Here is a 72,089-nt window from a genome sequence, read left to right on the forward strand (position 1 = left end):
TCCTCCCCCAACTACCACTTCCGCAGGCTTCAGCAACTCCTCCTAAAGGCACCCGCCCTTCACCTTCCTGATCTTTCAAGACCATTTCATCTATATGTCCATGAAAAAGGGGGACAAGCACTTGGGGTCTTAGGTCAAAACTATGGGCCTACATTTGCACCTGTGGCATATTTGTCCAAACAACTAGACCCTACCATCCGTGGGTGGGCCCCTTGCTTAAGAGCTCTGGCTGCTGGACAAATTTTACACAAAGAAGCCTCTAAGCTGACTTTTGGGGCCCCTTTAACTATCCACTCCCCACATCCCTTGAAGGATCTTTTAGCTTATAAGGGCCTTCAAACCCTTCCTCCATCCAGAGTTCTGTCGCTCCTCACTTCCTTTCTGGAAAACCCTAATATTACTTTCCTCCCCTGCTCTGCACTGAACCCTGCCTCACTGCTCCCAATGACTCCCATGTCTAACACACCAACTCATAATTGCTTGGAAACCTTAGATGATTTCCTCCCCTGTCATTCTTCCATTTCTGAGGGACCACTCACCAAGCCTGACCTTATCTGGTTCACTGATGGCAGTTCCTTTAGGCAGAATGGCACTCATTACTCTGGATATGCTGTAGTTTCAGCTACTGAGATTATAGAGGCCAAAGCTCTGCCTTCAGGAACTACCAACCAGCAGGCTGAACTTATAGCAGCCACTCGTGCCTGCCTTCTAGCACAAGGCAAATCCCTCACCCTTTATACTGACTCAAAATATGTCTTCCATATCTTATTATCCCATGCTGCAATATGGAAGGAGCGAGGCCTACTTACCACCAAAGGTAATGCGATCACTAATTCGGCTCTTATAACCAATCTGATAGAGGCCTCCCACTTACCCACCCAGTTGGGAGTTGTCCATTGTAGGTCCCATCAGAAGGACGGCTCTCTCATCACTGAGGGCAATGCCAAAGCTGACCAGGCGGCATGAATAGCTGCTACCACTTCCAATTATGGCCCCCCTGGAGGACATATAATGGCCACTTTAGACAGCTCATCTGAAGCCCCTACTTCTTCCAGTAAGAACAAGGATCTTTTCAAGTTCCTTCATACTCTATTCCATTCCAATTCTCAGTCTTTAACCCTCTTTTTACAGAGCTTCTTCTCCCTCACCCCCTCTGACAAAGCCATGCTCCAAAATATAGCCTCTAATTGTCAGATCTGTCAGCGGACCAACCCTCATACTCCTTTAAGGCCCAAACCTTTCCCTCCCCACCAAGCCTGGGGACACATTCCCGCTGCTGACTGGCAGGTAGATTTCACCAACATGCCCACAGTACGGCACACTAAATATCTCCTTATCTTTGTGGACACTTTCTCTGGTTGGGTTGAGGCATTTCCCACTTCCAATAAAAAGGCTTCCACTGTAGCTTCAAGCTTACTGACAGACATCATCCCCAGGTTTGGTATGCCCACTTCCTTACAATCTGACAATGGCCCTGAGTTTATTTCTAGGATCACACAAAAGGTCTCTCAAGCCCTCTCCTTCAAGTGGCATTTCCACTGTCCATATTGCCCCCAGGCTTCAGGGAATGTGGAAAGGGTAAATCGTACTCTAAAGGAAGTCCTTACCAAATTGACAATGGAATTAAACTTAGACTGGGTCAAACTCCTTCCCTTGGCTTTGCTTCGAATCAGAGCTCTCTCTAAGAAACCATCTTTACTGTCTCCCTTTGAGATAATGTATGGAAGACCTCTTATACCCCCTGGGCTGGTCGTTTCACAAGGACCTCTCACCCGAGATTTGTCTTTGCCTCTCTTGTTTCATCTCCGCTCGGAACTCTGGAAATATCAGGACTGGCTTCTTCTGGACCCAGTCTCCTCTCCAAACACTCCTCCCTTAACACCTGGGAGTTTAGTCTATTATAACACCCCAGAGGAGAAAGGGCCTCTTGCCCCAAAATGGGAAGGCCCCTATCCTGTCATTCTCTGTACCCCCACCGCCGCCAAACTCTCCTTACCAGACAACCGTCTCACTCCCTGGATTCACATTTCTAGGTTGAAGCCATATCACCAGGAGGCCCCACCTGCTGACGACAGGACCACCCCAGAGGAACTCCAAGAATCACCTCCTGAACCTCCCCTTTACTCCTGCTCTCCACACCCATCTCACCCCTTTAAGTTGCGGCTCACACGGTGTTCTCCTCAGCCCAATTCCTCTTAAAGAAGGCACAATGAGCTCTCCCAACACCCTAGTCTTCTCTCTCTGCTTGTTTTTTGTGCTCTGCTTATTTTCTGTGCTCTGTCGGGACTGGCCTTTACCCTCCTCTCCTACCATGTATTTATTCACTCTTCGGGAACGATACTCAGAACATGGCATGCAGAAGGTCCGCGCAGTGGATGCAACTACTTGCTTCATCCACAACTGCACCTCTATTTCCCTAAAATTGTCACCTTCAAGGACCTTCGTCCCTGGTAGCTGGAACTGGCCTTTCATTTGCTTCCTTTTTGATCAAACCAAAGACTATTGTCGTTGGTGGCCTGAGATATATAATGGGTGCCCCTATTGGTCATGCAGGTTCCATGATGAACGTGGTACCTATTCTTACCACTCACTTGGTTACCCTGAAGGGTAGACTTCTAGTTACCTAAAGTGGCATAAAGGCTCTTCATCCGATAACAATGGATGGTATACTTTAGATATACCTGACCCCAAGGCCAAACGTTGGGACTATGTTGAGTTTGCTGTCTATGCTCGGACAACCTCAGCCAGACCCACAGGGTGGATGACTGTTGGCCGCACCCTGATTACGCCACCTAAAGCAACCATCCAGGTAGTCGAACACATCAAGGAGTCAGAATCAAAACTTCGAGATCTTATCCATAGTCCATCCAAAGAAGATTCAGAGCCTTCAACCCCCTTAGGCCCCCCTCCCACATGGCTCAATTTGCTACACCAAACTCTTCGATTATTAAACTCCACCCCTCTTTCTGTGCCTACTTCTCAGTGCTTTCTCTGTGCTTCACTTAGTCGTCCACTTCTAGCAGCAGTCCCATTAGCGGCAGGAAATATTTCAGCAAAAACCTACAATTTCTCTAAGAAAGGACAACCCCTACATGTGACACATATCCCACTGTGGGAAAGTTATTCCACCAATACTTCATTTCCTTTCATCTGTTTCCACATGCCAACAATGAATCCTTTACCCATTTGTTCCTTGAGCTATAGCACCCCATTGAGCCCTGCGTTTATGCAACCTGGACATTTCCTCTGGTGTAACGGGTCTTTAAGTATCTCAACAATCAATGTCTCTGGCACCTGTTTCTTGGTTACTGTAGTTCCTCAGCTGTCTTCGTATACTCCCACCGAATTCCGGCAGCTGGCCCTACCTTCCCGCACCCGTAGGGCAGTCTTTCTGCTGGTTCTGGTAGGCCTCACTTTAACAACCTCAGTGGCAAGTCTCGGACTCTCTGGTGGAGCTATAGGTGATGCTCTGTGGGTATCCAATGACCTGCAACAAAAACTGCAGGAAGCACTCAATACCACTGCTGAGTCTCTGGGCTCCTTACAGCGGCAGGTTACTTCATTGGCACAAGTGGCTTTACAAAACCGAAGGGCGATTGATCTTCTCACTGCAGAAAAAGGGGGTACATCTGTTCCTCAGAGAGGAATGTTGCTACTATGTTAATGAGTCTGGGCTAATAGAAAAAAATGTTGTTAAATTGCAGGAATTATCGACCAAACTGCTCAAACCCACCTCCTCTAATCCCATAACGGGGTTCTTCCAATCCTCTCTTGCCATGTACTTACTACCTATCTTGGGGCCCCTTATTGGGATGCTCCTTTTTTGTGCTCTCTTGCCCTGCATAATGAAGTTCCTTCAAACCCAATTGCAAAAAATTTCTAATCAAACTTTCAACCAGCTTCTGCTTAGGCACTACCAGCCTCTGATGACCGATGAACCCCCAACATCTCCAAGAGAACAGTTCACTCAGTGCTGAAGCTCACTACCAGGCACGATGGAATGCAATGGACATCAGACAGCGGGAGACAATGAGCTCGGAGAACCTCTTAATCTGCCATCCTGGATTCATGAGTCTTTATGTCCTTCTAAGCTTCCTCATGGCCCTTGGCCTCTTCTCTGTCAGTCCCCCAACATGGAACTTCTGCGAAAAATTGACCTTTGCTTTAATTTTTATCTTCATTCTGTTTTTATTCGCTCTGATCTTCTTCAGGTGCTGGTGACGCCATGTCCAGGCAACGCTTCCAGTATTTCCTAGAGTCTCTGTTACAGGACCAGTGGCTGATACCAACAATCTCTTCCATCCAGGACTGGTTCGATGCCATCGACGACTTGTGGCTTCAGGGAACTTTCACAGACTTCACCCCTACGGAAGTAGCTGTCTATAGCCACTGGGTTTTATTTCTGGCTGACATGATATCCCCAGACCTGCCCCCCGGAGCATTCCTCCACTTCCCTTTCTAGGCCCCACAGCGCCCCCACACAGCAGGAAGCAGCCGGATCTGACCAAGGACGTCCCACTTCCTAAGAAAACAAAAAGGGAGGAATGTTGGGAAAAGTATAAACGGCAGCCATACCCCAGAGAAAAAAAACCCCAACATGGCGCCTAAGCACCTCTTCTTCCTACCTTCTTCTTTCCTGCAGTGGCGCGAAAACTTCCCGCCCATGTGAACTCTCCCGCCGGCGCCAATTTCAAACCTCGCTGGCGGGGAACCTTAGCCCCAATGAGAACTAATTCCTGGGCTCCGGAGCTGATATCTGAAAGAACTTGCCAATAAACGGGTTGCCTGCCATTTATCTAAACCCTACCATCTCCCCCTTAGTTCTATATAAGCACACTGCTTTTTGCAATAAAATTGGAATTCTCCCGGCGAAGTGTCTTTGCGTGGGGAATTCTTTCTCTCTCTCTCTCTCTCTCTCTCTCTCTCTCTCTCTCTCTCTCTCTCTCCTGTGCTTTAAATAAAACTTTTATGTGCTTCCCTTGGAATTTTTTTGGCTGTTCAACAGGGGTTGCTAGACCCCAATCCTGGTTTTCAAGAACTGGTATCCCTCTCATGGTCATATCTGTATCAAATAAAATGTGAATTGTTGCCTTATTTTGCATCACTTTGTCCCCCTTAGATTATAATGTAATTGTCAAATATTTATTCTGCCTCATTTTAGACCATTTTAAGCAGTGTTATAACTTTTGCTTTGATTTTTACAATTTGTAAACACACTCACTGAGTCCTTTTGAAAACTCTCCACTCCTTTTCCTCTACTTCTACAAATCTGATGACAAAGATTCTTACTCTTGTCATGATACCATAAACTTCTGGAGCTATGTTCATTTTGTTCCCAATTCTAACACTGTCATTTGAAGTAGAGAATGTGTACTTCTATATATTCCAGTTTACTTTTTCTATTGTTTCCTATATTCTTCTCTGGTGTTCATCCATCAGACTTTATTTAATTCATGTTTTGGTTATAAAATTTTCATTTAATGTTTCTGAAAATGGAGTTTTGAGATAAAACTTGATTCTCCACTTCTGGCAGGTGAGGTCTGCACAAATTGCACAACTCTGCAGCTGAGAAACATGCTATGGCTCTTAATGGTGAGTTTATGACCTGTAGTGTTGCAGCTCACCCCAGAAGCTCACCACAAACTACTTCTTTCTGAGTTCCTGGCTCTTCAATTAGAAGAATGAAATCTAGAGATCAGGATGAGTTAGTGAAAGAGTAGGATTTATTCATTTTTTGAATAGAAACAGAATTACCACAGGATGAGAGGAGAACTTACAAGGTTTACCATCTGAGTGTACTGATCTACATACAGGATTATATAGCACTTGGGTCAATACTATTGGTCCAGACCTATGCTAATTAGGGTTTTAAAAAGTACTAATGCTATTGGTCTCAAATTATGCTAATCAAGGTTTGGAAAAGCATTAAAGCTATTGCTTAGCCCTGAATCCCCTTGAGGTTTGCCTTACTTCCTTTTTCTCCTTTCTTATGCAGTAAGTGAATTGAAGTAAGTGAATCCTGCAGGCTCAGTTGCAGGTGATGGTGGTTTGGTGGTGTCAGGAGCTGCTTAGCTTTGTGGATCCTGGATCCAGTGTCTGCACTGGGCCAGGCCAAGCTTTGATGAGGTGTCAGTGGGGCTTTCCTTGACTGTGGCATTGTTCTGTCCTACCTCAGGCCCACTCTACCTCAGGCCTGCACAGACATGGCAGACTCCACACAGCAGCCTATGCCTGCAGCCTGTGCTCCAGCCCAACTGGGCCATCTCTCTGCTCTGCTATTGCTTCTTGGTAGGCACCCATGGGCTGGCTGCAGGTTTAATGGCCAAGCTATGTCATCTTGTGCTTTCCTTTCCTTGGTTAACCTATTTCTTTGCTGAAGCTTCTCTACCCCTAAATAATTATTCATTGAAGCATTATTTTTTTTTCATCACAGTCTTTTAAATATTTTACAGATAATTCTGAATTCTTTTTCATCTTGGTATTACATCTATTATCTTTATAAATTGATTTTGAGAATTCTTTGTTCTTTCTACAAGTAATTTTTGATTGAGGCACACATATTTGTCTGCTATGTTCTGGAAATCTTGATTTTAATTAAAAATCCCCTCCCCCCATTTTTTTCTGATTTTCACTGATATCTCACTACAGCATAGGAAAGGGAAATGCCACACAGTCACTTCCAGATGGAAGTAAGAGTCCATGTTCTTCTCCAGGCCTCCACTGATCCTTAAGTATGGGACTGCTCATTGTGGCTAGGAGAGATTTCATGTTTACATCCCATGTGTTCTCTAATCACACCAGAGAGGGCTTACCCTCAGTGATATTGGGAAATGATGAAAGTTATTACCCCCTACTAAACATCCAACACTACTTATGTGGGGAGAAATGAGATGACACGTCATTGCCTTATATATTGAAATTTCAGATCTCCACATAGTTTTCAGGGGTACCACAAGAAGAGACCTTGCTTCAGGGTGATGGAATTTAAGCCCTGATTCCCAACTTGGTCTTCTTTGTAATTACACCAGTGATATGTGCAGATACCTTACTGGAGCCTCATGTGAGTAGACATGTAGATCCACTTGGACTTTGCTAACGTTTGGGGATGAAGCCAGAGTTTTTCTACAGTGTTTAGCAAGTATAAAGTGATTATCATCAAAAGTTTTCTGTTATTATGTTCTCTCTCTCTTACATGATACTTTTGTTTGGGAGAAAATTTTTTTATTGGCAATTACTGTTTCCTTGATTGTTGTTGTTCTGAAGCTACTTCTTTCTTCAGTTCCAAGTCTAAAATATGTGAATAAATACAAAAAGAAACTACAAAAAACACTGGTAACTTATCCATGGCTCTTTAGGTCCTAGTGTTTGTACATGGCATATTTTTTTTTCTTAAAATCTCAGTCTTCTTATGTTTGTCATACACACACACACACACACACACACACACACACACACACAGTTTTAGTTGTTGTTAGTAAAAGCAATAGAGAAAGATGTCTGTTCTGCACTGCTGAAACAGACGTCCTGATACAATTTCTAAATATTGGAAAATCCTGTTTGAAAATCCAAACTGCATGTGTGTATCTTCTGACTGTCTTCACCCATTTCCTTTCCCAAGAAATCATTCAGGATCCCTAACACATAATACTATTATGAGTTCACTAAATTCATATTTATTTTATAATACTCAATTAAGTGATTACTTTTGAGGGAAATGAATTTCTTTATAAATTATTTATTTATTTATTCATTCATTTATGTAAAGATTCTGGCTGTGAAAATGTACAAGGCAGCATTTATCTGGTGAGAAAACTCCAGGGGTGGGGAGAGGCAGGTAACAGCTCCCCTGTTTTCCACACTTGGAATATTCTGCAGTTTCTCCCTGGAATTATTAAGATAACTAATGCATGTGCAATGTCTCACTGCTATGGTAATATCCTTCATGAAGAGGCTGGGTTCCAGAGTCTTATCAGCCTTGACATTGATATCAGACACTAAATTCGTGGGAATAAAGGAACTGTCTTGTTAGACAACCAAACGGTTTCACTGAGCCTAAACTGGTCCACATAACAGTAACTTTATACAATGGACTTTCTTGAGAGCTACACAAAGCTTCTAACATTGCACATTGCAATTTAATAGGTAATTGAAGAATAAGCTGCATAAAGTTGTTAAGTCTGTAATCTGCCTAGATATACAATGAACAATATGTACTAAGGATGCCAATGACCTAAAGTAACCTAGTGATATAAATAAACGCAGAGGCTTTGATTAGCAGCCATCTTTCCTGCTTCCTCATCTTGACTCTGTGTCTCTTACTATTTTCTTTTCACATTTATTTATTTAGTCTCATTTGTTATACATGACAGTTGAATGCATTTCAATTCATAGTACACATTTAGAGCACAAATTTTCGTTTCTCTATTTGTACACAAATTAGAGTCACACCATTCATGTCTTCATACATGTACTAAGGGTAATGATATCCATCTCATTCCACCATCTGTCCTATCCCCATACCCTCTGCCTTTTCTTCTCTGCCCTTTGCCATATCTAAAGTTCCTCCATCTCTATCATATCACCCACCCCTGACTCCCATTATGGAACAGCATCCACATATCAGAGAAACCATTTGGCCTTTGTTTTTTTTTTTTTTTTTTTCTTTTTTTTGAGATTGGCTTACTTCACTTAGCATGAAATTCTCCAATTCCATCCATTTACCTGAAAATCCCATGAAATTATTCTTTTTTAATGCTGACTAACATTCCATTGTGTATATATACCATATTTTCCCTATCCATTAATCCACTGAAGGTAATCAGGGTTAATTCCATCATTTAGCTATTGTGAATTGTGCTGCTATAAACATTGATGTGGCTGTGTCACTGCCCTATGTTGTTTTTAAGTCCTTTGCATATAAACAGAGGAATGGAATAGCTGGGTCAAATGATAGTTCCAAGGAACCTCCAGATTGGTTGCACCAATTTGCAGTCCCACCAGCAATGCATGAGTGTGCCTTTTCCTCCACATCCTCGCAAATAATTATTGTTGTTTGTTTTCATAATAGCTGCCATTCTGACTGGAGTGAGATGAAATCTTAGAGTAGTTTTGATTTGCATTTCTGTAATTGATAGAGATATTGAACATTATTTCATATATTTTTTGATCAATTGTATATCATCTTCTGAGATATATCTTTCAGTTCCTTGAACCATTTATTGATTGGGCAATTATTATCATTATTATTTTTGGTGTTAAGATTTTTTATTCCTTTATATATCATAGGAATTAGACCAGAGACCATGTTTTCAGTAGAAGAAAAAGCAGATCCAAATCTTCATCATGTTGAATTAGACCCCGACTTCTTTAACAAGACTCCTTTAGTATAATAAATAAAATAAAGAATAAATGGTTTGATTTGAACTAAAAAGCTTCTTCTCAGCAAAAGAAATAATCAGTGAGGTGAAGAGGCAGCCTACAGAATAGGAGCAGTTTTTTACCACATGCATGTCAGATAGAGCTCTAATCTCTAGATATAAAAGAACTCAAAATAATTTATTTCTAAAGTATATTATGTACCACTTTTTAATGTTATGAAATTTTGATTAAGTTAATTGACATAATCAACACCAATTAAATATATTAATATATTAATCATAATGTAAAATTGTTTTAAGATCAAGAGATCATACATATTAAACATTACAACTGTAATTTAAAAAAAGAAAAACAATCTTTTTATTAGATCTTGTTCTTGGCTATCTTTTATTATAGAGCTTTGTGAAGCCTTATTTATATTTTTCTTTGTGTTTTTATTGTGTGTTCATGAGCTGAAAATGGCATTCAATGTCATGATTTTAATGGAATTGTTTCCTAGCAACTACCACATCTGACAATTCGCCTATAGGAACAGAATTTCTCAAAAGGTATTTCCTTTAGCAAGAATGAGGATTTTTTTAAAGAGAGGCCAACAATTGAAGATGATTGTAAGATCATGAGCTTTTCTCCAACCCATTGTCTAGCCCCTCTGTTAAATGATCTTCAGATTATAGAACTTACAACTAAGTTTATTATTAAAATCAAGAAAGGAGTTTATTTTAAGTTAAAAGATAAAATACTTTGCCTTTCATATGCATTCTGAAAAACTTTTATTTCTGTATTCAAGTAATTATAAAATTGGATGTATTATATATCACTTATTTTTGAAATTCAAGAGAAAATTAAAATGCTTCTACTCCATTCATTGTAGCCATCATACATATATTAAACTAGTTTTAAATATTAAATGAAAAAAATTATTTGGGGGAAGTAGATCACATTTTTAAAATTAGACTAAAACTACAGAAATAAGTTAATTGTGATCTTAATTAAAATGATGTCTTTTACATGTATTAATTTGTATGCAATCTTTAGGGATTTTTAAGTGTAATATATTTATCATCTTGAATTCTACTTGATGTGGTTTTTCAAAGGATGACAGTGTAGAGGGCAAGGGAAAGGGAATTCACTAGCACTGAGATAAGGACAGCAGAGTGCTCTAAACTGTCTGAAAGGATATTGTTAGAGAAAAGGAAGGGGAGGAGCTTAAGGGAAGGGCAGGGTGGAGGAGAAGGGTGGTAGGGTACAGTGAGGGTAGGAATGATCAAAATGTTATGTGCATGAACAAACAGTCCTCAATGAAGCCCACTGTTCTTTGTAACTAATTTGCACTAATAAAATTTTTTGAAAAATTTTGACAAAATATGAAGGTTCAAAAATACCACTTTCACATCTTTTAAGGAATCCATAGGAGTGGTGGTGGGGTAAGATTTGGAGAGAGATTCATATTGACTGATCACAATAAACTATAACAACAATAATGAAAAAAATACCAGTACCATGGTTTACTTAATAAAAATTAAAGTATCTTATAAAAATTTATATACTGTAGCTTTTGTTAAAAGACAAACAAAATTTAGTGGAATCAATAATGTTATGATTATTTTTATCTATAAATTCTAGCATGGTGCTCTTGCCTTTGCATATAACATAATTTAAAAACTAATATTTACTATTTAAAAATTATTCCATCATCTTTATAAAACATAATGCATGAAAGGTAGGATTTATAGAGAAAGACTCAGTTCCTACTATTACTGGATTTTGAATTTCACAAGAGGAATAAAACTGATACAGATGTAATCTATTATGTAACTGTTTTTGATTTTGTTTGTTTGTTTTTTATCATTGTGTCTCTAAGTTGACAAAATTAATGTCAAATTAATGATATTCAAAGGCAAATCAGGAAGTTTGACCCCTTGAAAAAAACAAAAACTGAAAAATTATTCTACACTTTCCACCAGATTACACAAGGATGAGGCAGATATAGTATAAACTGAATTTTTTCCATATTTTGGGAAATATCCATATGAATTTTCTCTTTAAGTGCTTGTTAGGATAGAATTAAACATTATGTTACTTGTCTTAATTTAGAACAGTTTTGTGTTTCTGAAAAATGTAATGTAGTTTTAGTCAATTATCTTGTTCTCTTTTTCTAATTGTAATCATGCTAAATTATGTAATTACAAAATATTACAAGTATTAGTAATCATACACTGACAGCTTTTAATTATGTAATTACCATGTGGGCTTATAGAATTATGATATCTAAAGATGTCAAAAAGATTTTAATATGATTAACTCTTTCCTTGTATCCTGAATCTAATTGAATTCTGCAAAAGATGTAGGATAAACTAAGAGTTGATTCTGATATTTACAATTGTGAATCCCAGGACAAATTTGAAAAACTTTGAGACAGGTAATGTTTATTTAAAAATGCTATGAAATGCTCAGTCAACATAAGAGCATCTATTAAGAAAATTATCTAGTATTTCATGTTATTATTTGTAAATCAAACTTCCTTTTTCGTTCTATTATAGTGTTTGTTGTCAGTAAAATGAATTAAAAATGATTATGTACTCAAACTTTTGTAAATATTCATTTCGTGACAAGCCATGCACCCCAAAAATATGATTTGCAAACAAGTTTTTAATATATTTTTTAAGTTTTAGGTGGACACAATATCTTTATTTTACATTTATGTGGTGCTGAGGATCAAATCCAATGCCTCCTACCTGCTAGGTGAGCACTCTACCACTGAGCCGCAATGCCAGCCTTTTTGCAAACAATTTTTGACTGAGAAGTTATTTCACATACAATAATCTAATTATTGGCTATTTTAACAGCCATTTTAAAACAATTACCTTAAATGTGGATTTGATAGAGGTTTTGGAAAATGTCTTAAGCACAAAAGGCATTAATAAATAAATGGTGAACTTGACTAAACAAATATTGAAATCTGTGGTCTTGCTTGTAACATGATGAGACAAGCTCATTAAAGTATACCTGCCCTACTGATTACAACTGAAACCACAGAACAAATGTTAAAAAGAAATTTAGCTTGCCACAGTGGTGCATGCCTGTAATCCCAGCAGCTTTGGAGGCTGAGGAAGAAGAATTCAATGTTCAAAACCAGACTCAAAAAAAGAGAGGTGCTAAGCAACTCAGAGCCTGTCTCTAAATAAAATACAAAATAGGCTGGGGATTTGGCTCAGAGGTCAAGTGCCCATAAATTCAATCCTGGTACCCACCCACATCCCCCACCCCCCAAAAAGCAACTACTTAAGGCCTCTTAAAAGAACTTCATGGATTTACAATAAGGAATTATAATGACCCTTAATTATCTCCATAAAATTATATACTAAATCAGTCTTTTGAGTTAACGACTGAGACATTTTATTTTTAAACATATCGGCAATACTCAGTTTTATTCTAAGTGTGTTTGTGTCTGTGTATTTGGTGCTATTGACAAACACTAATAAATATTTGTATTACATATGCTTGACAGGTCAAAATGTCTAGGCAGTTTCTTTCACTTTATTAGGAGCACAACACATTGTCAAATGCATGTAAAAATATTCTCACAATAAAATTATCTTTGCTGTTTGCTGTTTTATCCCTCTGATTCATCTAGTCATCTACTAAAATTTCTTTCTTTCTTTTTTTTAGTTGTAGATGGACACAATAAATTTATTTATTTATTTATTTATTTTTATGTTGAGGATCAAACCCAGTGCCTCACAAGTGCTAGGCAAGTATTCTAACACTGAGCTATGACCCCAGCCCTCATCTACTAAATTTTGTGACTCTTAAGCACCTTAAATTCAGATGAAGAATCATGTTCTTAGGCTACTCTAATTATTCATTTCTTTCTCTAATAAACCTGTTGTTTTTAGCTTACTAAGAAATTCTGATTTGAATCTTTTCATATCCAGAGCCTTTTAAAATATATCTTTTAGTTGTAGTTGGACATAATACCTTTATTTTATTTACTTTATTTTATGTAGTGCTGAGGATCGAACCCAGGGCCATGCATGTGTGAGGCGAGTGCTCTGTTTCTGAGCCACAATCCCTTTGATGTTTTTGGTTAATCCCAGAAAGTTTTTTCCTTTGTAAAACTGTAGTGATTTCTTAGATTATACTTTAATAAATCAGTAGAAGAATGAATAAAAAGGGACCATCACAATGAATGAATTTTAACAATCCACTAAAATTTTATACAATTAAATGTATTAATTTCATAAAAAAAATTTCATGCTGTATATATAATCTCTCCTTTACATTACAACAAAAACTACTAGATTGAAAGCAGGCACTTAAAATGATTATTGACAACTTTCTTAGGCATCCAGAAGATGTTAATTCTAATGTATAAATTTTGAACTTCTGATTTTTTTCTATTTTCTATACTTTGTTAAATATAACATGCTTATAATTACTTTTAATTTAAAATTTACTTGGGTAAAAATATTGTTTATGGAAGGATGATTTTATTTCACAAGAAACATTTTGTTTGCCCTATGTTCCTTTTGTGAATTTTAATTATCCTGGAGTATCTTCTTGAAAATAGATCCTTCTATTTAAACTCTAGACTTTGAAAATTGTTGATTTCAAAATTTGCCTTAAAATACTTACTCAAACTTTTATTTTATATCTCCTTCCCTCTCTATCTTTTTCCACTATTTACATCTATGGATAAAGGTAAAAATTGAATACCCACACTCAATTTCATCAAGAAATACTTGTATCTAATAAAATTAATGGCACTGTGAAAATTCTTTTCATTAGAGTATTAATTTTATAAAACCAACTGCTTTATGTTTAGATTTAATATTACTCTAAAACTATGCCAAAATAAAAATGAGATTACATTGCTTTTATGTATCACTAACAATTTATTTTTAGTGATGATTTATTTTATTTCTGTAAGAAATAAATTTATTTTGTATAGAAAACTAAAACTCCACAAAAAGGCTTACAAATCTATAAGGTGTACCCCTTACTAGATTTTGTATTTCAATCAATGGTATAGATGACAGATGAAAACTAAATGCATAGGCATTTCCCTACTTCCTGCACTATACTGCTGTTAAAAATTGATGAATTCTTCTAGTAATATTCATATTTTTTTTTCTTTTGAACTCAGGGGCACTGAATTATTGAGCCACATCCACAACCCTGTTCTCTATTTTTATTTAGAGACAAGGTCTCACTGACTGGCTTAGTGCCTTGCTTTTGCTGAGGTTGGTTTTGAACTTATGATCCCTCTGCCTCAGCCTGCCAAGCTGCTGGGATTATAGGCATGCACCACTGCACCTGGCCAATAGCCATGATTTTTTTTTAATGGCATTTCTTCTTTTTTATATGATCTGATTTTAATTGTATTGTTATGATTCCACCTAATTTTAAACATGCAAGTTTTCATTTTATAACACACACTTTCAGGTATGGTTAAACAAATACTAACTCTCAGTATGGTTGAAATTTCTCAGTGATTTACCCTACATTTAAAAAATGAGTTTGTTTGTACTAAATAATATTTATTTTTGAATGATTGTGTTCCATTATCTAATAATAAAGTTAAATCAATTTTATTGCTTTTCTTTCTTCACCTGGTAAAGAAGCAAATCAGAAATTCCTAATGTTACCACTCAGTATAATAATTTTTTTCTAAATAACACTTTTCTCAACAACATTTAATATATAAAAATATCAAATTCAGCTATAATTTGGCTTGTTAATATTTAAAAAATTGTTTCCAAAGAAATGAAATGCCGTAAGATAACTTTGAGGATAAATTCTCATGTATGCCAAATGAACAATTTTTAAAAATGGGCACATACAAGCTCACACACATATATTAACACAGATTCCTGCCACTCTATTATATGGTGTGACATAAGAAAGTACACAGAGCCACTCCACTCTACAGAGCCACTAGGTGTAAAACTGGTAAGAAGAAATTGCTGCTGTAACTTCTGCCTACTGGACAGAACAAAAGTATAGTTTCATAAAATGCAAAAAAACCAAAAAAGTTTAGAAATAGACATATATATTGTTGATATTTTGTGTTGGTGCTACAAATACTGGCACTTTTACAAAGTTCATCTAAAGAAAAGGGGATGCATTTGTCCTCATACCTTGCAATATAATATACAATATTAAAGGAATATGTAATAATAACAAATGCATTTTATTCTTTGACAACTAGTCACTGACATTGTCACGGTAGACCTAGTAAAATTTTGAATGTATTTGAAGATTTACTTTAATAACTACCCTATCAAGCATTCATGTGTCTTTTCCAATGCTGTCTATTTTAGGCTCTCTCTTCATTCCAACCAACCATTCCTTAGGAACACTTGCAGATAGCAAGCTTTGTATGAATCGATTTTTTTTTTTTTTTTTTTTTTTTTGCTTTTGCTGCACTAGTTCAGATGCAAAACAGTATATACTGTGGTGAAGAATATGCTGGAATATGAATTGGTTGGATTAGTGTGTACTTTAATTCTGGCACTAATAACTGTGATTTGTATCATGTCAGAACATAATTCTGGATGATGGTTTTATATTTTGTAAACTTTACAGTTTTAAAATGAACTGATTCACTCCCAAATAGCATAGAATTATTAAGCAAACCTTCTGTCCTACAGGTTTCTTACTTTTATTTTGTCAGGACTAATCTATTGTGGGACACTAATATCAAGGTTTAAGCTTCCAGCAAACTTTGTTTTAATTTTTGTCTGGTGTCATATACTTCTGAAATCTTCTTTATTTCATCCTAATGGAATAAATCGGTTTTGTTATCATCATGAATTCTAAAAGTACTAAGCTAAATAATATTTGTAGTATTTATGACTAATGAACATCTGTAGTAAGATAAATTTTCATAGATTGAGATAAAATCATTAATCTCCCATTTACAGTGATCAAATATATGTTATTCTAGTGGATTCTAGTTATCTGAATTGTTTCAATCCACACTGGGTACTCACTTGCTTCAGGCTGAAATTTCTTAACATAGGCACTCATTTGATTCAGACTGAAGTTTCTCTACATAGTAACTTAATGAAAGATATCATATATGGTACAACATCTGAGGAAGTCATATTTTTTATTTGAGTACAAATTAATATTTAGTCACCTATCATTACTTATGTAAAAACAAATGTAGTTTCATTGATAAAGTGGTTGAATGAAAATAATACTTGATATAGCTTAGTATTTGATACCAAAAGATAATCTTTCTTCAAATTTCCATGACAATTGTAAGCAATCAAACTGAGAAGCACAGTATGCAGACACATTCATCTAGGTTCCCCAAGCTATTCTTCTGTATTTGCCAAGCTATTAGAAATGAGAGAGGAGCAGACATTTCCAGGAGGATAGTGATTCTGTGTCTAAGGAGTTTGAATACCGGCATTAAAGAAAAGAAAGTTCTAGCTGTAATTTGGAATATTTCTTGGAGCAAAATTACTGTCCATAACTAGCTCTTGACACCTGAAAATGGATTTTTTGGTATAATTAGAATCATAGCTTCATTTGTGGACCAATGTGTAATCATCAGAGAAGCATACTCTTGAGGAAACAGTCATAAGTTAATTAATAATCATCAACTTCTTTGACTGTTGGAACACATTTTAATTTCAGTGTAGACTATAACCCTCATTTTTGTTATAGAAAATGAAAGACCTAAAATCATTCAGATATTATTTCATATGGAAATTTGTGTCAAAATGCAGAATGAACTTTGGAAGTAAGATTTTCAATATTACACACTTTATTGAAAGATGCATCATTACAATTAATTACTAAGGAACTATCATTAAACATATGATAGATATGTTTTTGATTTTCAAAAGGAGTCATAAATTATGATTATTATTAAATTATATTTTTCTTAGCACATCTGGCTCTAAAATTTTATAATAGACCTGCACAGTAGAAAGAAAAAAATGAGAATTGTTTTAGGATCTACAATTGATATTTACTCTGCACATTGCCACTTTGATTATCCAGACACATCAAAATCACAAAGTATACTGGTACATAGATTCTATTTACCACATTGAGTTATGCATTTTATACCCTAATTCTTTTCAGTGCTTATTTTTCTGGTATTATGGAGGTCAAAAGAAAATGTACAAAATGTATGAACATGAAGGTCATTATACTGTGGTTCTGCAAGGTGATAAAATAAAAGAAAATTCAAAGATGACAACCATGCAAAACATCTGGCATCCTGTCGCCTGAATATTTTTATAACTAAACTGCTTCATGTGCTTTGGTGGGGCTGTGCCAGATGGACACTGCAATTGTACAGTGCACTGAATTACAGCTCCCAGAGGAGGTGTAGGACATTTGCATGATTCCACTCACACCACCTATGCATTCATGATAAGATAGGATTGCAAAAGGAAATCCAAAATGAATTTCAAAAAAATGTGACTGGCTCAGTTTTAATTTCTATATAATCGTTGATTGCTTTATACTTCAGTAGAATTATTGAATTTTCAGCCTATTTAGTTTGGGTTATTATCAAAAATGCTGATATTCATCAGTAAAAACCTATAATTTGATTTCCTACAGACTGCCCTTTTCACAAGTTGGATGAGTTTAAGTTCAGGCATGCATGAAAGTTTCAGGTAAAAATAAAATCCATGTATAAAATTCCTAATATAGCAATTATTTGGGATTTATCATTAGCTTATAAATAACTATTCCTATATTACAATGGAGACACTAGTCACTAGTCATATATACACAATAGTTGACCTCCTTACTGGTCATGTCATTCTCTTCTGTACATATTTATATCATTTTCTCGGCCGTTATTGAATAAGAACTTTTTCCAAGTGTTATTGGAAATTTTTATTATATCTAGTACATATTAGCTACATTATCTTTTCTAGTTAACTATTGGTATGATATGTCAAAAATAATCTAGAAATAAATGGCAAATTTAATTTTTATGCATAATTAGAATGCTATTATAAAAAAGGGACATATTGTTATATTCTGAAAACATGTGTAAGTCTAGCATTTTAAATTCATTGTCTAATCTTTACAAAGTATTTAAGGAAGATAATATTTCCACCTCATATGGGGGAAATTAGGTAGTGAGGAAAAGAAAAGTTGAGTGAGGGCAATCATTTAAAAGTGGCATACCCAGAAGTGGTGCTGAACTCTGATTAGCAAGAAGATCCATGAACTTTGTGCAATACCACACTGATAGATATAAAACTAACAGCTCTGAAGATTCATTTAGGTAAATTATTACGTTTAGGTATAATTTTTATGTTTTAATTTTTGATAGGTGGAGAAAAGAAACAGTAAGTGATCTGATGGCCTCTTTTATTTCATACTTTTATACTTCACACCATTCATATGTTTTAAAAATGAATTTAATGTCTTCCCTTACCATATTTCATATCCAGTACCATTTTACAAAAGCAAAATAAGTATTATTCTTTGAAATAAAGCCAGTATTTACAAAGATTTTGATCCACATAAAGGTAGCATTTCTTATATTGTCATTCTAGTTTGTAAAGTTTATATGTAAGTAAAGCTGGGCAGATTGCCCAATCCCTATCTCTGTGTAAAGATACTCTTTGTTGAGTAATGATCCAGGAGAGACTGCAATCTAAATATAAAATTACACCCCAAATGTGTCAGTACATCAGTGCAACACAATTTCTGCTTCCAGGGTGAGCCATAGTAGGAGAGGTGGGGCTGTATCCTGTCAGGTGACTTCTCTATTCATGTCATCCATTGTTGGATGGGAAAGATTAGAAACAAGTATGAAGAAAAAAAAACCTGTTCAAATAGCAGCAAGAATATTTTATTATATGACATCTAGAAGGATCATGCTAAACTACATGGGGTAGTTTTGAGATCTTTAACCATTAAGAAAAATCTCATTTTTTTGTAGTATTTTAACATAAACTGTTATTTCCATGGAACATACTAAAAAAAATAATGATTGTATTTTTGTTATTTATTTGGAAGTTGCACTCATTTCAAAATAAACAAAATACATTTTAAATAAATATAGTTATATATTTAAATATGCTTTAAAATTTATAACAAATATGTTTATAAATAAATATAACTTCACATTGAAAACCTAACAAGAAAATAATTTTTCCACAAAGATATGTATTTATATTTAAAATTATATATAATTGTATTTAAAATTTTCCTACTAACTAAAGGAATGTCCTCTCTCCACCCTGGAATTAAGTAAGAAATGTGTTATGAATATAAATGATTTAAACAGAAGGAAATATTAATAATTTATGCAGGAATGTTACCATAAATCAATTGTTCATTTTGCTCTGTGCAGGAAAAAATAATATTTCTCCCTTAATTGAAGAAATCATGACTATGTTCATCTTTATTTGCAATGGTTCCACACATCTGTCTATATATACTTTTCTTTTTCTTTTTTCTGGTTCTAAGTATTGAAACCAGAGGTACCTTACCACTGAACTATGTCCCCTAGCACGCTTTTTTTTCTTTCTTTTTTTTTCTTTTTTTTTGGCTGAGTCTTACTAAATTTCCCAGCTGGCCTTGAACTTGTGATCCTTCTGCCTCCATCTAAATAGTTGCTAGGATCACAGGCATACACCATCATTCCCAACTTCTGTCTATAAATGCTTTTCAATAAATACCTCATTTAAGAAAAGAAAAGAAAACAGAGAAACTCCTCTGGTTCAAAAAGGATGGAAAAAACTGAGAAACATACAGTGATGTTAGATGTGCTGGATAAGTGAAAAGACTAGGAAGCTAAATGCTTAATAATATTATTAAAACATAAAAGTATCTTTAATTATTTACCTCATTACAAGCTTGATGGATCAATGATTATGAAAAATATTCCAAGGTTATATTACATTAAATAATATTATTGAATATAAAATTTGTATTTAATAAAGCATGTGCAAAAAAGGTGAAAGTTAATACAATTTAACAGTGATTAAGTAATGTTTGAAGAATAAAGTTGACTATCATTGTAAAAGTATATGAGCTTGTGTGTGTGTGTGTGTGTGTGTGTGTGTGTGTGTGTATGATGGATTCTACCCTACCTGAAATCATTTTTTTGTACAGTGAGTAGAAACCGTCAGAAGTAAGATTAAGAACACATTGTAAATGTCCTACATGGTATATGCAATTAGATCACAGGAGAGATCAGGGTTCCTATTCGATAAAATCATTAGAGACAATTTTATTGGGGTGAAGATATCTGAAGGTGTGGAACAATCAGCGTAAAGAAATTGACTGTACAAATTTAGTTAAGATTCATGGAGATTCCCTTTTTGTCTAGTACTCAAGAGCTGACGCTTTCCAATTTTAACCAGGTAATAAGAAGTCTAGAGTTTTCAGAGTACAGGATCAAATTTCATGGTACTCTATTTTTCGAGTTCTGAATAAACCTCATCTTGTGAATGTAATGGAGGGGAGATTTGAGATCTTTGAAAAGCCTTGAATAAATCAAATTCAGTGGTTTTGCCCTACAGACATTCTGAATTTTGCTGGTAAAGCTAGAAGTCATAAGATCAATGTTTGAATGAAATAGGGGAGAGAAATGAAGGCTGAGAAAGGTAAAATTAACTTCCCTGGTAAATAGCATCAAAATTCATTATCTTGTCTTGCTTATCTTATCTTGCTTCCTTAAATAGCCACATCCTTGTCATTATTAAAATTTAGAAATATTATTTTTGATGCTAGGTTAAGAACATCATATTTCCATCAGTTTATATTTTAAAATAGGTTTCTGCTTCTTTGTGACTTAAAATAGTCTGAGAGAGCCATGCAAGCTGCGGCTGCTTTTGTTGTTAATGCTCCTTCTTGGTTCACACAGAAGGTGAGAAATCTTTGTCACTGTGTTCTTTTGCCAATACCTTTCATTGATTTAAATTCCTTACATGAATTTTTAATACAATCACGATATCTCTAAATAACTTCTTCTCCTTTCCTTCTTTCTATAATCCAAGGTCACAGCTCAAAATAAAAGAATTATGTAATCAACTCGGTCCTTACATAAATAGTGCCTGCTTGAAAAATGGCTCTTATTCTATTATTCTTATTCCTAAATCCAAAAAGTAATTCAAGGAATGCTCTGTGAAGGTTTAAACTGAAAAGAAGTCTGAAAGGAAGCTTAATATTCTATATTCAATATGTTGTATTGTTTATTGATTTAATGAACATTTTCTCCAGGAGAGGTAAACACTTTAAGAGGGCTAATATTATGTCTGTTTAAAACCCTATAACAGCCCATCTGTCATTATGCCAACTGTTTTTTTTGTATTTAACATTTGTTGAATGACTGAAAGATGATAATTAATGAGTACTGTTTAGGAAACATGAGTGGTCATAAAAAGAAAAGAAAAACACAAAGTAAACATAGTTGAGTCTACCAGCATTTTAAATTTTAGTGTCCATTACAAGGGAACTAACTGAAGATTGTAATTATATTCACTGAAGTGGAATCTGCACTCTCCATTCTTTTCTTCCCCTCAGTCTTAAGGTCCACAGGACTCTTTGTAAATCCTGACTCAATATGAAAGTGTACTCTCCCACAATCTGTACTCTCATGTTCATTTTCTCTTATTGTTTTGCCAACATTCCTTCTCAACCTCAGTCATCTGAAATAAGCTGGTCAGGCAAGTGCACAATTCCATTTTACTGGCAATTTTACGGGGAAGATGTTCTTTATAAGATCTATTCACGAAGGTGGAGTGAGTCAAAATGGCCTTCTTGCCTGCCCACAGAATCAGAGGGAGGTAGGAGTGGATGTTGAGAGGAGTCCAGAGTTGCACCCTGTTGGACACCTGGAAATCTTCACTCCTTTTTCCTTTGAGACACCAAAGAAGGAAGATTATTGTTTTGCTCTTCTAGTAAGAGTCTCAGGCTGAGAATCACACACTGATCCCTCTTTGTTTCCTGTTAAGAAAATTCACCAGGAGGAAGGAAGATGGCGGCGAGGGGAGTGCATTGCCCCCGTGTGCTGCTTCACTGTGTGGGAGTATGACAAGTCAGGACGGCTAAAGGATATCTTGTTAGGAATTTCCAGCAATAGTGGGGTGCTCCGGAACCTGGAGGAAGGATTTCCATCGCACGAGGATCAGCTACGGGGACTCAAACGTGAGAGGTTTGTCGCACGGAAGGTAACACTGCTTATTCAGCAAATCGCCCCGCGGCTAGAATCTGCAGCGTGCGCTGGGATAGAGACGCAGGGTTACAGCGCTGCAGTTTCTGCCAGCTGCGGAAGCACTGTACTCAGGGCTGAATTCTGGGTTCGAGACGGGGGAAGGAAGCGGTCCATCTCGGTTCTCCACACCGGTCAGACCACAGAGGAGGCCAGCAGCCACCATGTTGGTAAACTGACGTCACCACCCCTGTTTTCGACTGACCGCAGCTCATTCAGCCATAGAACAGGTAATTTCAGGCTGCAATTCGCCTGCGGCTTGCAGACAGATTGCTAGGGCTCAGCGCCTGGGTGCTTCTTAGAACCTGATTTTATCGGAGTGAATACCGAGCGCGGGGCAGCCGAGTTCCGGCTCCCGGAACCGCCCTGGCCCAGGGCTGCTGAGCCTGTGGAGGCTGCTTCTTGGACCCTGCTCCTACCAGAGCATACAACAAGCACTAAGAAGCCGAATTACGGCTCCCGGAACTGAGCCCGCGGGGACTGCTTCTTGGAGCTTACATTTATAGGAGCTTACACCGAGCACGGAGCAGCCGAGTTCCGGCTCCCGGAACTTCCCTGGCCCGGGGCTAGGAGCCCGCGGAAACTGCTTCTCGGTCCGGGTCCTGCTGAGGGCCGGTAAGGACTCACCCGGTGCTTTGGTTGCCCGGCAAGGGGAACGAAATGCTGCCATTCGCATAGGATACCAACATGGCAGAGATCTGATGTCTGCAGAAAGCGGTGGAGGAGGGAACTTCATCAATACCAGTGGTGACATAAGCAGTTGGTCTCCTGGTAGGGGGGGTGAGGCACAGTCACCCGAGTCTCCTCAATTTGTCGTCGAGCCAGAGGGAAGGAGCCGGGCCGCCGCCAGCGCCCGGAGCAGGCCCAGCGGCTCGCCAGCGTGGTGACAGCGTGACCCCAATTGGAGAGGGGGTGGAGCGGAGCCGCCACCCGCAACCGCAAGGTGGGCAGACCCGCGACCCAGTGGTACATGGGCGTGGTAGGAGGGGCAGGGCAGAGCCGCGGTTCGCGCTGTGACGAATGAGCGTGCAAGGTAAACAGACCTGTGACAGCCTGGCGGGTCAGGCCCAGTGGCCTGCCAGTGTGGTACACACGTCACCCCAACTGGAGTAGGGGCAGAGCAGATCCTTCTCCCACGCCCGGATCAGGCCCTGCCGGTGTGGTGGTCACGTGACCCCAATCGGAGTGGGGGCAGAGCGGAACCGCCACCCGTGCCCGCAGGGTGAGCAGACCAGTGATCAACCTGCAGATCAGGCCCAGGGGTCCGCAGGCGTGGTAGGAGGGGCAGGGCAGATCCGCCGCCCGCGGCTCCAAGGTAGGCAGACCTACAACAGACCGGCGGATCAGGCCCAGGAGCCTGCCGGCGTGGTACAAACACCACCCTAATTGGAGTAGTGGCAGAGCAGAGTCGCCGCCCGTGCCAGGAACAGGCCCAGCGTCCTGGAGGCAGGGTAGTCACGACACCCCAATTGGAGTAGGGGCAGAGCAGAGCCTCCACCCGTGCCCGAAAGGTGGGCAGATCTGCGACCGACCAGCGGGACAGGCCCAGTGGCCTGCCGGTACGACAGACACGTCACCCCATTTGCAGTAGGGGCAGAGTAGAGCCGCCGCCCGCGCCTGCAGGGTAGGCAAACCTGCAACCGACCGGCGGATCAGGCCCGGTGGCCTGCCGGCGTGGTACACTCGTCACCCCAATTGGAGTAGGGGCAGAACAGAGCCGCCAGCTCCCAGAACAGGCCCAGTGACCTGCCGGCGTGGTAGCCACAACTCCCCAATTGGAATAAGGAGAGAGCAGAGCCGCCGCCCGCACCTGCAGGAAAGATACACAAGCAGTATGAAAAGACAAGGAAAGAAAGGACCACAAGCAATCCAGGTCAACGCAACTTTAGAAGAGGTAACAGCTGCAGCAGATGGAATGTCAGATAAAGAATTCAGGATATACATGCTTCAGATGATCTGGAGTATCAAGGAAGACATTAAACAGCAAAATCAGACAATGAAAGATCACTTCAACAACGAATTACACAAACAAATCCAGGAAGCAAAGGATCAACTATACAGGGAGATAGAGGTTATAAAAAACAAACAAACAGAAATCCTAGAAATGCAGGAAGCAATAAACCAAATTAAAAACTCAATGGAGAATACTACCAGCAGAGTAGAACACTTAGAAGATAGAACATCAGACAATGAAGACAAAGTATTTCAACTTGAAAAGAACATAGACAGCTCAGCAAGACTGTTAAGAAACCATGAGCAGAACATCCAAGAAATATGGGATAACATTAAGAGACCAAACTTAAGAGTCATTGGGATACAGGAAGGTACAGAGCTCCAAACCAAAGGAATGAGAAGTCTATTCAATGAAATAATACAAGAAAACTTCCCAGACTTGAAGAATGAGACAGAATCCCAAATCCTAGAAGCCTACAGGACGCCGAATGTGCAAAATCATAAGAGATCCACACCTAGACACATTATAATGAAGATTCCCAACATACAGAATAAGGAGAGAATTTGAAAAGCTACAAGAGAAAGGAAGCAGATTACATTTAGGGGTAAGCCAATCAGGATAACAGCTGATCTTTCAACACAGACTCTGAAAGCTAGAAGATCCTGGAATAACATATTTCAAACACTGAAAGAAAATGGGTTCCAACCAAGAATTGTGTATCCAGCGAAATTAAGCTTCAGGATGGAGGATGAAATTAAAACCTTCCACGATAAACAAAAGTTTAAAGAATTTGCAGCTAGAAAACCATCTCTTCAAAACATCCTCACCAAAGCATTACAGGAAGAGGAAATGGAAAATAACAATGAAAACCAACAGTGGGAGGTAGGACAGTAAAGGGGGGGGGAATAATCAAAGAGGAAAACAAACCATGTTTAGTAACATAAATAAACAAATATGGCTGGAAGAACAACCCATATCTCAATAATAACCCTAAATGTTAATGGCTTAAACTCACCAATTAAGAGACACAGGCTAGTAGAATGGATCACAAAACAAGACCCAACAATATGCTGCCTACAGGAGACGCATTTGATAGGAAAAGACATACATAGGCTGAAGGTGAAAGGTTGGGAAAAATCATATCACTCATATGGACTTCGGAAACAAGCAGGAGTGTCCATACTCATATCAAATAAAATAGATTTCAAGCCAAAGTTAATCAAAAGGGATAAAGAGGGACACTACATACTGCTTAAGGGAACCATACACCAACAAGACATAACAATCATAAATATTTATGCCCCAAACAATGGTGCAGCTATGTTCGTCAAACAAACTCTTCTCAAGTTCAAGAGTCTAATAGACCACCATACCATAATCATGGGAGACTTCAACACACCTCTCTCGCCACTGGACAGATCTTCCAAACAAAAGTTGAATAAGGAAACTATAGAACTGAATAACACAATTAATAACCTAGACTTAATTGACATATATAGAGTATACCACCCAACATCAAGAAGTTACACTTTTTTCTCAGCAGCACATGGATCCTTCTCAAAAATAGATCATATATTATGTCACAGGGCAACTCTTAGACAATATAAAGGAGTAGAGATAATATGATGCATCTTATCTGATCATAATGGAATGAAACTGAAAATCAACGATAAAAGAAGGAAGGAAAAAGCATGCATCACTTGGAGAATGAACAATAGGTTACTGAATGTTAATGGGTTATAGAAGACATCAAGAAGGAAATTAAAAAATTCTTAGAGATAAATGAAAACACAGACACAACATATCGGAATCTATGGGACACATTGAAAGCAGTTCTAAGAGGAAAATTCATTGCTTGGAGTTCATTCCTTAAAAAAAGAAAAAACCAACAAATAAATGATCTCATACTTCATCTCAAAATCCTTGAAAAAGCAGAGCAAAACAACAGCAAAAGAAGTAGAAGGCAAGAAATAATTAAAATCAGAGCTGAAATTAATGAAATCAAAACAAAAGAAACAATTGAAAAAATTGACAAAACTAAAAGTTGGTTCTTTGAAAAAATAAACAAAATCGACAGACCCTTAGCGATGCTAGCGAAGAGAAGAAGAGAGAGAACTCAAATTAGTAGCATACGGGATGAAAAAGGCAATATCACAACAGACACTTCAGAAATACAGAAGATAATCAAAAACTATTTTGAATCCTTATACTCCAATAAATTAGAAGATAGTGAAGGCATAGATAAATTTCTTAAGTCATATGATCTGCCCAGATTGAGTCAGGAGGATATAGAAAACCTAAACAGACCAATATCAATTGAGGAAATAGAAGAAACCATAAAAAGACTACCAACTAAGAAAAGCCCAGGTCCAGATGGGTATACAGCAGAATTTTACAAAACCTTTAAAGAAGAACTAATACCAACACTTTTCAAGCTACTTCAGGAAATAGAAAAGGAGGGAGAACTTCCAAATTCATTCTACGAGGCCAACATCACCCTGATACCTAAACCAGACAAAGACACTTCAAAGAAAGAAAACTACAGACCAATATCTCTAATGAACTTAGATGCAAAAATCCTCAATAGAATTCTGGCGAATCAGATACAAAAACATATCAAAAAAATTGTACACCATGATCAAGTAGGATTCATCCCTGGGATGCAAGGCTGGTTCAATATACGGAAATCAATAAATGTTATTCACCACATCAATAGACTTAAAAATAAGAACCATATGATCATCTCGATAGATGCGGAAAAAGCATTTGACAAAGTACAGCATCCCTTTATGTTCAAAACTCTAGAAAAACTAGGGATAACAGGAACATACCTCAATATTGTAAAAGCAATCTATGCTAAGCCTCAGGCTAGCATCATTCTGAATGGAGAAAAACTGAAGGCATTCCCTCTAAAATCTGGAACTAGACAGGGATGCCCTCTCTCTTCACTTCTGTTCAACATAGTTCTCGAAACACTGGCCAGAGCAATTAGACAGACGAAAGAAATTAAAGGCATCAAAATAGGAAAAGAAGAACTTAAATTATCACTATTTGCAGATGATATGATTCTATACCTAGCAGACCCAAAAGGCTCTACAAAGAAACTATTAGAGCTAATAAATGAATTCAGCAAAGTGGCAGGATATAAAATCAACACGCATAAATCAAAGGCATTCCTGTATATCAGCGACAAATCCTCTGAAATGGAAATGAGGACAACCACTCCATTCAAAATATCTTCAAAAAAAATAAAATACTTGGGAATCAACCTAACAAAAGAGGTGAAAGACTTATACAATGAAAACTACAGAACCCTAAAGAGAGAAATAGAAGAAGATCTTAGAAGATGGAAAAATATACCCTGTTCATGGATAGGCAGAACTAACATCATCAAAATGGCGATATTACCAAAAGTTCTCTATAGGTTTAATGCAATGCCAATCAAAATCCCAACGGCATTTCTTGTAGAAATAGAGAAAGCAATCATGAAATTCATATGGAAAAATAAAAGACCCAGAATAGCAAAAACAATGCTAAGCAGGAAGTGTGAATCAGGCGGTATAACGATACCAGACTTCAAACTATACTACAGAGCAATAGTAACAAAAACAGCATGGTACTGGTACCAAAACAGGTGGGTGGACCAATGGTACAGAATAGAGGACACAGAAACCAATCCACAAAACTACAACTATCTTATATTTGATAAAGGGGCTAAAAGCATGCAATGGAGGAAGGATAGCATCTTCAACAAATGGTGCTGGGAAAACTGGAAATCTATATGCAACAAAATGAAACTGAATCCCTTTCTCTCGCCATGCACAAAAGTGAATTCAAAATGGATCAAGGAGCTTGATATCAAATCAGAGACGCGCCGTCTGATAGAAGAAACAGTTGGCTACGATCTACAGTCAGTGGGGTCGGACTCCAAATTCCTCAATAGTCAACCCATAGCACAAAAGTTAATAACTAGAATCAACAAATGGGACTTACTCAAACTAAAAAGTTTTTTCTCAGCAAAAGAAACAATAAGAGAGGTAAATAGGGAGCCTACACCCTGGGAACAAATCTTTAGTCCTCACACTTCAGATAGAGCCCTAATATCCAGAGTATACAAAGAACTCAAAAAATTAGACAATAAGAAAACAAACAACCCAATCAACAAATGGGCCAAGGACCTGAACAGACACTTCTCAGAGGAGGACATACAGTCAATCAACAAGTACATGAAAAAATGCTCAACATCTCAAGCTGTCAGAGAAATGCAAATCAAAGCCACCCTAAGATACCATCTCACTCCAGTAAGATTGGCAGCCTTTAGGAAGTCAAACAACAACAAGCGCTGGCAAGGATGTGGGGAAAAGGGTACACTTGTACATTGCTGGTGGGACTGCAGATTGGTGCAGCCAATTTGGAAAGCAGTATGGAGATTTCTTGGAAAGCTGGGAATGGAGCCACCATTAGACCCAGCTATTCCCCTTCTTGGTCTATTCCCTAAAGACCTAAAAAGAGCATGCTACAGGGACACTGCTACATCGATGTTCATAGCAGCACAGTTCACAATAGCAAGACTGTGGAACCAACCTAGATGCCCTTCAATAGACGAATGGATAAAAAAAATGTGGCATTTATACACAATGGAGTATTACTCTGCATTAAAAAATGACAAAATCATAGAATTTACATGGAAATGGATGGCATTAGAGCAGATTATGCTAAGTGAAGCTAGCCAATCCCTAAAAAACAAATGCCAAATGTCTTCTTTGATATAAGGAGAGTAACTAAGAACAGTGTAGGAACGAAGAGCAGGAGAAGAAGATTAACATTTAACAGGGATGAGAGGTGGGAGGGAAAGGGAGAGAGAAGGAAAATTGCATGGTAATGGAAGGAGACCCTCAGGGTTATACAGTGGAGGAGGTAGAGAGAGAGGAGGGGAGGGGATGGGAGAGGTGGGGAAGGGGGAGGGGGGAGGATGGGAAAGGCAGTGGAGCACAACAGACACTAGTATGGCAATTTGTAAATCAATGGATGTGTAACTGATGTGATTCTGCAATCTGTGTATGGGGTGAAGGTGGGAGTTCATAACCCACTTGAATCAAAGTGTGGAATATGATATGTCAAGAAATTTGTAATGTTTTGAACAACCCACAATAAAAAATTAAAAAAAAAAAAAGATCTATTCACAATATAAAATGAGTATCCATATATGGATATTCTGACATATTATCCATGTATGTATATATGTCTAAGTGCATTCTGCTGCCATGTATATCTAAAAAGAATAATACCAACAAAAAGAAATTCAAATTTACTAAGTCCAGTTTTTTGCATCTATAGCACAGAATATACTGAAAATTTATTTTACTTTTTGGCAATAAACATTTGTCACTCATATACCACATATGAGAATACACTGTAGAATAGCTGTTATATCCTAGACATAATTTTAGCTTTTGGGGATAAATATGAAGATAAATGAGACATAGTTTTCAACTATGTCATTTAAAATAGACAAGCTGTAAAAAGCTAACTTCATAATGTGATTGCATTGAATCTAAATAGAAGAACCAAATACTAAGGAAAGAGTATTACTTTTTTCAAAATAAGAAGTTATTTAATCAGGACTTTGAAAAATGTGTATGATTATGATGAAACAATAAATGCATACCATAAGTGCAATCTAATAAGGAAATAGGACATTTAAGTCATTGAAATTATTATGCTCAATAAAGGGAATATCAAGTGAAATGGAAAGTAAAGCAACCTCAATATAACAGCAACTGTCACTGCCAGTTTAGGTCAATGAACGTAAGGGGGAGGCTGTGATATCAGAGCCCAGGTTTCCAAGGTTACACAACAAAATCTGGATATTTCATGAGCTTTGCTCACAAGACCCAGAGCCCAGAGATATTGTAGTGCCTTTACAAGAGGCAAAGATGGAAGGATAAAAATGTTCTGTGCTTTCCCCTTCTTCTGTTCTACAACTTCCTGTCAGTACCTTTCATTGGCCAAATTCATCAGAAAGTCAGTTGAGATACAGTTTTGGAGAGAGCTTTTTCCACTGCCAAGTAGAACAAATCAACAAAGGGGGGTAGGGGACAGAGCAAAAAAGAAAAGGAATTTTAGTAAAGAGCAAGAACATGGATAAAATGGCAGATAATTCTTCATGTCTTAAAACATCACTCATAGTATACTGTCGTTGGGTTTTACTTTTTCATCTTCATTGCAGGACAATTGCAAAATGTTAGTACAAAGTGTACAATGTGATGATCTGTTTTACATGTACACTGTGAAATAATTATTAAAATCAAGCTAATTAACATACTCATTACTGCCTATACTGTGTATGTATGTGTGTGTGTGTGTGTGTAATGATATCACTTAAACTCTACTCTCTAGCAACATTTTTTTAAAGGGAGAGAGAGAGAGAGAGAGAGAGAGAGAGAGAGAGAGAGAGAGAGAGAGAATTTTTAATATTTATTTTTTAGCTAATTCGGCAGACACAACATCTTTCTTTGTGGTGCTGAGGATCTAACCTGGGCAGCACGCATGCTAGGTGAGCGTGCTACCGCTTGAACCACATCCCCAGCCCTAGAATTTCAAACTTACTGAAAATAAGATCAGTGAGCTGCAGAGAGATGGTCTCTTGTCAGGACAATTTTGAAGGAAATCGGTGCTGCCTTCCCCACAAAGCTCCATAAGCTGAGTTCCCTGACCCACAAAAAATTCTTTATCATGCAGTACATGATTATATACCAATTTAAAGAAGGTCAGTTTCACAAAAGTGAAACAGTGACGATTTCTCTAATCCCATCATCATTACCTGACAGTCTAGCACAAGACTGTCCAAAAGAGAAATTCATAAGCTGTCATTGTAAATCCTGCTTGAGATGATTGAAATCACAATACTAGAATTAAAAAAAAGTAGATAAATATGCATTATGTTATTAATATACTAGTTTATTCCATCTAAGCCCTGAGTTGCTTTAACAGGAAGACATTAGCTGATAGACTCTGTGTATTTTATGTGTTTTTATCTTAAGTTTGTATAAAGAAAATACAAATTTATATACCATCACTTTAATCAAAGAGTGTATAATGTAGCTGTGGAGAGGAAGTTAAAGAAAGAATCCAAAAAAAATTAAAAAAAATAAATAAAAAATAAATATCAGAAGAGGGACTCGATCAGTGACTGCTGTAATATTCAAAAACTATAGTCATGATGGAAGCATAATTTTAAAAGCAACTTCCAATATGAATGGAGCATAGATGGGTATCAGTGGAAGAAAATATTTGAGTTGGGTGAGAAGCATGAATAAACAGGGAAAGTTTTTAGTATTTCAGTTATATTTAAGAAACATTTCAACCCTAATGACTGAGACAGAAATTTGTGCTATTTATCCCTTAGAAACACCCAGGCCCATGGATTGAATAAGGATTGAATAAGGGAAGAAAGTTTCAAAATATGGTTGCAGACTCATTTCAAAAATCTTAAAATCAAATCAAATTTCATAAAGATGACCTAGTGAAGACAATGACTTATGTTTCAGGTGCAGAAGCACTATTCAACAAAGAGAATTAAAGGTAATAATCAGAATGAATTGTGCTGCTATAGACATTGATGTGGCTGTGTCCCTGTAGTATGCTCTTTTTAGGTCCTTTGGGTATAGTCCGAGAAGGGGAATAGCTGGGTCAAATGGTGATTCCATTCCCAGCTTTCCAAGGAATCTCCATACTGCTTTCCAAATTGGCTGCACCAATTTTCAGTCCCACCAGCAATGTATGAGTGTACCTTTTTCCCTGCATCCTCGCCAGTGCTTGTTGTTTGACTTCATAATGGCTGTCATTCTTACTGGAGTAAGAATGGTATCTTAGAGTAGTTTTAATTTGCATTTCTTTGATTGCTAGAGATGGTGAGCATTTTTTCGTGTATTTGTTGATTGATTGTATATCCTTTTCTGAGAAGTGTAATAGATGAATGGAATAAAATAATGTGGCATTTATACACAATGGAAAATTGCTCAGCACTAAAAAAATAACAAGATCATGGCATTTGCAGGGAAATGGATGGCATTAGAGCAGATTATGCTAAGTGAAGTTAGCCAATCCCTAAAAACAAATGCCAAATGTCTTCTCTGATATAAGGGGGGTGATTCAAAATGGTCTAGAGAGGAAGAGCATGAGAAGAAGATTACCACTAAATAAGGAAGAGAGGTGGGAGGGAAAGGGAGGGAGAAGGGGAATTGCACGGAAGATGGAAAGAGATCCTCATCGTTATACAGAATACATGTATGATGATGTGAGGGGGTAAAAAAGAAGTGTGTCACATTAGATTGGGTAGAGAGAAGTGATGGGGAGGGAGGGGAGGGAAAGGGGGGATAGGAAGGGAGCAGAATAAAATAGACACTAGTATTGCTGTATGTATATATGTGACTGTATGACCAATGTGATTCTGCAACCTGTACACTCAGAAAAATGAGAAATTATACCCTATTTGATTCAAAAGAAAAAAGAGAGAAAGAATGAAGATGAAACATTTCTGAAATTGAAGTATACACACACACAAAAATGGCTAGAATTGCATATTCTTACCAAAATGTCTCATCTCACTGAAGGCTAAAACATTAATAAGTGCACATTTTTAAACTCTTCAGTTGGAGAAGTTTGAACAATCATGTCACCACACGGAACCCCGACTTAATACAGGAGAGAATCTTGTCTGTATTTCTTGAGTCAATTCCTGCTCTGCCCATCTATCCTTTCTCTGCTTTACAAAGGCAAGGACTTTTCTTTTTCAAAATATACAGGTTAGTTTTCCAATATAGTAGATTCAAAATCCTTTAAATTGAAGTCTGGCTTTTTCATATCTGACTTATTTTGTTTACCATACTAGAATTGAAATTATCTATTATGTATCTGTAATTCATATCTTTTGATAGGTGAATAATATTCTACATTATGACAAAAATGAAATTTGTCTATCACCAATGATGAAACTGTTTAATATTTAGTCATATTCTACATTATGACTAAAATGAAATTTGTCTATCTCCAATGATTTCTGTTTAATGCTATTATAAATAATATTGTGATAGTAATTATTTTCCAAGTTGTTTCAAAGACACATTTTTCATTCCATTGTGTAAACACAAGGAATCATTTCCTATGAATGTGTTTATATAAAACTGACACACAGATACTTGAAACAGTTATAGAATGAAACATACCTTCAGCAATTTCTGAATGTTCTGTATTCTAGAAAATATTTCATGTTGTCTGTAATTTTTTTGTAATTTCAGCAATGCTAATGAGAGACAAAACGGCATCTCATTGTCGTTTTGATTTATATTTATCAACACACATTCTGGAGACAAACTTGAAAGATTACCCATTAAATGAATGTTTTTGTCTGGCAAAACTGTAGGGACCAACAGTAGGTTCGTGGTGGCCAGAGTGTAGGAGTAGTGACAATGGTTAATTATAAATAAGATGCTGAGGGAGAAATTTTAATGTGATGCAACTGTTTTATATCATGCTTATGGTAATGGACATATAGCTCTGCTTCTGTCAAGCACATAAAACCATATACCACATAGAGTGAATTTTGATGCATATAAATTAAGAACCAATAATGAAATCAATTTTAAAGGTAAAAATAAGGTAATAGGCTAGACTTTCCATTAAGGCCAAGCCTCAGGCAGATGAACATCCCAGTACTAGCAGATGCCTAATTTACTGAACAAAGTCCTAATTTGCCAGGATATTTTCTTATCAAATTTAGCATGACATGGTAAAATTTAAAATCTCATTGTGTTTGTAAAAGAAAAAAAAAAATCAAGAACCTTCCACAAAGAAATCAAGTGGCTAGGGGAAGAGACGACTGTGGCATTTTGCAGTGACTGCTGTTGTTCTTAGCAATTTGTAATTCCTTAATACCTTTTATAGTCTCCTATCATGATTCCATGGAGTAGCATGTAGATTTAGTTATTTTAAATAAAGCTATTATATATTAATTGAAGGACTACATGTAAACTGTTCTTTATTTTAAAGTTAAGCCAATATAAAAAACAAACCTTTCCTTTCTTTCCCATTTCTCCACCCCTTTGTGCTTAGTAAATGGACTCTACAGTCCGACATCCTACTTATATCAGGGAGGGAGAACATTAGCTAAGTACCTTCTTTTGTTCAAGACAGTGCTTTCAAAGAAGTATTTTTCTAGTGTTTATTTTGGCAAAATTCAGTAATTTCTGCAAACCATTAGGTAGGAGAAAATTGAGTGTGAGCACTTGCAACTGCTTTTGTGACATGAAGTAGGTCACTTAAGCTATTTGGCTCTTCCAACTTATGTATAGAGAAAAAAATGACGTAAAAATTTAAATAACTTTTTTAGACAGTAGTAGCTGTATCTATGAATATTTCTCCTATTTCCTTTCAATTCCTTTAAAACACACCATGTGAACTCTCACACATATACTGTCAATTTGATCACAATTAATTAGATTATTTTAAATAACTTTTCTTAGATATTTGTATAATACATTTTGATTTATATAATTTTTTGATAAAGAAACAGATTAAATGTTGCCAACAAACTGTAGTTTAAAGATAATTATCTATATTATTTGTAACTAAGGTCTATCATTGCGATAGCCTCAACAATTTGAACTATTTACATCATTTAATACAATAAAATTTTTGAGAAAATCATTACTGACAAAATGCAAGAATCTACCCAAACTTCCTGTTTTTGTTGTTGAATTGCTGAAACCAATAATCACAGTAAAGCATAGATGTAAAAGTAGAAGACCCCTTCAGAAAAAGGGGAAAATGCTGATAATTAGTGTGGAGTGACTTTGGGCTAAAGGAATCCTAGACTTCTCCTGTCTGTGTTTTTTTAAGCTACTAGCTAAAAGTTTCCTCCCATTAGAAGAAGGAGTAAAACCAAGTTAAAAGATACATTTACAGAAATATTATATTAATTGCTGGTCTTTTCCACCCTTAAAAATTTGGTACAAAAATTTATTCCCTATGCCACTTGTTCCATCTTTGTTTTCAGATTAAGCAAATTACAGATTTTTTAAGGTATCATTATAATGATCTTTTTTTATTAGCTACACATGACACTACAATGATCTTCACAATTCATACATTTGAATCAAATGGGGTATAATTTCTCATTTTTCTGATTGTATAGGTTGCAGAATCACATTGGTCATACAGTCACCTAAATACATAAAATTTATAGATTTAATTTCAACAAGTTCCAGACTGCAGAACCTGTTAATTATAATACCCTTTTACCCTGTTTCAGTCTTATTTACTTTAGCAATGAATATTTTTTTCAATAAATACAACATGCTTTAATTCAATTTATTTTGAATCATAAATCTAATAGTTTTTTTTTTTTTTTTTTTTTTATGGTGATATTACCCAGTCATTGTACTTTCACTGCATCAGACATGATGCATAAAAGGGAAAAGCTATAGGACACATGATCACGACCCACAATAGGAACCATGTAAAACCAGCACAAAAGGAATCACACTTTCTTTTGCATAAAAAGAAACCTATTAAATACAGTAGACTACTACTAATTTTTAAACAATGTACATAATTTGTATTTTTCCAGATAGCATAGTTCCAAGCTTCCAAGGAGTTGGTTCTCTAAACAGAATGCATAATTTATAGCAACTATGTTTATATGCATCACTTTACAAACTGGAGATAGCTTATTTCCTCTGTGAGGAAGAATGTTGACTACAAGGTTGTGCATATATTAGATTCTTTCAAATCCTGAACAAAATATCAGAAATTGTTATCTGGACATAGTTTTTAGAGGGCCTAATCTACTATTTTGTGCTTTATTGTCAGGTGTTTTTTACAGTTTCTATGATAGGCTTCTGTCTGTTTATATGCAATATAATTTATAGACCATTATTTAGAATCTTTAGCCACAATGACAACTTAGCCTTTGAAAACTATTTTATCATATTCAAACAATCATCCCTTACACTAAAAGGGGTTTCAAAATTTATGTACATTTTAATACATTTTAACAAACATTTGTTTCAGAGGTAAAGGTAAATATACAATGTTAAGGTACTAATGTTTAGCAAGTAAATTAAAATAAGAAAATATTTCAGTAACAAAATCTAAATTATAATATGAATTATAACTTGAACAAATGTATTACTATGTAAAACTAAAAAAAGTGAAAATTTAAATGTATTGTGATTCCAATAATTTCTATAGAACATTCATGAACTAATTCTCTGAGAATAAACTAATTTCAGTTTGTTGTTTAGTTTGTGATTAAAAATGCAGCTTTTTTCCTGCATGATTTTCTGCATTTCTTTTCCTTCTATAACAAGGAGTGTTTCTCTTAGTATTTAGTTAGACATGTCAACTCCTCATTCCACCCAGTTGAGAATTTTTTCTTTCAGTTTCTAGAGTAGTTGTACATGTATTTTTTTTCTCCATTCCTACTTCTTTTATTTTATTGGTTCTTTGTAGCTATATATTATGGTAGAATTCATTTAGATATAATTATACAAACATTCAATATATCTTATTCTCATTAGTACCCAACTCAGAGATGTACACTATGGTGGGATTCATGATGGTATATTTACATAAGTACATAGGAAGATTATTTCAGATTCATTTCACTGTCTTTCATTGTCCTATTTCCTCTTCCTTCCCTTCATTTCCCTTTGTCTAATCTGTTCTCTATGTAATTTATTTAGCACATTTGAAATAATGGCTCTACCATACCACCTCATATTGTGATACCTAAATTAATCTGCTCAGACTGCCATCAAAAAATACTATATACAGGAGGTATATAAAATAAAATTTTACTTTTCTGAAGGCTGAAATTCTCAGAATTGGGGTATCAACACAGTCATGTTCTGGTGAGAACTCTCTTGCTGTCTTTCTCCAGGACAACTTTTTCTTTTCAGTGACCTTACATGACAGAGACAAGAGTATGCAAAGTCTCTACTATCAGTCTCTTAGAGTGAATTGAACCCATCGTGAAAGCCCTACTCTCATGGCCACATCCAATCCTAATCGTCCACTAAAAGTCCCTTCACAAATCAAATATGAATTTTGTAGGGTTCTTAGACTTCTGGAAATGTTGCTCTTTTAAATTACATGAAATTTTGCTTCATTCTAATCAAATAATTAGTGTTTGTTTTCAACACTCCTATTTTGTTTTTAATATATTTCGACTGGTGTTACAAGGATCTACCTAAGTCTATTTTTTTTCTTCGTCTTACCATACGTGAAGCTTTTGGCAATGGCTTAGTATTTATGTTACCATTTATTATTCATTTACCATCATGTTGACCTTACTTGTAGGTCCCAATGATTATTAGTCAACACTATCACTAACATCTATTCAAGACCTTCAGTATCATTTGCCTTATCTCAGCTGGAATTAATGCATTCATATTTTGACACCATCTGCTGATAGTGACATTGGGTTAGTTTAATTAACATATACATATAATGTTATGCCCACTTGTGTATAAAAGTGTCAAAGCTGGATAGGTCTAGTTTGTTTATATTAATTTGGTAACAAAGATCATAAAAAAAAAAAAGATCAAGCCTGAGATAGCCTTTAAAGTGTAGGTATAAATTTGATATGGGGAATAAAAGAGTGTGTTCTGTGATAGTTGAATAAAGTTTCCCAGTACACATTTAACCTTTATAGTGATTTGTAGAAACATTTGCAAAATATAAACTTATCAGTAAGTAGTACTTAATTTAAATAGAAGAGTAAATAAAATTAATTTACTAGGCATTTGTCTTTGAAATGCCTTTTGTTATTATTTGATTTAGTTTGATTTTTAATCAGTATAATGATTAACACATTCATTATATAGATTAATGAATTTCACTGTGGCATTTTCATATATGTATATATTGCACATTGATCATGTTCTCTCTCTTCTTCTCCTTTTTCTAACTTTTCTTCCCATAACCTCCTCTACCCTGCCCTGACCCCATTTCAAAACCCTTTCTTCTAATTGTGTTTGATATTTTTAATTTGACACATATGAGAAAGAACATGAAATATTTGTATTTCTGTGTTTTCTTCTTTTTGCCGAATATATTACAATTCCACACTTTTCTTCATGGCCACATGATTCATATATATATATATATATATATATATATATATATATATATATATATATATATATATATATATATCATATTATCTTTATGCATTCATCTGTGATTAGACACCTAGCTGAACACATATCTTGGCTTTTGTGAATAGTCTTTCAATGCCTGGGTATGCAGGTATTTCATTTCTAAACTTACTTTATTTTCCTTTGGATATATTCCGAAGAGAAGGATAGCTGGGTCATATGGAAGTTTTAGCTTTAGTTTCTTGAGGAAGCTACATACTGATTGCACTAATTTACATTTCTGGTAACAGTACATAAGAATATATTTTTCTCTACAACTTGACCAATTTTTTCATGTTTAAAAATAATAACCATCATAATGGGGGTGAGATGGAATCTCACTATAGTTTTGATTTGCATTTCCTTGATAGTTAAGATACTGAGAATTTCTTCCATATATTTATTGGCTACTTGTGCATCTTCTTTTTTGAAGTGTGCATTCATATCATTTGCCCATTTATAGATTGGATTATTAGGTTTTGTTGTTAAAGTGTAGATATGTATGCTGAATATTAATCCTCACACATGATGAACTTGTTAAAAAAATACACATTTTCATAATATTCTGATTTGGTGTGCAAAATACTGAAAAAAGAAAGAAAGTTATTTTAGTTTTTTTTAGAGTAGGAGAATGGTGTGGTTGCAGAATATATAGTCCACAAAAGCCACAATCCTGGGGCTAGAGCTGTGGCTCAGCACTCTCCTGGCACACATGAAACACTGGATTTGATCTTCAGCACCACATAAAAATAAAATATAGTTATTGTGTCCACCTACATCTGAAAACTATATATATATATATATATATATATATATATATATATATATATATATAAAACAATTCATTATATATATAATGAATTTCATATATATTTATCTCCACAGTCCTCCCAGTGCTTAGCAGAGAAGATGCCACACATAGGTAAGGATAAAAATTGGCTTTTTAAATTAAGCCTGCATAGATTATTTTTTAAAAAGTTTAATAAGGAACTGGTGCAAAATATGAATTAGATTGAGGAAATTCTGGGGTCACAGGGTATGGCTATGGTAAATTAAAATTGCATAAGTATATTATAGCTTAACTGTACAATCCTAGCATAAGCAGGTTTTCATAGTGTGGAAAAATACTTAAAGCACTAAAAACTTAAAGAACCAATGTCACTTCATTCTGAATGATTTCTGGCAATCATTCAGTTTTATAATGTGCATTGTTGTGAAATTTTCTTTTAAGATATCAACTGTATATGGAGATTTCTTGGAAAGCTGGGAATGGAGCCACCATTTGACCTTCTCAGTCTATTCCCTAAAGACCTAAAGACCTAAAGACCTAAAAAGAGAGCATGCTACAGGGACACTGCTACATCGATGTTCATAGCAGCACAATTCACAATAGCAAGACTGTGGAACCAACCTAGATGCCCTTCAATAGATGAATGGATTAAAAAAATGTGGCATTTATACACAATGGAGTATTACTCTGCATTAAAAAATGACAAAATCATAGAATTTGCAGGCAAATGGATGGCATTAGAGCAGATTATGCTAAGTGAAGCTAGCCAATCCCTAAAAAACAAATGCCAAATGTCTTCTTTGATATAAGGAGAGTAACTAAGAACAGAGTAGGGTCGAAGAGCATGAGAAGAAGATTAACATTAAACAGGGATGAGAGGTGGGAGGGAAAGGGAGAGAGAAGGAAAATTGCATGGAAATGGAAGGAGACCCTCAGAGTTATACAAAAGTACATACAAGAGGAAGTGAGGGGAAAGGGAAAAATAATACAAGGGGGACAAATGAATGTCAGTAGAGGGGGCAGAGAGAGAAGAGGGGAGGGGAGGGGAGGGGAGGGGGGATAGTAGAGGATAGGAAAGGCAGCAGAACACAACAGACACTAGTATGGCAATATGTAAATCAATGGGTGTGTAACTTATGTGATTCTGCAATCTGTATATGGGGTAAAAATGGGAGCTCATAACCCACTTGAATCAAAGTGTGAAATATGATATATCAAGAACTATGTAATGTTTTGAACAGCCAACAATAAAAAAAATTTAAAAAATGCAAATGAGAAACATGTTTTTATATCATAAGAATTTTGATTTTTATTATGTATTTTGTTAAACTATATAAAATTGAATAAAGAATAAAGAAAGGTAAAAAAAAAGATATCAACTGTATATTTGGAATATTTTCCTCAAGACACAGTATAAAGAAAGGAGAGAGCATTTGAATATTCAGCATTCTATTTGCAGACAATCAAGATTTTATTCTTTAAATTACCTGTTGAGATGTTAGGGGAGATACATGGCTCACTGTCACTTAAAAATCAACTTTTTTTCTTTTTGCTATTTGGTCTGTGTGAAAGAGCTTTCATTTATTTCTATCTCTACAAGATGAAATGCTATCCTTCAGGGAAGAATTGAAATTTTGCACCATTAATTTAATTGTCTGTGTTCTTACAGAGCTAAAACTGATATCTACACTAATGCATACAGTGCTTAGTGCTGCTGAAGATAAAAATATTCATAGCACTTGTTAATGAATGGTAAGGCAGACTTTATTTAACAAAGACTATCACAATAGGTTTGCAGGAGGCTATAAAAAGTTTTTTGTAGCAACAAAAAGAGATCTGACTCAATTCTGAACACAAAAGGAAAAGTGGTAATTTAAAGCTAAGGTACCTGGTTAGAGGCAGTGGATTGAAAATATCAAGAAAAAAAATGTTTAGGTTTGAATTCTGGTTTGATTCCAGAATGTCCTCCAAAAGCACATGAGTTGAAGAGTTGGTCCCCAATATAGCAGTGTTCAGATGTGGAACTTTAGATAAGTGATTGCATCATGAGGGCTCTAACAACAATGGTGGATTTATCTAATTGATGGATTCACAATTTGAATGGACTACTGGGAAGAAGAAGAAGAAGAAGAAACTCTTGGAGTCTGAGCATGGTTTGCAGAAGTAGGACTCTGGAGACATTCGCTTTGAGACTATATCTTGTTCCTGGCTTCTCTCTCTCTCTCTCTCTCTCTCTCTCTCTCTCTCTCTCTCTCTCTCTCCCTCCCTCCCTCCCTCCCTCTTTCCCTCCCTCCTTCCCTCCCCTAAATGATATGAGCTTAGCTGATTACTTCTACCATGTCCTTCCACCATGATGTTCTACTTCACCTCTTGTGCAAAGGAATGAGGCTGGCTGACAATGGAATAATATCTATGAAATTGTGAGCCCAAATAAACTTTTCCTCTTTAAAGTTCTTATCGCCAGTATTTTTGTGATAGCAATGAAAAGCTGGTTAACACAGGGAGTTTCTGGCTATACAAATTTAATAAGATCCTTGGTAAAATAAGGCCAGCCTAATCACATTACCTTGAGAATAGTAAGGAATCTGACCAAATATGGAACATGCTCAGAAATAAACGATTCAAGATAAACTGAACTGGCACAACTCTTACTAAAATTAAACATTGTAAAGATGAATGCAGAAGCCCAAAAGTGAGAACCTACTTGAGAGTATTAAAAAACCTGCAAGGAATTTGGCAAAAAAAAATCATTCTTTGTCAGTACTTCTTTCTTTTAAAGTATCACATCATGATTTATAAAATGATTTTGAATATTGCTGTCATTTATACTGAAGTCATAATTGTCTTTTGCATTTTATTTGCCATGAACTTTATATTCAATACTTCTAATGAGTGAGGATCAATTAATAGTTTCAAAACATAAATAAATTAAGAAGGAAAAATGTCATTCTAGTAGTTCCTTAATTCTCTTAGTTAAAATAAGTGACACTTTAGCACTATTGAATAAATTAATTTTGATATGAATTTTACTTTTGCATTTCATTTTGACCATTTTCTATTTTTCTTTTTAATAATTTTATGGTTACTAAAATATATTAATAAATATTGTTACTCCATGAAAAATGTATCCTAAGACTTATGTACAAAAGAATCCAAGATTAAGTTATTCGAGCAACCCTTGTGTGATGTTCGAAAATCCTGTGACAATTTTGAAAAGAGGCTCTACATCATTGCTAGTTTTTATGTCTTTGTGTTTTTTTATAAGTGGTAGCATATGTGGTAGCAATTACTAATTAGCTAATTGAAATCATATGGTAGTAATTACTGTCAATCAAATAAATCAGTATCCCAATAGGTAAAGCAACACCTTCAGTGCAGAAATGTCTGATATATATGTTCTCAATTTGATAAAGGAATTAATGAGAGCATTCTATGCTATTGTTTGAGTCACTTTCAATGAGCAATGCTTAGAAGCAATCTATAACTGTAATTGAGGTCGTGTCTAGAGTATATGACAGCAGCTATGAATTGGTCTGTCCAATTTGCTGTGGCTCATTAAGACATCCACTGCAAGAAAATTGTGTAGACAGGTCACAACAAATCATATCAAGTGAATTGTTCAGTCAGGTAAAATTCTATTGTGAAGACATGGCCTAGAGCCAGGTTTATGTATCACAAGAAAAATGCCGATGATATAGTATATAGAGTGTAACCTGGTTTTAGCTAGACTGTCAGATGCATCATGTTCTATGGCAGCAATAGCTCATTAAGATCTATATTTAGTGATTAATGGAGCTCAAACTTATAATATGTCATAGTTTCTATGGAAGTTCATAGATACAGTGTTATCAATCAAATGTCAGCTGGGATACTAGTTTGAGATTAGAAGCCAGGACCCTTTTACTTACCAAAATAAATTTACCTTTACAGATCAGCTGAATAAGGAGCTTTCATCCTCAGTGCTTCTTGATCTAATTCTGTCTTCAGCAGTACATACACAATTATGCCCAGAAACATCCCAAGTCTGACTGAAGAGACAACTAATAACACGTATTATGAAGATGTCCAACTTCTAAGAATACCTAGTTGCTCTTTTGTGTGTGTGTTCAAAAAATTCATGTAGCCCTATTATTTCAGTCCTCATAATTGCCAAAATTATAATTTATTTGCATACTTAGTCCCCTTTCTTCTCATTTTCCTTTTCCCTTTCTATAAAATGCTTTATAATAAAATTTGGTCTTTTGTGTTCACATATGCACACATATGCACAGTGTATGGGAGTATTTCTATACACTTCCAAACACACATACATTACACAATTTATCATGATATGAACCTACCATGTATATCAGACACCCATATGAATCAGAACCTCAGTGAGATCTAATGAGATAGTCCTCCTTTATGTCAAGAGGTTGCTTTATCCCTCATTGTTTACAAGTTAAATATAATAGTGATAAAGAGCTATTATACTGTTGTGCAACTCCTAAGCATAATGATTAATGTCATTTGTGTATTAAGATGCATAAAACATCGATACATGTTGTATTTCACATGAACAACAATAATCATAAAAGGTCTTTTAATGAACCTGACATAAAAAGCTTTTTAGATATAATCATTTCTCCCTTATACCATAAACACCTATGTACACAACTTTAGTTTCAATAAATTCATTAAAAAATCATTGACTGAGGGTCATAATTGATTTTAGACAATGTTCTGGGTTCTGAGTATATAAGATGGATGCAACAGACGGAAATGTCTGCCCTAGAGGAGATACAACTGAGTGCAAATAAACATACAATAAGCAAAATGAACTAACAAAACATGAAAGTACTAAGGAGGATAAGGAAGCAGTGGGAGGAGATGGGGAGAAGTGAAGGAGTACGCCAGGAGGACAGTAAGTAATGACTTGAAGGAAATAAGTCACAGATCATATATAAACGTGGAAGAGTTCCTCAGGTAAAACTTACAGCACATATAAATGTTCTGAGGCAGCAACATACCTCATATATTCCAGGCAAGCAAGGAAACCAGGACATCTGTAACAGAATGTAAAAGTAGAGAAGGTTAAAGATGTTATGAAGCTAAGACTCCCTAGGGCCTCGAAAATCATTTTAAAAACTTTCAATGTCACTCTGAATGACATGAGCAGCCACTGGAAATTCTGAAGGAGAATGAGATGATCTGACTGTACATTTAAAGGAATCATCATGACTGCCATATTGCAATAGACTGAAGGAAGGAAAAGAGAGCAGTTAATATGACATTGCAAACATGGTAGCAAAGTAGAAATGGCAGTGCTAATTTGCTGACAGACAATGGATAGGTAGAATTGAAAAAATTTATACCCAAAGTATGATATTTTGAAATAGGACTTCAAGAACGTATACAAAAAAAGATAGACAAATATACCAAACAAAAGCTGTGATTTGCATCACAGACAATTCTCAAACTCTTTCAACACAAGCTTTTTCAGACACGCGTCTTTCAGAATAGGACTAAGAACAAATTGAACTGACAATAACAATGTGACTTGTCTTTCAACTATTTGAGCAACATCCTACTGTGCAGAAACTGAGAAATCCCTACCAAGACCATTCTCTGACTAACTCCAGATTCAAGAGTCTGTAACTATTAGTAATAAGCAGCAGCATGCAAACCAATAACATGTTTTGCCTGGTTAGGGTGATGGGTTTTCTTTAAATTGCTTTAAAGTAAATGAATAATTGAGTAATTTATGGGAAAAAAATAGGTGTGTAAACCCTGAAAATCAACAGGGAGAAACAAAAAGAACCGATTAAGAAATATGTCAAGAAAGAAAGATCAATGAGTCAAACCCCTGACTGTGTCTATTGGGGTCATTGTAAAGTTAGGATTTATGGTTATAGGTTTTTCAATGTATTTCAGAAGATAAATTTCTTTAGTAGAGCATGTGCACTAAGGTAAAATGTATCCAGTCACTGACCTCAATACCTACAACATAGGATTGACTTGTAGATAGATCACCTCTGAATATATTGGTCACTATGAGAGTTCTGGAGAGGATATCATGCCAAAAACTCCCCACCCAACATTAAGGAAGAGTTGAACATCTGATTGGTGCTGACTGAAGAATGTGGACCCCAGCTTTCAAGGCAAACATAAAACAGCAATATATTTGGAATCAGCACAGTTTCCCTCATTGTTCTCTGTTCAGAGGTAACTTGCTCTCTCTTGAGAGTACTCTTTGCTTGAGCTTTACCTTACTCTCCCTTATAATAGTATTCTCTTGGTTGGCTTTTTGGGTCTGACTTTAATTTTTTTTCTCCCCCATAGGGTCACAAGAACAGAGGCTTGGAGTTTCACCTCACCACTCTCCCGTGACATAATTATTTTCTCTTTAACTCTCTTTTTTTGTATACACCCTACTGATTCTCTGGTGTACTCTTTGTTGCAGAAAATTCAGGAAGCTTCAACTTTAAAAAAAATATATAACTTCATCATTGGTGGTTTTGGTAAATCAGTTTTAACACAAATTGATGTTGATGTGGCCAAAATATTTATGATTGCATTTGGACTTGGAAAACTATATCTACTTTAAAGGAAGATGTACCTCTGCACTTCACCAAATACAGTGAGTAGGTTAATTATTGTACCCCTTAAGGAGGCCCTAGAGTAATGCATGTGGAGTTGTTAAAAACTTATTGTTCCTCTGATATATGTGGTTTTCAAAAATGAGCAGATCTTGCACACTCCCGGAAAGGATTCTAATCCCTTGTACCTGAGAAATATGAAGTGTTAGAAGGAATTTTATTGGGGCTTCTGCAGATGAGGAAACTTTGATACTTCTAATGGCAACTTGCAGGAGCTGTCCTGTATCCTTTTGTAGATGGTGATACTGAGACCTGAGACAGTGTTTGCATCTGTGTTAGACTCCTTGATGGATGTTGTAATTAGGTAGCTTTGAATTCACAGAGAAGCTCTTTGTTTTATATGAAAAAAGTGGAGGACATCGGTGTATTTAAAGCCAGGGAAACAAATGAGGTTATAAATGAATGAATGCAGATGAAGAAGAGAAATAGTCCGAAGACTGAGGTTTGGGCATTCAAAATTTAAAAGGTTGAAGAGACAAGAACAACCAAGAAATGATGGTTGAACAGAAGCTCTGTAAAGTGTAAGAGTAATTCTGCATACAACAAGCAAATGTTCTCCATTTTGAGGTGGAGAGGTAGAGTTTTTTCAAATGCTTCACATGAGTTAATCAAGAAGAGGATTGAGAATTGAATTTTATATCACATAAAATATGTGTGTCTATTGATCTTAACATGAGCCCCTTCACTGAACTCATAAAGGAAAATATCTGATTGAAGAAGACTCAAGAGACCATAGGTAGGCACAAATTAAAACTGGAAGTGCCAGTAACACTTTTTGTAAAAAGAAATATCAATACAAGTAAGTTTGGAGAATGAAATTAAGGCAATGGAGTTTGTTTTCTTTTGTTTTCCCCAACTGTATGTGATATAGCATATCTGTATGAAAGTCTTATGCTCCACTAAACAGGAAAATCAGTGACACATGAAGGAGTGGGAAAAGAGTACTTTGAACAGGTGACAAGGGGCCGGGGACATAAACAAAGGATTTGGCCTTGGATGAAAGTAAGGTATGTTCACTTATCTGTAGTTAGATCTACTTGGAAATGTTTAAGGAAAAGCTTGTTCTTTCTTTTCAATATCAGCACACTGAGTTCTTCTAATTTTTTTAGGTAACAAAGGAACTGTTTCAACAGTTGAAGGAGATAGAAGTAAGCAAAGCAGATCCAAACAGCCCTGTCTTCATGATGTGTGCCTTTTAACAAATCTATTGAATTTGGATTCCAAATTAAAACCTAAGAACCAATGGCACATCTCTCATCTGATATTTTGAAAGAAAAAAATCTCTTTATTGTTGCTTTAGTAGTGTTTGTTGAAATTTCAGCATAACTGCTTGCTTGAAAAGGGAGCCTGAAAGGAGCAGCCTGAGTAATGCATCTTTCAAAATAACTCCTCATTCAGCTGACAGAAATGACTGTGTCCAGTAATCACTGTTTGCAAAGAACTGATGAGATTGTGTCAGCAGAAGTTTGAGAAAGAGTACTGAACACTTGCAGATCCAGTGTAAGTTTTTCCTGAGACTGACCAGTAAAATCAATACAAAAACCTCTATGGGTTTCTTTTCATGTCCTTTGAAAAAGTAACTAACTTGCCAAATGCTATACTCAGTTACATCTTTTCAACATCAACATCCATTGCAATGACTGGATATGGCTTCTAACCAATGCTCTGTATAAAAACCCAGTTCAACATGTATTACTTTAAATGTGGTCAATAGAATGTTATTTAAAACTACCACTTGGGGTAACAACCACAATTTTCCACACAAAGATTTTGCTTATTGTTTGTGCATGGCTTTTATTTCTAAGTCACCTCAGGGATATAAGTAGAACTGAATATCAGAAAAATATAGGTTAACTTTCACATAGGGGAAAATATCTTGTTACCCTCAAAAGCAGGGCATTTTCTCTCTGAACATTATATTCTTTCTCATGTATTTTTTTCTCTTAACTGCACTAATTTTTATTTTGAATGTTTGACAAATTCTAGCAAATTTTTTACTCTCTGTATTAAGTTGACCATGACTCTTTAGTTTCTGTGGATAGATAACACATACTCCATTTTACAGGCTCCATTAGAAAACAATTGAATCAGCATATCTTGGATGTGAAGTTCAAGCATCTCATTTAAAACCAACACCTACATAATTTGTACACACATTAAAGTTTAAAAACCAAAGCCCTTGTCTCTCTACTTGGTCCCATGCATTGATGAATGTTGTTGACCAAGAGACAATAGCACCTCTTACAATTGATTTTGCCTTTTATATGAAAACCACAGTGATTGTAAATGATCTTATGGTGGTGGTGGTTACTGCTGGGAGCTGGGAATGAATTGTGGGCATGTCTGAGCCATCTCTAAGTGGAGGTGAGCCCCTCCGAGAAATCTTGGTTCTTATCTCATTGATCTGAGACTGCTCTATTGCCTTGGCAAAAGTCCTACTCAAAGAGAAGTCTGTGATACTATGGAATTTATTGATTCAGACAGCCCTAGGTTCAAATGGAACTCCCAAGAAGTGTTAAGAGATATAAGTGCCCCAACAAGCCTCCATGCACCAGCTGCCTGGAGGAGGAAGAATTGCTACTCAAGTGGTAAGTCCCCAATCAGGTCAACTTTCTAAACAGCCTGCAAATTCTTGTTTACCTTGAAGAACCCTTTCTCACCATAAATTCCTTTGGTGTGTTTCACTATAAAAGCAATTGAAGCCATTTCCCCTTTGTTAGGATCCAGACCTGTCTGGATTTTTCCACCCACCAAGTCTCCTCCCATTAAATTACATTTCTTATGTTCTTTATTTCTTAATACTAATTTTAACCTTCTATTTTCAGCTGGTCCACACATCTGAATGGTTACTTATTCCCTGGCATGCAGTTAGAGGTGAGAGTTTACTGTGTATCTTCTTTTACTCCCTAAAGCTAGGGTTCTTAGCTGTAGTGAGGAGTGATATTGACACTGATTCAACGTTGGGCAAGCAATGCCTAGAGTCATTTTTGGGTTTCATGGAGGGGGCAAGAGTTTGCTAGCATTTCTGGTGGGCAGAAGTCACAGATGCTTTCAAATATCCAATAAATGCATAACAAGACAAGTCCTCAGAAAAATAATTATTTGGGCTAAAGTATCAAGAAGACAGAGGGTGAAAACCTTGTCCTAAGGCAACAGATTAAAATTGATGACAGTTTAAACATCTTTGTCTGCTCATTCCAGAACTCAAGGGAATTCTTCTCCCCCATTTTCTTTCTTTCTTTTTTTTTTTTTTTTTTTGAAGCAACCAGGATTATATGTATCTACTGGAAACCCAAGGAAATTCTGCAGGGGATGGCATACACCATTCATTTCTAGTACAGTATTCTCATCTATCCCAACATACCCAATATGATATCCAGGACAAGTAAAACTCCAGTCAAAGAAGATAAAGGGTAAAAACATGTTATAACTCAGGTAACAAAATCAAGCTTGAAAGTGAAAATGGCAGATGGTACAACATATAAACCAATGACATTCCTTTTTATACTCTGGGAATCAAAGATATAACTAAGAGAACAATTATATCTCCATGATAATTATAAAATAAACTTGTGATTAATAAGAAACCATAATGGTAAAGAAATAAATGAAAACTACAGAACCCTAAAGAGAGAAATCAAAGAAGACCTTAGAAGATGGAAAGATCTACCTTGCTCTTGGATAGCCAGAATTAATATTATCAAAATGACCATACTACCAAAAGCACTATACAGATTTAATGCAATTCCAATCAAAATTCCAATGGCATTCTTCATAGAAATAGAAAAAGCAATCATGAAATTCATCTGGAAAACTAAGAGAATAGCTACAGCCATCCTTAGCAGAAAGAGTGAAGCAGGTTGTATCACTATAACAGACCTTACCAGACCAGATAAATAGTAACAAAAACAGCATGGTATTTTCACCAAAACAGACTAGTAGACCAATGGTACAGAATAGAGGACACAGAGACTAACCCACAAAATTACAACTATCTTATATTAGACAAAGTTGCCAAAAACATTCACTGGAGAAAAGATAGCATCTTCAACAAATGGTGCTGGGAAAATTGGAAATCCATATGAAACAAAATGAAATTAAACCCCTATCTCTCACCATGCACAAAAATTAGCTTAAAATGTCATCAAGGACCTAGGAATTACAGCAGAGACTCTGCATCTAATAGAAGAAAAAGTAGGCCCTAATCTTCGTTATGTTGGATTAGGCCCCATATCCTTAATAAGACTCCTATAGTGCAAAGTCAATAAATGTGATGGAATCGAACTAAAAAGTTTCTTCTCAGCAAAAGAAACAATCTGTGAGGTGAACAGACAGCCTACATCCTGGGAGCAAATTTTTACCCCTCACACATCAGATAGAGCACTAATCTTTAAGGTATATAAAGAACTCAAAAAACTAAGCACCAAAAAAACAAATGACCCAATCAACAAATGGGCAAAGGACCTGAACAGACACTTCTCAGAAGAGGATATATAATCAATCAACAAATATATGAAAAAAATTCTCATCATCTCTAGCAATCAGAGAAATGAAAATCAAAAATAAGATATCATCTCACCTCAGTCCGAATGGCAACTATTATGAAGACAAACAACAATAAGTGTTGGTGAGGATGTGGGGAAAAAGGTACACTCATACATTGCTGATGGGACTGCAAACTGGTGTATCCAATATGGAGGACAGAATGGAGATTCCTTGGAAATCTGAGAATGGAACCATCATTTGACTCAGCTATCCCTCTCCTTGGACTATACCCAAAGGACTTAAAAACAGCATACTACAAGGACATGGCCACATCAATGTTTATAGCAGCACAATTCACAATAGCTAAACTTGGAACCAACCTAGATGCCCTTCAGTGGATGAATGGATAAAAAAAATGTGATATATATATATATATATATATATATATATATATATATATATATATATATATATATACACATACACACAGTGGGATTTTACTCACCATTAAAAGATGATAAAATCATGGCATCTGCAGGTAAATGGATGCAATTGGAGAAGATAATGCTAAGTTAGCCAATCACAAAAACAAATGCCTAATATTTTCTCTGATATAAGGAAGCTTACTCTTAGGAGGGTAGAGAGGTTGAGCATGAGAAGATTAGGTAAATTCTAGATAGAGAAGAGGGATGGGAGAGCAAGGGAGGGGGCAGGGATTAGCAAGGATGGTGGAATGTGATGGACATCATTATCCAAAGTACATGTATAAAGATTCAAATTGGGTATCAACATACTTTATATACAAACAAAGATATGAAAATTGTGGTATATATGTGTAATAAGAATTATAATGAAAAAAGAAAACAAAAACAAAGTACATGTATAAAGGCATGAATTAGCGTGAACATACTTTATATACAAAAATATAAAAAATTGTGCTCTCTTTGTGTAACAGGAATTGTAATGCATTCCATTGTCATGTATTTAAAAAAATAAAATCAATAAAAAATAAAATTAAATAAAAATTATTTTTCCAACTGAATCAAATAATTAAAAAAGGATTTCTTTGCCAATTTGCAGAAAATTTTATTTTTTATGTGATAGTGTTTTGAAAAACTAGAAATGGACCTCAGAAACATCTGGGATTTTAGAGTAAACAAAGTAAAATACAATAAAGTACAGTAAAAGAGAAAAGTATTCTATGTCATGGTAAAGCATTAATCCAACCTCAAAAATCAATAATTAATCAATAATTAAATGATGTTCCTCAAAGAATACTCAGGAGAGTACCAAAAATTATGTAAACACAAGGAGACTTTAAGTGTTTCCTTTGAATGTAAAACAGTGCAATTCAAAAGTAGACACCTCTTATATTAAGTGATAAAAATTCCAGTTTATAAGTAATTAAAACCAAAAGCCTTAGATTATCCTTTCTCAAAAGTAATTTTGCGCTTGAAATACGAAAGATTATCTTGGGAGATAACTTGCCAAATAAACTTCAGAAAACTATAGAATAACAAAAGTTTATTACTCCTAAATTTATATGTTTTTAATTCTTAACTATTCACTGATACAGCAGTTACTTGTTGAAGGACTACTGTGTAACAAATTCTATATATCTGCTAGAGTCATTGCTTGAACAAAAGAGTACATATTTGCCCATTGTCAGGAGCTGTGTATGAATTGTGGAACTTTGAACTTCTTGGAGACAGAGGCTGACATCTCCCTTGGGAATCTCTCTCAGTGCAAAGGTGCCAAGAAAACTGCCCAGGTGTGTAGTGATGCCTGTTCAAAGGGATATTCCATGATTGCCATGGAATTTCTCAATTCATGACCTAAGGTTCAAACACCAGCCAGGTGTTCCAGTGGGTGGAAAATATGGGCACAAGCTGATGGCTGTAATTGGGCTATTCAAACTTTTGACCTTGGTTCTGTTTTAAGGTAACTTTCTCATAATTAATCCACTGTTGTAAAAACCTATGTAATAAATGTGCAGAGCCTGTTCATTGTCAGTCTTCCTTCATTAGAGGTCAGCCAAATCACTGGCATGAACTATCTCTATTTTTGAGTTTGTTTGTCTTTTTTCCAATTGCCTCATCAGCCCAGTTTGGGGAAACTGAGTAAATGGCTGTGCTAGCAGAGGCAGCTCATGATATATAAATTTTTAAGGAAAAGGAAAATGTTTAAATAAACAAACTTAAAACAGTTGTTAAGGCTAATTATGGGTGACACCCACACTAAAATATAAGAGGGTTCCTGTGAGGAGATAAAGTAGGATACAGTGTTTAGTTTTCCTTATGTTTGTGGAAATATATCAAACAATTTGCCTATTGAAAAAAACAGGGCATCAAAAGACTGCATAATATTCTAACCCATTAATTAAATATGTATGACCATGTGATATTTTTAATATGCAGATATTTTTCAAAAATTAATGAATCATATTGAATAAATGGTTGTAGAGTCTGCCACAAATTTTAAACTTGTCTTTAGAAGAGTTTCACAATTTGAATTCCTCAAAAGTATGCAAGTAAAATTTTCTCAAACTTTCTCGAACTTCTCATGTTCAATATTCATTTTTCATATATGTATGTGAGTGTGTGTGCACGCCTGTCTATGTATAAATCTCCAAAAACAGCTCACACACATATATGTAAATTTGGACAGGTAAAAATTTGTTGAGTATTTTGAATTAACATGTTTATTTTGTACTAGTGAGCTCAACTATTTTACATGTTTATTGGGCATTTTTGCTTTAATACATACAAATAAATTTGAGATGAATACTGACATTTCTTGGCAATTTTTTAAAAAGGTAATATATTAAAAAGTATCAAAATTGGGTTCATGCTCATATTGAAACTATTTTCTATAATTATTTAATTTATGTACAAAATATCATTATTACTTTGCAATGTTTAAATTACATACTTTTGGAATATTTTTCAAAGAATAAACCCCTTGAGATTTTTTACCAATGATGATAGAATTAAAGATTAGAAGTCAAAATCAGGACTTGCAGAAAACTGTAAGTGAAACTGTGAGCTTTACAGCTTCCCAACACTTAATTGTATTTTATGATACATCAAAGACGATATTAATAATAATGCATTATGTTCTTTTTATGTGTTTTCAAATTTCAATAAATTATTATCCCTTTTGAAAAAATGTAAGTTTTGAAAATTACTAAAAATAAAAGACTGAGTTTTATGGAAAAATGAAGACAGAAAAGACTGTGCACCTATCATCATGAAAGACTTTGGCCTTTGTCAGTAAACAAATGCACATGTATATGTTTCAAAGTTACAAAAATTAAGGTATGTATTTGATACTTATCATTACTTTCTTCTTCAGCTAAAATATATTTAACTAAAATTTTAGATTAAATATATTTCAGTGGAAGAGATAAAAAGATGCTTAAAATATTGTGTGTGTGTGTGTGTGTGTGTGTGTGTGTGTATAGGACAGTACCTGTGATTTTACTTTTATAAGTTTTTGTACATGTTCCTATTTAGAGAAAATTATTGAGAAATATAATTTATAGAAGATAGCAAGAAAAATCCACCAAAATTTATAGAAGTTATCTTCAATACTCACTCCACCACACATTTTCAACTTGTAAAAGACCAGAACTTCAAATTGAGAACTGAAGAGTCACCAAAACACATTGTTTTCGATGATGTAGTAGGCGGTGCTGTCATGAAATTGGGACTAAAGATAAGAAGCACCTATAGAGAATGAGGACAAAAAAAGATCATTGTATTTCATCTCCAGGTTTGATGTCTCTACTCTGAAGAGCTCTGTCAGCCCACTCTAGAGCATTCAAATACTTCTGTGTGTCCCAAAACAATGCTACCCAAAGGGTTGAACCTGGACAGCTTAGCATGGATACAGAAATTGTGCATACACATTGGCAACTTGAGAATATTTCTTACATCAAATAACAGTAAAAATAAGGGTTATGTTTGCATATACATTTTTCTGTATTTGTTTCATTTTTCTAGTAAGTTATTTTATTGAATTTTATATAAACATGACCTGTGATAGTTGAAATGAAATCAAATGAACAAATTTCTACTTTTTCTTCTACATATTATTTGAGAAACACTTTTCTAAAGTACAGGAGCAGCTGGTGCCTACTGTCCATCTGGAAGGCTGGAGGCTGACTGGAGCAGAAAGCAGAGGAAGGAGGAAAAGCAGCAGATGGATAGCTTTTGGGTTTCTCCTGGTCCAAGCAGAAGTAGCAGGGGTTTCACCAGTCTGAGCAGTTAATTAGTGTCCTGACAACAGAATAATGGCCCACAGGGTGAAAGTATCTCTGTAGCAGTGTTTATGAAAACTGCTGGGACAAAAACTTTAGTGTGGGTTGATCACAAAGGGACAGCTACAGAGAGTATGGCAACTGGGCCACATGAAAAACAGGATTTGAGAAAAGCATTGCTTAAATTTAATAACGAATAAATATATATGTACATATTTATTTACATGCATGTTTATTTATTTCATAAACACACATGATGTTTACTTCGATGATCACAAAAACTTCCTAGATGATTCCTTCTTTGATATGCTTGAGTAAAAATTTAGCTGAAAATAGTAACAGTTCCTGGAATCTTGCCATATTTTTAGCATATTTCCCAGGAAATATTCTATCATTAATTAAATGTTTTAGAATCCACTGATATAAGGCAATATGTCAAGAAATTTTATGAACAGTCTTCCACCATTAATTTGACATGCGAAAGGTATAAAAAGATGTCAAAGAGGGGCTGTGGATAAAGCTCAGTAATAGATGCTTACCTGACATGAGTGAGGGCCTGGGTTTGATCCCCACACCTCACATTAACACTGTTAAACACCCATTTACAAGACTAATCACATGTTATGGAATTCCATAGTGTAAATACATTGCTGTCTATAACTCTAAAGAAATTTCAATTCAACAGAAAAATAACATAGAAGTCACATTTACAGAAGTAAAAGGGGGCTTGAGAATGTGTCTTGGGCATGTATTCTACTATTTTACCCAAAGTTGAGTTCTTAAAGTTTTGAAGAGAGAGGAGTTTGAAGAAAGGAAGGGTTAATTATGCAGAGGACTCACAGATTTTCGGTTTGTTGACATTATAAAGACTCTATAGAATTTTGCATTTTTGTTGCAAGATAAGCAGAATATTAATGTAGTAAACTATGGATTTCTAGCAGTTCAGAGAATGGTTCATTTAATTAGAAATGAAGTTCATTTTCTTTTAATTTCTTTAGAACTATATTTTAATTCTATCTTCAAAATTAATTGACACAATCCCCAAACTGACTTTGGATAATACCTATTCAGTATTTTAAACTGCTCAGTCCTGGGAGAATTAATTGGAAAATATGTTGATGTCTTATTCTAATCTCAAGATGCTAAAAGTTCATACAGTAATCCCTGGTTGCATAAGCCAATTCTTTCCAAAATGCAGTGGTAATTATCTTTATCCATTTGTTGTTGCAATAACAAAATGCCTGGGACTGAGTAATTTATAAAGAATAAAAGTTTATTTGATTATAGTACTCAAGGCTGGAAGTTCAAGTGTATGGCATTAGTGTTTTTTCAGCATTTGGTGAGAATCTTCTTGCTTCATCATAACTTGGTGGAGGATATCACATGGTGAGACTGGAAAGAAATGCCAGCTCTACTCTCTTATAAAGTAATTAATACCATCACAGCATTCTCACCCTCAAGACTTGATCCCATCCCTATTATGTCCCAAAGGTCCCACTTCCAAATATTATTAACAAATCAATTTGGAGATTAAGTTTCCAACACACGAATTTTGGGGAGACACATTCAATGATAACAGTGACACTCTTATGCAATGATTAAATATACATCTACTTGAAATAACATTCTGTAAAATCATAGCACATCCTCACAAACTACTACCTGACTGATCATTGCAAGGTTAAAATAACAGTAACAATAATAATAATAGCAATAACATTAACAATGATAATGATAATTAAAACACAATAAGTTAAAACACTGATAAATTTTAACATGAGTACACATGAAGCAAACTATTGCTTGCTGCATGACTGAACAGATATTTTTGTATCCTGGCACCTGGATGTAAGAGCTTAGAGTTAATTTACAAATTCTCAATAACTTTAAGATAAATTTATCTGAAAATATATTAAGTTTTACTCATATTATACTTATCTGTGAAGTGAAGAAACTGTAAGATTCTATATTATTAATTTGCTACGTGTTGTATATTATAAATTTAGCACTGTTAGTTTGCACCTTGGAAGTTCAGTTATTTGTAAAATATTAAGTCCTTAATATATAAAATGATTGTTTTAAACCATCTTCTCTCATCTGTCTCAGTAATCATTACATAGAGAGAAGGAAAAAATCCTGGTGCTCAAGGCTTTGATATTTTTCCTTCATATACAACACAGTCTTCATCTATCTGTGTATATATTGGTCCTGAATGTAAGACTCCTTTGAAGATGGTCCCAATAAAAATATCTAAAAAGATTCTGTGAATTATTAATTAAGTCCTTTTATTACTCTAAATAGGCTTCCTGACAGAAATGTCATGAGACTAATATTACTAAGTCACTTGTTTCTATTTGGTCAAGATGTATGAAGTAATAATTTGTGTAAATCAAATGTGGTCAGATCATGTGGTTGACCTTAATACTGTAAGTAGCATTGCTTTTGCAGTTGTATTCCCCTTCATTCCCAGAAGTTGTTAGGCCTTATCCTACTTTTATATGCACAAATTAAAAGAAGTAAATGTTTGAAAGATTTTATCAGCTTAGGTTTATTTTTATCACATGCCTGAACTGACTTAAATGAGTCGTAAGAAAGAATATCAAGGAGAGAATTTTAAAGGTTTTCAAGAATATCTTATTAAAATCTGAAAAGAAAATTTTAATAATGAGAAAAATTTTAACTTTCTTAGCACATAAAGGCAGTTGTGAATAGGTGACATAAAAACATTATAGCAATAAATATGAATGACTTTGTGTCAATCAATTATGAAATATATGTGCATACAATAAATTCTGTTCATAAATTAATATTGGTCTTTTCTAGAACTACACATTTTACTGAATTTCAAATAATTAGACCGAGTTGAAGAAGAGGCGTTGAGTGAATAAATATTCTTTTTTGTGAATAATTTTCTTAATTTGTTTTTTAATACTGTAAGACTTCCCCTGCTGAAATCTTTCTTGAGCATTTTAAAATCAAATTTAGCACATTCATGGAACAAATAAGAATCTTATATCACAAATGTCTAGCAGCAGGAATCACAAACAATTGTGATCAAAATCAAAACTACATAGGAAGATACCAAAAAAAAAAAAAAAAAAAAAAGTGGAGAGCACCAAATATTTTAAGGTAAAGAAGATATTGGGGGGGCTGGGGTTGTGGCTCAGTGGTAGAGCACTCACCTAGCATGGGTGAGGCCCTGGGTTCGATCCCCAGCACCACGTAAAAATAAATAAAGATACTGTGTCCACCTACAACTAAAAAAAAAAAAATTAAAAAAAAGAAGATATTGGGGAAGCAGAGCATGATTGACGTTGATGAGAGAATTCTTAATCAATGGACCTAGTAAGGAGGAGCCTGCTGACAGCTAAGTGACACTATCCCTTTTGACATTGGAGTTGCTGTCTCTAGAAGTATTTCCAGAATCTTTAGAGATAGAACATTGTAGTTGTATATTGTACTGGTGTCTGCCATTATCATATGTGTCACAATTAATCAATGCATTTACAATGGAGCCTGAGACCCATTAAAATCTGGGCCTTATTTCCTGGCTCTTCTTTTATTTCTCTCCTCCTTGAAGTCACAGTTGGCCTTTTTGTACTTCCTTTAAAATAATCCCTTCAGAAGTACAAGTATTCACATTATTTATAAACATAAATATATATATAAAAGAAGAATTTACTGAAGAAAATGAAAGAGAGTTTTCTTTGGAAGTGTTAGAACTGGAAATTGTCAATTTGGATGAAACTATTGTTTTACTTTTGTATTTTGCAGCAATCTTACTTCAAGGGAATATAACATATACAATAGTGAAGAGAACTTTAATACAACAAATTTATCCTTTGTTCATCCAACAATCGAAACATAAACAACATTTCTGATGGGAAAACCCTCTTGAGATTTTTCCATTGACTTTAAAAATTGCATGTATGCATAAACGACTGTATAAAGTACAACGTACTCACTTTTCTTTTAATAAAATATTTTAAGATCTTTAAAAAAAGAAGAAAAAAACATCCCTCACCTAGTAGGTTTTTCCTTCATATATTTCAAGAAGCACGCTCTTATTTCATTATTTCTCTCTTCAGTTGTCATCTTATCATTATTATCTTCCCTGATCAGTTCATAGAAAAAAGAAATTCAACAAGTTATAACCAGTTAACTCATCAATACTTACTCTGTATCAATTATAACAATATCACAAAATGTGTTTTCATTTTACTATTTTAAATATTCATCCTAATAGACATGTAAACTCTAGAAGGACAGAGACACCACCTGTTTGGAACAACATAACCACAACACTTGGGACAATGAACAGGGCAGGATAAATAAATGACCATCTTGTGGTAAGTCTCAAGTACTTTTTCTCTTTCAGTGCTGGGGTGACAATCAACAGAGATACATCCCTACAAACTACTTTGTTTTTCATTTGTTTTAAAGCCTAAATCACTTATCTCAAGGACCAACTTATCAAATGAAAATTACACTTGAATTACTAAAGACTTGAAAAAGGAATATCAAATGAATACACATTTGCATTTCTTAACACTCCAATAAAATCGAAATATATGTGGTACTGGCAGCAGATAGAATATATATATATATATGTATATATATATATATATATATATATATACATATATATACACATACATACATATATGTATATATATGTATATATATATATATATATATATATATATAGAGAGAGAGAGAGAGAGAGAGATTATATATATATTATATATATAATATATATATGCATGTTAGCAAGGTTATTCATTTTGTGTGTGTGTGTGTGTGTGTGTGTGCGCGTGTGCTGAGGATTGAATTCAGGGCCTTGTGCATGTGAGGCAAGCACTCTACCAACTGAGCTATATCCCCAGCCCAAGCTTATTCAATTTTAATTTAAAGTTTTCTGTTTGGAAAATAATGAGTTTTATTCTACATAAAATATTTAATGAAAATATTTTTGTCATATTTTGGGACATTATGAAGCTCTAAATATTTGTTTTGTGGGGAAAATCAAAACAGGTCATCTCTGAGTTTACTTCTAGTATTACATTCATTTTTCTCTGTTCAGAACGCAGAGAAGTAAAACAAATATATATAAAAATACTTGAAGAGAGAGAATATTTCAAAAGACAAAACAAAAACAAAAATGTTGTTCAAGAAGCCTACATTGTGGAAATAATTCTATCTATTGCCAGAACTTTCCCCTTAGAAACACTTCCACCTGAGTAAGATATAGTTGGCATTTAAAATTTCATTAAAAATTTCAGAAAAGGAGACACTCACAGTTTCACAAAATACATATACGATGGTGTGAGGGGGAAAGGAAGAAAAAAAAGAGAGAGAGAGAGAGAGTGAGAGAGAGAGAGAGATCAGTGTCACAGTAGAATGGGTAGAAAATAGTGATGGGAGGGGAGGGGAGGGGAGGGGAGGGGGAATAGGGAGGGCAGCAGAACACAACTGACACTAGGATTGCTGTATGTATAGACATGGATGTATAACCAATGTGATCCTGCAATCTGTACACATGGAAAAATGAGAATTCTTACCCTATTTGAATCAAATGTATGATATGTCAAGATCACTGTATTGTCTTGAGCAACTAATAAAAAATAAAATAAAATAAATAAAATTTCAGAAAAACTTGTCCCCTCCACCTCAGAAGATTCAGGAAATTTTCATGTTTAAAATTTAACTCTTATGCATTTGTGTAAAACATTTATACTGCTTTCTGAAAATAACTTTTTATCATTTAAGTGTGTTATTTAAAATCACTGTGTTGTCTAGTTATCAAAACAAAAAGAAAGAATAAAGATGTGTGGCCACTTGGGGCTAGAGAAAGAAGTTCATATAAATATTTATGTCCCAAGTGAAAATGTTCTCAATATAATCACCCTTTTCACTCCTTCACCTATGATGACCTATCATCTATAGCAAGTGACAGCATTCCAATGTAATCACCTGAAGACTGATTAATCATTTAAAGTTCTACAGTTAAACAGAAAATATTTACTAAAGGTAATATAGAACCAGGATGATATTTTGGGACCTTGACCTATGTTTTAAGTTTAAGAAATGATGCTGTCATATTTCTGTAGGTGACAGCATATGATATGCAAGATAAAATGTTGTTTCTCTAATATATCCCAACCCCAAAGAACCAGATGATGAGAGGATGAATGTTTATATGACAAGCTTAGGTATTTGCTTGCCTCTGTGAAAATTAAATTGTCATTGTGCCAAGGGTATGATAATGGTTATGTTAAGCTGTGTATATTAGACCCCTGCTGTCCGCCTCGGCCTGCTACTTTGGAGTTCTCGTGGGGATTCATGGAGAGTTCCCATTGGTTGGGGAAGTGCCGGAGGAGGGATTTCCTGTTGGTGGTTCCTGGAGGAGCCGCATGGCGTTCGGGAGAGTTCCTGGGGAGCTTGTGTGGAGTGTGCTGGTGGAGTTCAGAAATAAAGTTTGTTCCTCTTGAGTGGCTCGTGATTTGTGCCCAGCCAGACTGTGGCAACTTTCTAATTATTGTTTTCATGTTTGTATTTAAATCTATTTAAATTCTAGTTAGACTCCCAGTGTACATTAGTAACTATATCACTTTAAAAACATCATGCTGTATTATATCTTCCTGAAATACACTAAGAGAAAAAGAAGACCTAAAAACAAGATTTAAACAAATTTTGTGACCAACATCATGAACAATAGAAATCTCTGGTAATATGAATACCTTTATATCTGAATACCCATTTTTTTTACAAAAATAAACAGGTGATAATTTTGTTTAATTTGAACAAAGTTTAGTTGCATAACATATTTTCAAATAACTTTGAATATAATGAATTATTCAAGCTTTCATCATGTTTTTGTTAATTAAATATTTATAATGATTTCCATTAGTTTTAAATTATTGTCATAATAAATCATTTCATCAACTTTTTGTTACTTATATCTTAACTAATATAATTAACAATAGTATGTATACATGTACATGTGTAAACAAAATAATAAGAAAAATAAGAATAATGCTATTCTTAACAAATATTCTATCTATATTAATTGGAGTGGAAATTACTACATTGAGCCACTGCAGCATTTCACTGAGATATTTGAAAAATGAATAACAAACAATTCATAAAGCTTTGACAATATAAACAACCTATGAAGAGTTTATGTAAGAACAAAAATGCTCAGTGATATAATTTTGGACTCAATCAATCAATAATTACTTTCTTGGAAAGAAATGCATAGCTATGATTGAAAATAAAATATTCACACACACACACACACACACACACACACACACTTTTATAGCCCTTAGTTTCAAGCATTTAGACTTTTCTTGAAATATTACTCTTTGGGCCAAAATTTCTCATTCTTGTACTGAGCTTCAAGGTGCAATATTTGGAAAGGTTAGTAAAATTCCATTAAGTCATTTTGACTTATCCGTGGGTGAACTTTAAGAAATTGTTCAGACAGTTTTAATATACTTGGAGAGTTGAAAAGTAGTTTGTTTTTAAAGTTCACGCTTGGCACATATTTAGTCTTCACTGAAGAATTGATGCCAAAACTTTTTAAGGCATGTTGAAGTATTGTAAGAGCAAGATTGAAATCTCTGTGCCTTCTGTTTGTTTCCTAAGTTATAGGAGAATTATTATTGCCCATGTGAGTCTGCAGAGGAAGGGATACATTATTTCTCACCTATTAAAATATGTGTGCCTTTTTGTCATTTCTCATATATTTTTATATATTTTCTTATTTAAATCTACTGATTATCTGTTAGCAGTCAATAATCTGATAATGAACACAAATACTGTCAAATAAAAAAGAAAAAAAAATGTTACAAAAACAAGCAGGTTTACCTATTGATGTGCTTTAAATTCCTATGATTTTATTTATTTTTTCCTATTACTTGTTATATGATATTAAATTGCAAAGGGCCCTAATGAAAATAAGTGAAGATTTAGCTACAAAGATGAAAGAATCAAAAGGTAGGAAGATAGGTATAATTAATCATTTACTTCAAATAGGGAATAAAACAATTTTTTATATTTGCACACACACAAAGACAGAACCTAGAACTAAATCACATATCTTTTACAAAAACTGACTAAATGAGGTATATAAAAGTAAAACATAGAACTATTCAACTTACACAAAAAGTAGGAGGAAATCTTCAGTGTAGGGAACGTCAAATAGTTTCTAGACTTGGCACACAGAGCAATTCATAATAGAAAAAAAATTGACAAATAAAATTCCATTGAAGTTAAAGATTATGTCTGTGATAGACCCTAATGAAAAAAAAATGAAGAAGATAAGCTGCACAGTTTGAGCAAATATTTGCAAAGAATACTTGAATCTGTATTACTGTCTAAAGGACACCCCCCAAAAAAATATTACATTTACAAAACGGGCAAAATTCATGAATAGACATTTCAATGAAGAAGTTATATAAATAGTCAATAAGCACATAAAAATATGTCAATGTAATTACTATTATAAAATGCAAAAAAAGACCAAATTTAGTTTCCACTGCATATCTAAACAGCTAAAATTCTTTAGAACGTGTTGGAAACCAAATATAAGAAAGAATACACATCATTATCCAAAGTACATGTATGAAGACATGAATTGGATATAAAAACATAGATATGAAAATTTGTGGTGTATATGTGTAATAAGAATTGTAATCATCCCACTGTCATTTTTTAAATCAATAAAAAAATAAATAAAAAATAAAAAGAAAGGACACGGAAAAACTTTATCATTCACATTGTTTTGTGGGAATCTAAAATGTTGCAGCATTTCTGAAAAAAAGAGTTCAGCAGTTTCTTATAGTAGTATATACATAATACTGTACTATCCAACAGTTGCACTCTTGAGTAGCTGAGAAATGAAAATTTATGTTCCTTCAAACATGTGGTTATACATGCTCACAATAATCATTTTAGTTATAAGAGCAAAAAGTAGAAACCACATAACTATCCTTCATTCACCAAATGGTTATCCAAGCAGTGTTATGTTCATATCAGCATAAAGAGGAATGCAGTGTGATACAAGTAACAACCTGGATTAACTTAAGAGAAATACAAAGGTCAATTTAAAAGACTACATGTTACTTGTTTCTATCAATGTAACATTCTTAAAATTAAAAAAAAAATACATATCCATGGAAATACTAATGGTTGCCACAAGAGTGTTGGAGGTAGGACTACAGAGGCACAGCATGATGGTCTGTTTACAAAGAACAGCTTGAGGGAGTTGGTGAGATGGAACTATTCTATATCTTGATTGTTATAGTGAATTTATTAATATGTACATGTGATAAAAATACATAGAGTAATCACATACAAACACAGACAAATGAGTATTTATTTCGTGAACTCCAAATAGGAATGTATGGGTACATCAGTGTCAACTTACGTTTTTTTATGTTCGACATTTCTGTAAGATACAACCATTGGAGAATATTGAGTGAGGTATGCATAAAATGTCTCTATATTATTTCTTACAATTGACAATAAACATGTAGTTAACTCAAATTAAGTACTTAACTAAAATATATAGTATTTCAGTTATCAAGGTGTAATAATATTAAGTTGCTGCAATTTAATTTTAATGCTTATATATAAACAATAGGTGGAAGATTACAATAACCAAACAGAATTTAATCATTGAAAGCATTTGATTTCAAATGATTATAATATCTGAAAGTATCAAGGAAGAAAAAAAGGAATAGATATATACAAATATTACTTTGGGGAAAACTCTATGGAAAAATGTATAGTGTTAAAGTCATAATTTACACAATTGGGTGTTTTCTGTTGTCTGCAAACTTATATTAGAAAGATAACATGCATTCTCTGTGTGTCTCTTTACAGAGATAACTAAGCTGGCATCACATGACAAAGGGCAGTAGGAGAGCTGAAGTTTATACTCCTGTTGTTAGCAGTCAAAATGTTCAAAAACCACATATTGTTAGGAATACATCCCTTGGATGTAACTCAAGAAAAGGTAAGTAAGAAGATTTATAGATGAGGACAAGCAAAAGGTATGGAAACCTTCCATATGGGCAAAATATACTAATATACATCATAATTATATATTTTCACACATGATTTGCCTGTTTTGCCTTTTATATATAAAGAAGACTTCCTAAAATATGTACAGTTCTTATACTTTGGAATACATAATGAGTTTCATGATATATATATATATATATATATATATATATATATATATATATATATATATGCCATGATGAGTTTCTATGAATGCTTTTCTTCCATTATATTAATCTAGGTCCATACTAAGTGACTTTCTGTGTAAAGGAAAGTGCTAGAAAAATGTCATCATAAAGACTAGAAGAAAATCTTGGTATTTCCATGTATAAGCTAAAACATGCTACACAATATTTCCCAGTGATCATAATTCCATAAGTCAGTCTCTTCTGAGATATATTAATTTAATTATAATATTGAATAATAAATTCAAAGAAAAACCCCATGGTGATTTAATTGTAAGGCAATTCTCTGTAATGTGAATTTGATATCTCATTACTTTCAAACTTCCATTTATATGGTTTATTTCTCAAGTAAGTATGGATTGAGTTTAGGTTAGGTTAACAATAAGAAATGTCTGATGTGCACTTAATTTTTTTAATGTATAGAAATAGCACTTTCCTATTGCTCAAGCTAATGGAATGCATGAGGTACTGTGCTAAATAATGGGAACACTGAGACAGAAAATCATGTTCCTTTCCTCCTGAAACTCACAATTTAAGAAGGCCAATAGACACCTAAATGGTTCTTCTAAACTGCTGACATTTTTTCCTAGATTGCATACCTGATGCTTTCTTTATGTGCTTGGTTTGAGAAATAAAATACAGAAAATTCAGTTTAATTTGAGTTTCAAATATGCAATAAGTACTTACTAGTATAATTTGATTCCACTTATTATGGGTTCTTAGAGTATGAAAACTACTTATACCAAAAAATTCAGTCATTTTTTCTTTGAATTTCAATTTAGTTCGCTGTCTTGTATCTTTAGTTTCTAAATCTGTCATCAACTATATATCACCCTCATTTTCTTTTCTAGAATTCATCCTAAAATTTATAATTTTAACATCTGTTTTTATCACTGTCTTCAAAGATCCATGAGAGTAAGCCAATGCTTAGAACCTAAATTGAAGGCTATTGTATAAGAAATATCTAGCAATTGTTTATTAAAGCAAGGGAGAAATACTTGTGTGTATGCATGTGTATGTATGTGGAGGGAATACATGTATATGTTTCATCATATTTTGAATAAGTATTTAACAATTGAAAAATGACAAAATGTACTTGTAAACAAATTAAAAACAAGTTAGGATAGATAAGGAAATATTTTTAAGGTTGATTTTATATAAACTAAAAGAACTTAGCAAATGAAAATATGGAAGCATTCTTCTCTATAAAGACATTTCAGAAAGTGAAGGCTGACAAATCTGGCTTTTTAAAGAAGTAAAACTTCTGTAGCTTGGGAAAAAACTTCTAATACTGATTGATTTTTTCCCCAAAGTGTCATTTTTTCTATGATGTGATAATTTCAGTTCTCTGGGCTTTGGTAACTGGTATTCTTTCCAAGAGTATGTTTGGTGCTTAAGTGAATCTACTTGCTAAGTACAAATGAAATTCTGGCAGCTGATAAAGGGCCTCACAGGTGCAGCTCACATTCAGATAAAGTGAGTAGTTTGTGTTAGGTTCTGAATAACAGGAGGATGCAGGGAATACAAGAAGTATATTTAATTATATTAATGACTAACACAGCAAACCTGGAATACAATTTTGAAAATTACACTCACTTTACATGGGTACCATTAGTTTAGTAAATCAGATGTAAAAGGTCTCCTAGAGTTCATCTAGTTTCACTGAAATTCAAATATCATTTCAATAGAAAAAATAACTCTGAAATATTAACCTAGAAATGGACTTTGAATAATGTTTGTATTACTCCCCCTCCTTTCATTAAAATAACTGATATTAACTCATCCACAGACATTCTTTCCTGGTTTGTGAGAAATTAGCCTTGCAAGTACAAAATTATGATGTATTCACAGTCTGATTAGATTAGAGATGAGAAACTGGAACCAAGCCTTAAACGACTGAAGGCCTATCTTCCACTTTTTTCATCTTTTTCAGATAGGTCCTGAACTGTGACAACCCACATTTAAAGCTTACAAACCCATTTGTGGGTTTGAAAGCATTTGACCCTTACCTTACACACTTAGAGCTACAGATCTTTGCCAATTAGGATGTGCTATCATCAAATGATACATCTTTGTATTTATTTTCTGAGAAAGCTCAAAATTTTTAGTTTCTATCCCCTTTCGTTTAACTTGAATAAATCAAATGTGTAGAAGTGTTTACTTGTTTCTAAAGTTGTCACTGCTATCAATCATGTTTTTATTCCCTTTATTGAGAAGTTTTAAGAAAGAAAAAAATCAAAAACATGAAAATTTTTAAACTGTTGTTATTTTAACAGGCACTATTTGCAAGTAAGTTGATAACACACTAAATTATTTTAATACAAGATTTTCCCTTATGTTATAATCCTCAAACATTTTACAAAAAATAAAACTTTGTTGTTACAAGAAAAGTAGAGAAAAATAATGCAGAGATTAGAAGGATAAAGTGCACTTGGGATATTATTATATAAAGTTTTGGTGATACTTGAAAGGTATAAAAATAAGAAAAACTGGTAAAGTTCATACTTACATTAATAAAAATTATTATCGTGAGATCTGGTTTTGTAAACCATTCAATAATAGACATTAAAATTTAGTTAAAGGTAACAATTCAATTGAAATTGTAATTATTGGATATATTGTTATTATTACAAGTGAGTGATTAAATGAACAAGTGCTTATTAAAATCCTTTCTTAGAGATCTGGAATGACTGAGAGTTCTGTTCAGGATAGCTTCACTGTTCATAATAAAAAAATACAACGGATATCAAGTATAGATGGTTAAAAATCAATGACAAAATGAAGACTGATGACAAAAATTAAAGAGGGTTTCATTGATTATCTGAAATATATAAATTAAAATCTCTATAATACTCCATATAAACCATTTAAATTTATTAGAATAATGTTAAAGTTGTCATTAATGGTTTAATAACTGAATTGAAGATACACAAAATAAACTGTATTTTTCTCTTATTTTATTTTAGTATATAAAAGTTATAGGTTTCCCTTAAAATATTTTCCAAGTTTTAAATATTTAATGAAAATATCTTTCATAAAAATTATATCACACCATGCAAATACAATTTTAATTTGATGACTATATCTTTGTAGTATATTTTGAAATCAGTGTGATGCTTCCAATTTTGTTCATTTTCTTGAAGATTACTCTGCTTATTTGAAGTCTTTGGGGTTCCATACCAATTTTAAGATAGTTTTCCTATTTCTGTGAGGAAATCTGTTGATATTTTGAAAGGATTTCATTGAATTTATAAATCACTTTAGGTAATATGAACATTTTAACAATATCAATTCTTCCAATACATGGACACATCCTATCTTTACCTTCACTTTGTCTTCTATATTTCATGAATGTTTTATAATTTTAATTGTACAACTATCACATTTATCTGATTTGTGTATATTGAATCATCAATAGTCAACTAATTTTCAAAAAATAAAAAAAGAAACAAGAGCACATACTGAAAAAAGGACAAGTCCTACAATAAATAGAACTGGGAAAAGAACTGGATATTTAATTACAGAAATATAAAAGTAGACTACTATATTTCACAATTCATAAAATCAAAAAAAAAAAAATGAATGACTATGTTAAATGTTAAACCAGGAACTATGAAGCTAGAGAAGAAACCTTAGAGAAAAATGCCTCATAATTTGGGCTGAGCAAATATGCTTGGATAGGACCCTACAACCCAGAAAATCAAAAGCAAAGATGACAAACAGCAGTACACCAAACTAAAATATATCTGTCCAGCCAAGGAAGTCAATGAAGTGAAGATAAATACTACAGAATGGATGCACAGTGGAAGAAATATTTGTAAAGTATAGTCTTATAAAGTATCAATATAGAGAATATATAAGAAACTCAAGTCAATTGCATATTATATACACTTAAAAGATGTTATATATACATATATGAATAAAATAATATCTAAATTTAAAGGAAAATGCCATATATATACATACAATTCAATTTTAATATATATATATACATATATATATACACACATGTGTGTATTTGTGTGTACATATATACATATATATATATATAAAACAAATTTTAGTATTGCTTGTTCTACTAACAATTTTTTTCTCCATTATATATACATTTTCTATTCCTTGAGACTTTAGAATAATTGGTAAGTAAATAATTTAATTTTTGGTTTATTTTTTGTTACTAAGATGAGGTTATTTATACCTTATATTTCTTATATTTGACAACTCTGTACTTACCTGATATTCTCTATGTTTTACCTGCAAATATTGGTGAATAAAAAGTATTTCCAGCTTATTTTTCATAATGAGACATAACTTACCTTTCCATAGTATTTCTCATGAGAAACTTGTGCACTTTGATTTGAGTGTGTTTTCCTCAACAACAATTTTTAGTTCTTCTACACAGGATTAAAACTTTCCCTAGAGATAATTTTAAATTTTAGTTTATTTTCCTATAGTTCCTATACACAGGGGTACTGAAAATTCAAACATTATTTTTATTAGCAATAGTTTCTTATTTACAAATTGTCAGAGGATATATTTCCACCTGGGTCTCAGACATAGGTATAAAAGTTTTCCTTTTAATCTACCTGTAGAAGTAAGCAGTATTGTATCTCCAATTATTAACTAGTAAAACAATATTCCAAAATGTATAGCTATTACAAATGTCTCATTTCCAACTATTAAACTATTACTTATTTCCTATCCTCACTTTTACATTAATAAACAAAATGTTTGGCAAGTAAACTTACAAATACCATAATTCTTTAAAGACAAAACTTCATCTAGACAAACCAAAGAAATAAAGAATAATAATACATATGCAAGGCAAGTGCTTTGCCACTGAGTTACAACCCGAGCGCCAAACAACATGAATTTATAAGTGATCAATATTCATAAATCCTTCCCTGTGCACATAGCAATCACTTCATCTGCTCATGAATACATGGTTAAAATTTTTATTTTCATACTTTTATTTTCATTTCCACTGAAACAAAAAAGAGTGCTATATATGTTTTGTAGCTATTTTATATGGAATTTTTTTCATTAATATCTGAGACAGTAACTTCATTATTAGTATGTGAAATTATACTTTTCGTATATTCATTTTATATCTTGTAACTCTCGTAAAATAATTTATGTTCTAACAACTTTTTGATGGCTTAGCTTATTCTTTCAATAGAATGATAACATTCATAGGCATGATTAATTTAACTTCATTATTTTCAATTCAGGTGACCATTACTTCTTTCTTTTCCTAATTAAGACTTCCAATAACACATTGAGTAAGCACGGTGAAAATGGATGTCCTTGTCTTATTCCCAGTCAGAGGAAATGCTTTCATATTCTGCCCATGTGGCATATCAAATGTGGCTTTTTCATAAGTAGTTTTTATTATGTTCCTTCTGTACATAATTTGTGAAGAGTTTTGATATGAAGGAATGTCAAATCTCATTGAATGATATATCCATTGAGATAATGAGATGTGGTTTATGTAGTTCATTGTATTGATGTGTTATCACATTTATTAATCTACAGATGTTGAGAACTCCTTGCATGCCTGAGGAGAATGTCACCTATTATGATGTATGATCCTTTTGATATGATAATGGATTAAATTTGCTAGCATTTTATTGAGAATTTTTGCATTTGTTTTCATCATGGGGATATCAGTCTGTAGTTTTAATCTTGGCTTGATTAACAAAGTTTGACAAATTCCTTTCTTCAATTTTATAGAATAGTTTAAGAAGAATTGTTAGTAGTTGTTTTATATTTTTTAAGAATTTAGCTATAAATCCATCAGTTTGTAGACTTCTTTTAAAGGTATATTTTAAGCTAATGCTTCATTATTACTCATTATTTGTGTTTTTAAATTTTCTCTTATTTATTCAACATTGGTAAATTATCTGTAGTCAGAAATTTATTAATTTATTTTAGTCTTTCCAGATTTTCTAGCATATAATTTTTCATAATAGTTTATTTTATTTGGTATTTTTTATTCAGTGGTAATGTCTCCTTTTCCATCTCAGATTTAATTAATGTTAGTTTTCTCTTTATTTCTTTGGTTGTTCTAAACGAAGTTTGTCAGTTTTGTTTATGCTTTGATAAAATCAACTCTTCTTTCATTGATTTTCTTGTATTTTATTCTACTTTTTATTTTACTTATTTTTGCTATTATATTTCTTGTTTCTTTCCTTTTATTGACTTTGGATTTGATTATTTTTTTGCCTTTCAATGTCTTTGAGGTGCATTGTTGAGTAGTTTGTTAAGTAGTTTATTTGATTTTTTAAAAATTTTTCATGTATAATTTTATTACTAAAAAGTCCCTCCTAGTACTAATTTTACTTTATCCTACAGATTTTTGTATGCTATGTTGTATTTGCAAATGGTACATTATTAAAGAATTGACATTCACAATGTATAAGGAACTCAAAAAGTAAAACAATTCAATTAACAAAAAAGAAAAATCCAATTGTTGAAGTCCAATTTATAAAAATCATTCAATTATTTAAAATAGGTTAAAATTCTAAACAGATACTTTCCCAAAGAAAACATACAAATGGCCAACAAATACACAAACAATATTCAGAGACATGCAAAGTAAAATCACAATGAGCTATCAGTTCCCACCAGTGAGATGAGAAGGGTTTTCATGGAAAAGAATCCAGTGGATGAATGGATAAAGAGAACTTGTTACAATCAAACACTATCTAGCCATAGTATAAATTCCTGTCATTGGCAGCAACATAGATGAAAATCATTATATTTAGTGAAACAAACCAGACACAGAAAGGTACACAACACATTCACTTGTAGAGGAATGAAATAGAATAAAATAGTGGTCACTAGGGACTAGGAAGGAGTGGGGAGCAGAAAGAAGTTCAAAAAGGAACACAAAAACAGAGTAGAGGAACTATCC

This window comes from Marmota flaviventris, chromosome 9, assembly GCF_047511675.1.
Source record: "Marmota flaviventris isolate mMarFla1 chromosome 9, mMarFla1.hap1, whole genome shotgun sequence".
In the NCBI taxonomy this organism is placed as follows: domain Eukaryota; kingdom Metazoa; phylum Chordata; class Mammalia; order Rodentia; family Sciuridae; genus Marmota; species Marmota flaviventris.